General features: G+C 47.3%; 1 long non-coding RNA gene across 2 annotated transcripts; it reads right to left on the bottom strand.

Annotated features, from left to right (window-relative positions):
• Nucleotides 1–56,879: 56,879 nt before the first annotated feature.
• Nucleotides 56,880–57,721, bottom strand: LOC115251266 (uncharacterized). Of its 2 annotated transcripts, XR_003889838.1 has the most exons (3): nt 57,557–57,721; nt 57,217–57,481; nt 56,880–57,028 (listed from the first exon to the last, which is right to left on the bottom strand). It is a non-coding gene; the product is annotated as an uncharacterized lncRNA (long non-coding RNA). The 2 variants fall into 2 exon arrangements; XR_003889837.1 differs by having other exon boundaries at nt 56,880–57,481.
• Between the last annotated feature and the right edge of the window lie 14,368 nt (nt 57,722–72,089).

Genomic DNA, 72,089 nt, shown 5'->3' with positions numbered 1-72,089 from the left:
CACTTGTTCATTCCCTAAATAGGGAGAAGGGTACTCACTTCAGTCAAAGGATCATGGGATATGTCGCTTGGTTAAGGAGTACAGGTTGTGTGCTACTTTTTGCAGCGGATCATGGGACACAATTTAGAATTCAGATATGCCTCCAAAATGGCGTACACCCTATAAAGTGCATCTACAGTAGTGGGAGTGACTTGAGACACAGCTTATGTAACACACACTGTCAGAATGCACCAGGAAGCTGACAATATCTACACCTTCATTTTTAAGGTGTTCTAATCTCATCAAGCTTTATTATTTTATAAGCTGGAAGTGAAAAAGCCAGAAAATTGCATTTACATGCAAATGCTACAAGTGAAGACCGTAAAATCTTCACAAAGGATCCTTCAAAGCCACTCGCAGGTTGTCAAGAAAAATACACCATTAGGTGACACTTATTAAAATTGTTGCAGATTTCCCTCTGCCAAGAAAAGCATTGAAGTGAAAAAAGGATAAAGCAAAAATGGATTCCGATGCTCACAGAAATATATATTTCTTGGATAAATATTAAAAGTCACTCGCAACCTTGATCTGGGTGCTTCTGAGACTTTTTCAACATCAAGGAACCAACCCACTTTTCATTCCACCTGTCAACCGCCACAATCTGTTTGGGCTGGAAATCTGTTTCTCAGACTGAGTTACCTGCTGCTCAGCTATTGTCAAGGATGTCTGGGAAATGAAAACCACTGTGAAGTAACTTATGGTTGTGATTCTTCTTCTTTACTTGAAGAGTTGCTCTTTCTGCTAGATGCAAAAAAAAATAAAAATAAGAAGAAAAACACGCCAAAACACAGTTATGCAAGCAAAAAAAAAAGGACTTTGTGCTGACATGATGCAAACCTTGAATCTCCAGCATGACAGTATGTGTTAATTAATATGTAATTACAACCTTGTTACCATGTCCTGTCCTTAATCAATGGCATCTCCAAAGACTTTTAATCAGCCTACCAAGGACTAAATTCTGCTCTGATTGAAAGGTGGAATAGAATCTCGCTAACTCCACGTTACATTTGCGGTTGTGTGTGTGTGTGTGTGTGTGTGTGTGTGTGTGTGTGTGTGTGTGTGTGCGTGTGTGTGTGTGTGTGAGAGAGCGAGAGAGAGAGAGAGAGAGATTTCTCTTTGTACACAAATGTTTGATGGTCAAGGCCAAGTAATGATGGAGGTCGGTGGTGGGTTGAGCTTTTACATTCGGGAGCTGAAGATTCATCCACCAATAAAAAAAAAAGAAAAAAGAGAGGAATGCAAGCGGGGGTGAGGACAGGAGGTGTTGTGGATGCAGCGGTGATGTACCAGCAGCAAAAGTAGCACTACTCATGCCGTTGACATGAAAGGGTGTTATATATATGAGTGTGTGTGTGTGTGTGTGTGTGTGTGTGTGTGTGTGTATATATACTGCCTCAAACTTGATCACAGTGATACACTCAGCTTCTGTTCATCAGGAAGAAGTGGCAAGATTTAGTTTTCCATTGTGTTTTATATGTGTCCATTGATTTGTCTCAAGCTTTCCAGGATTGATTTTTAGATTTTGTTTGTTTGCTCCATCTGAAATTTATATTTAAGTCAGGAGCGGCGACGTGCCAGCAGTGGCAGTTGAAACTTTGTGTGACCCAAAAAAAACATGTGCACCAAAAAAGGAGCAACTGATAGAAAATGTAAGGACGTCACATCAATTTAATGCATATTCATTGTAGCCTGTTTTTTTCTCTCAGGATTTTTTTTTTCTCTTATATATTTTCTGCAGTAAAAAGACTCTCATACTCAAATTTTCCCTAAATAGAACAAAAAGCCCAACAATGAAAAGTAACAGCAGAAAAGTGCCATGCACGGGTGGCAAAATTATGATCCCTTGTGATTTTTGTGACCTGGGAGAAAAGACATTGTGTCTAAAAGCAGTTTAAGGCAGGAAGCTTGACTTCAATAGCTGTAAACCAGCAGCAATGAAAAATACTTCAACATTTGCAAAAAGAGTGGCCTAAAAGCTCACTTAATGGAAATACCAATTTTGACACATATGAACCTGACAGAAACGGTCTCCTTTGACTGATTGGCAGGTTGATGGGTGAAATTACTCAAAATTACTCTCTTTTGGTCCCCAGCTAGGACTTGAGCCGGAAACCCTGAGACTCCCAGAACAAGGAAAATAAGCCCCTTCTTGATCCTTCATAACCATGTATGACTCTTGAACGCAGCAGGTGGATTAGCATCAATCCAAACCAGCAACTTTCTGTTTTTCAGTCATCACTCTTAAGCCATCAGAACCTCGTTTGTAGCATGTGTTGCTGCTGTGAGCTGCAGCATCTCCAGGATGTGGAGAGTTTTCATCTCCTTAATGTTCCAAAGACTCTGGTACACAGGCAGGCAGAGAAAGAAGTGTTGCTTTGGGCCTCTCAAATGACCTAGATACTTCAGCATGAATTTAATTTACCTCCACTGAAGCTTGTAAAGTACACTCACTTTCTATACGTATCCATATGGCACAGCTGCAACCCACAGGTAGGCTGTATCTGGATCAGAGCTCACAAACTTGTGCCTTGTTCCTCGTCCAAGACAGCGGCTGTCCGGTCGGTAAAAGATTTCCCTTTAAGTTGGGTGTTTGCTATTCCGCTGGAGGAGTGAAAATTTCCCTCTATGTAATGCCGGGGTTACAGGTGTTAACAGCAGCCAATGGAACTATTGATTAATCGGAAAGGCGGTTTGGCAAGCCTCCTCGCAGCGCAAAGTGGCTGATCAGAATTCTGAAGCGGCGAGTTACAGCGGTTCCTCGCTGGGCATGGACAGAGAGGTGAAGAAGTGGCAGAGTGGGAGGTGGCAGCGGGGGGGGGGGGGGGGGGGGGGGTAGATGGGGGGCTGATGAAGTGAAAAGCGGGGGAGAACAAGTGAAGAATTGAGGATAAAAGATTGAGGATAAAAAAATAGGGAATTGGACGGGTGATGTCAGAACTGCTAGATGTGAATCTCAGTCCATCCCTAACCTCTGTGGTGTGATTAAAAGTACCTCTGCTGCCCCTGATTGAGATGGGGGGGGTCCTGCTGAAGGTGTCACTTTTGCATTTGTGAAAAACCAAAGAAAAGCCGGGCCCGCCCCGCCTAAAGGTCAACCATCGCAACCAAAGCGGCACACACAAACTTCCGTAACTGCTCTCTGGATCAGAAACTCTCGCTCTTTGTGAATAATTCCCTCCAAGTTCCCACAGGGGTAACATGGCGTCCATAATTTAACATTCCTTAGGCTGAACTGCAACTTCCGTGCGGTATTACACCTCCACATTAACAAGCGTCGCCTCCGGAAAAATTTGCCTTCTCTGCGCGATATTCGACTTAGCATCGCCGCTCCTTTAACTTTTCTTTAGAACTCAGACCGTTTTGTTTTCGTAAGTGTGATTTAACAACTAGTTACAGTTTTTATTGAACAATTTTGCCTGCTGTATCTTTCATTATCGAGCCCAATCAGGGCTTAACTAAAGCAAATTAGCCTGATGCCGACTTCATTTGGGGTAAAATGTATCTGACAGTCCTTTTGAGTCTGTGCCATCAATATTAATAGCTGATCTGTGTTGATTATCCCTTCCTGTCCATTTTCTGATTCTTTTGCTTTAAAAAAAAAATACAAATGAAGACGTCACGGTGCGGCCGACTATATATATGATGTGGATTTAGCACATCGGCCTCTACATGCGCCACATTCAGCCCTTTCAGTCGTGCAAGCTAACGTTGTGAAAAAACAAAGCAGAAATCTTTTTAGATGAAATCTTGATTTGTGTCCTTCTAACATTGTTCAGGTTTAAACTAAAAAAGTTAATCTCGGTTGCGGTATTCTTTTCGGAATAGAGCAAACAACCATTCTTGTATTCACTCAAGAGTTGTTTTTTTTTTTTACATTCATCACAAAGGTTGTTACTTAAGCTAGTATCAGACCACACACACATTTAGCCAGAATTGCTTCTGGTTTCATGTTTGATTGCTTGAAACACTGAAGTGACGTCACAGCAGCCTTTGTCTTCTGAGAGGCCAGATCATCCAACAATGAGTTTGCAAAGAGGGCTTGGTGCTATGCAAGCATTATTAGATGATAAATCTGGATAATTTTAAAAGGTCTAAAATGCCTTAAAGCCCAGAGAGTTAATTTGACAACCATTTAAATGGTTTGCAAAGGTACGTATTGGTATGCTTATCTCGGTTGCCTAATTAGCAAGGCTAAGCCATCATGATAAATGATAATGCTTAACCACAATTAGCCTAAATCAGGTCCCAACAATCTCTTTTGCTGTTCTTGATTGCATTGTTATCAACCAAAAACACAAGTTTCTGTAAAATGCACTAGCGGCAGCCTTGTTTGCAGACAAAGCCCGGAGCCAGCAGAGGTTTAGGCCAAGATCGGTTAACGCTCTCCTTCTCTGTCTGTCACACGCTCACGTATTTGTTGTTCTATTTCTCCCAGTGCATGAAGCTAACATGCCAGTACAAATTGCACCACCACATCTGAAACATGTCACTTTACTGGAAGTGAGGAGGAGAATCAGCCAACCAGCAGCAGCAGGGGAGTTTCATCTCGCTTAAATTTACACACACATTTGCAGTCTTTTTCTTTCCCCCCTTCCAGACCAAACTTTATGTGAATCTTTCCACCGATGGGGGTTGTTCTGTGAGTGCGACTTGCACCATGCATACTGAAGTGAACAAAAGGATGACATTTGCAATTTGCCAACGCCCCAGGTAAAACTCTGTCCTTCTCCACACTGATTTCCAATAAGCTTTTCTACCATGTGCTGTAACACTTTGCTGTCAATGGAGGCAGTTCTGAACTCGGCCTGTCATCTTGTGTCTAGAGACAGCTGCATAATGCTTTGTTAAATGGCTCTATTACAGTGACAGGGAGACAAATCATTTTGCCTCCATGATAACTTTTCATTTGAGATAAGGATATGAGTGACGTTTGTCCGGCCTGCCACGGGAAATTCTTTGAAACGGCCAACTTCTCCCTTTTTCCTATACAATAAAAAAGCGAATCATAAAAACAGGCCACAGGCTTGGCGGTATCTCTGAGAGGTGCCATTCTTTTGCATTTCAAGGACTCGTGAGCGTGTTTCCTTAGCATCGAAGCACAAATAATCAGCGCTGCTGGAATCTTTGGAGAATCCTCGCTGACTGGTTAGTGCACCGACACAACACCAAGGGAAGTTTAGGAGATGACAAAAGGTCTCTGGAGGATCCCAGCAGTTAGCTGACCTAGTGGCTAACATGCTCAGACTCACAGTTCCATTTCACGCTTTATGTCGCCGAACAATCCAAAAGACAGTGGATAATATTGCCTTTTGCTCTGGAGCACGCCGGGGTCCGATCAAAGATCTGCAACTTTGATGTTTCAACCTCAGGGGTGGGGAGGGGAAAGGAGGAGAGAACCCCACCGGCCCTCTTGTGAACCAGATGGTGCCTGTTGCATGCTGGGAGCAGCCAGGCAGCATTACGGATCCCACCTGTGGTTTTAATTACAGCGCGTGGAAAGGCGACTCGGCGGAGTGGAAAGAGAGAGGAGGGCAGGGGTGACCCCTGCTGTTCAGTCGGGAGGAGGCGATAACAAATAATGGGGATGGAGAGGTTTGTCCCTGAACCTGTTGCACCACTTCCTGTTTCCTCTTTGGTGCTCTGAATTAATAGGCGTGTCAACTAATGCAGGACAGTTCTCACCACTTCAACTTTCAGGTTTTCTGTGATCACTTTTTCTACTTTCAAATCACAAATCATCGACCACCCCCCACTCCCAATCTCTCTGTCTCTTCAGCGTCGAATTTGTGCAGATCAGTGTTGCCTCCCTGCAGGAATCTCCTGCTCCTCTGCATGGATGCACTCCCATCAGATTAAATTGGCACTCGCTGCCTCTGACCTCCTTGCCCCACCCCAGCGTCTCGGGGGGGCCCTCTCCCTTCACCACCATCTCTCCTTCTATTCTTCTTTTGACATTTGAGCTCCTTCTGTCATCTCAGAGGTCCAGCTGAGTGCCGAGGTGCTTCTGTGGCACGAGTGGGGGGGTAAGCCCGAAACTCCCCAAAGGCCGTCATGTGTTCCATCACAAAGGTTCTGAATACTTTCTGACAGCGTTAAGGCACATCACCATGTTTTACTCTCTTTTAAAATTTCATTATCAAACATCAATATTGCAATCTAGAGAGTTTCAATGTCACCTTTGTCAATATAACCAAGACAGGAGAAAAGGTGTTTTTACAGGACCAGCTGAAATTACAACCAAGTAGGGTCGTGTATGCGTGTGCTGTGTAAAAGCTATGATTATTATTAAAATAATGAAAAACACATTGCTGCACCCTGATAGCTAAAGTTACGCCCAACAAGCTCAGCCATGGAGAAAAACTTGGTAAAGTTTCTCTAATATATTTATTCAGGATTTTGGGGAAACTTGTTTTCCCTCTCGTTTCCATTCTCCTTCTCTCCACCATCGTGCCGTGCTGTGTGTCAGATGTGTGGAATGCCTTCGGGCTGCTCCCGAGTGTTACAGCGTGCTCATCCAACACAAACAGGGTCACAAAACAAAGACTCAGTCACTCGCCTGGAGTTCAAGGCAAATTAGCTGAAGTCCTCTGTCCGTAATTTATGTTGCAAATCTCGTATAAAAATGTAGAATTTTTTAAAATTATTTTCAAAAATGATTTCCTTTCAGAAGAGAAATCTGGTGTGTTCTGGTTCTAATACTCTAAATCTTTAATTTTCAGGTAATAATCTAATGCTGTGGTTGGACAGCCACCACCATTGCTAACGAACAAATGTGTCGTGGCTCACTGGACTTTCTGAGCGCCCCGAAAAGCTGCAATAAGCAGAATTAATAGCGCATTTAATATTCTGTCCTTATTTTCCGGGAGGAAGCAGAGGGCACGGCAGCTGCTCCCATATGCAGACCTTGCTGTTATGACCGTGGGGGCGATGTCAGACAATGCTACCACACCTTGTCCTCCCCTCCTGCTCACTGTGCCAGGACCACCAACCCCCCCACCACCTCATTTGCAATTTGACCTATTGTTTTATTGCCTCTCGTTGCCTCACTTCTTCTGTGTTTCCCTCTTACATTTGTGGAAGACAAAGACAAAGACCCATCCTTGGCTCCTCTTTCCTGCTGGCTTAAGTGCCCTTGAGCAAACAAACGGGAAGCCCAGGCATTAGCAAACATCACCAACACATTTCTGACCAGTTTAGTGGAATCCAAACATGGATGTTATTAGGCTGTTTTACCGAGTCTGTGTTGGATCTGGTTTGATACAGCCCAGAACAGAATACCTCTGGGCTTTAGGGCAAAGGATAAATTACCCATATGTTAGTCATATGCATCCTTCCAAAGTGACCTAGAGTTAGGCACAACCATATCTTAATTTAAAGAAGGTTCTCACAAGTGGAGAATGACCTGTGCAAAAACATTTCTTCAGTGAGATAATCCAAAACAACAAAGTTATCACGTTTCATTTAGATTTGCTGTCGAGTTATCAATAAAAAGCCTGTTTAATGTCACTTTCAGCCCACACACAATAGAGTTAAACAGGAAATAATGCCTACCGGTATATACAGCAAGTGATTGCTCTTTTATTTATACATTAAAAAAGACAAGACGTCCAATGGGCCCATTCTAGTCGAGACAGTCACTGATGCACAGTAGTAAAACTCAATATATTGTAAGTTTTATAATGTTAAGCAGTGCAGATCTGGACCAACCTTCAAAATTATAGTTGTTAACAAAGAACTCACAGCCATTAGGCTGATACACCCACACCAATGAAAACCCTCCAATGACAGCCCAGAATAGGCATGCTGCGGCGCATGAACATGTCACTTTCCTGTGCTCGGTTTTGTAAAGTGGGAAAAGCTAGCTTCCTAACTAGGCGTTTTTCACCATCTCCTTCTTTCTTCACATAAAAAAAAGGTTGCATAAATATAAAATTGGCTTTTGCACCCTTGGTTTAATCCACAATAATTAAAAAAATAGGCTAGCATGACAAATTGCAGCTGTAGTGAGGAGGTTTTCTGGCACACAATCACACCTGGGTGGATGGCAGCGGCGTGGCAAGGAGGAGAAGATACCCCACAGTCCACCGTTATTGGTATGCTGGAGCACTGCAGTGTTACAAGTGAGAGGAGAGAACAAGGAGGCTGCGGTGCGCATAGAAACAGGGCATGTTCCACTCCCGCGCCGCCAGATGAAGCGAAGATGGGGGGAAACAGAGAGGAGCTTCAGCCTGACAAGACACGTGTCACAACCTGGGGGAACGGTGACAAGCATCCTCTCGATCTCCAGCATGACTGAGGTTTGAGGAGGCTGCATTCAGGACGCGGCTGACAATATTCAGCTGCATCCGCGGTTTGTTTAAAAATTCACAAATGTGCGTGCTGTGTGCAATCTGCAGCACAAAGAAGCTGCTACTGTGCCAAACACCTCAAAAAGAAACCTGTAACAGCATGACAGTTGTTAAAAAGTTTAGTGTTATTTCTTTGCTTTGTCTGAAACTTTTCGGCTCTACAGTGTGAGCGCGGGAAAGTTGGGAGTTCTTTTTCATGCTAATATGAAGGGCAGAGCAGGTCCAGCAGCGTGGTGGAGTGTGCTTTACATCAAGATAAGGAAGCCAAAAGTTGTTGGGAATTAATGTGATATCATTTGGTGCTGGTACCGTCTGAAGCTCAGCAAAGGCCTCAAAGCAATAATTCTGAATTCTTTCTCATAAAGGTGACATTAAGATGGATTTCAGTCTATAACATCTAAAAGTGTGTACAAATTCAATCAAGTTTGCTGCCAGGACAGTTTTAGCTGTAATTGATACATTTATTCATCTCTTTCTTGGATTGTGTGAATGCGTGTGAGTGCAGAACTTAGAAATAGTTCGCAATGACTACAGGAGGGTCAAACCTCCTAGGGTAGAAACTATTTGCATGTTTTTTGGAAGAATGCCACACAAAACAACTTTAAATGGCTCCGTCATTTTAGTCGTAAAACATGTGCAATATGAACGAAGATGGCAAAAATAGGCTGGTCCTTCTTGTGTACCAAGGTTCCAATGACAAGGATTTCACCATTATGAAATGGGTCCTAAAAAACATACAAATGTATGGACAAATCCTAAAATCAATATCTCTAAATGTGGCTGGGTACTACACAGCCTTGAATACCATCTTTATTTCCCATTATCCATTAGAAATTTAAATCAGCTTGCCAAATTATATTGTCATGGCTTGCACTCACACCCCCTCACCCCTTTGGTTTGAGCCCATTACAGACCTTCTCTCATCTGAGCTGTTTTTACCAGCGAGCTGCCTCAAACAGACTGTCAGGAGCTCCCACTGAGAGACTCCAGGCCCGAATCTGGAGCAAGAAGTGAGGGCTGAGCGACGGCGGAGAGCGAGCTCTCTGACAGCGGATCAAACGCAAGGGGGAGGTCAAAGTGTACGACTGGGCAGGAGGGGGAGCTGCAAAACGCATGCCAGTCACAAGGAGACCAACAGAAACTCAGTCGCTTACAATCCATGCTGTACTGTTGAGAAAGCAGCAAAGCAAAGTATATAATTTTAATTTCACTGTCAGTCTGGGGAGGAAGGGGTGGGGAGGCAGAGCCCTTTCATCACCACTGTGTGCTCAGTCTAACTCCCAGAGCAAGCCAAAAATTAGACCTCCAAGATGAGATGAGGGATCTTTCATATTATTGCTAATAGTGACAAATGAGACCAGGCGATGGGCACCCAGCATCTGAAAACGTGTGGCACTGACTTATCAGCAAATGCCATTTGAACGCTCCAATCTGCCCTGCCAATAAGAATTATGCGCTCTTTCCTTTCTCCTCACTCCTAGAGATGGGCTGTATAACGTCAGGATTTTAGGACGGGGTGATTTATTTATTTTCCTTGCGGTCACTAATTGCACTCAGGCCTGTCTGTCTCCCTCCTCTTGTCGGGGCACTGGAGAGATATTTGGAGTGAAATGTTGATGCAGTCAACACGGGAGGGAGCTAAATATAACATGGCTGATGTTATGCTAATGGGTGCCACTGAATAATTCATGCAAGGATGATAATAATAAAAAAATAAAGGGGGAAAAGAGGGGACCTGTCGAGCCACACCACCGCATGTGTCATGCCAGGGCACTAATTTGCTGTCAAGTCTCATGCTACTTCCACACCCCCCCAACCGTTCTTCCTTGCCACCGCAGTCGGGCTGTGAAGATTTGTAAATATTTTGTCTGTCTCTCCACTGATTCTAAACCGTGTGTCAGTGTGGGGGCTCGTCGGGGGCCTCTTTGGCGGGCTCTGCGTGGCAGGCAGGGGAATTTGGCTGGCTCTCTGGAAGACTACTTGCTTTACTCCAGACTCTCTGTCATGTCTTCCAGGGGGAGACTGAGGGTGGGGGGTGGGTTGGTGGACAATGCCCACCTCCTTCTGACACCTTGTGGGGCTGAAGGCCATGTCAACCAGCAAGAAACTAAGAAAGGGAAAGGGGAAGGGGAAAAAAATAAACAGGAAATTGGCTTCACACTGTAGTGCAGATTTATATCCGGAGTGGACGTTCAACCGTGATGTGTTTAGCATGTTAATAATCAGACTTGCCTGCCTCAATGCTAGCTGTAATTAATATCATTTGCTAGGTAAGAGGTGCAGCAGAGCACTTGTGTCGCCAGCTGTCGCGCTGCCTAAAGATGTGGAACAGAGCCGAATGCAGCCATATTCTCTCCATTTATTCCCAATGTCACTGTTCCGTGTGAGTGTGTCCCTGCATGAACGTGCAAGTTATGGCTCCAGTGTATCTCTCATTAACCAAATCCAGCTCCTCCCTGGGTTTTTTGGTATTTCCTGGGAATGGTCGAACGCCGCTCAGCGCCGTCCCCAGGTATCGCCGCCATATTTCCTTCTGTTCGCTCCGGATGCTCCCATAAATAAAGCCCTCCCTTCCTGGCGTAATACATCTTAATTCCCAGCTTTCCACAAGGCATGCTGCAGCCCACACCGCCATCTCTGCACTTAGCTGTGTTAAGCTTCCTGCGCCGGATGCAGAAATGCTAACGCTTCTGCCTTCGCCTCGCCTTCGCTTTAACATTAATGATGTTGTTCCACACAGCAGCACAGAGACGAGAGATGGCAGTGTTTTAATGAGAGCTCAGAAATTATCCTTTTTTGGGGGTGTTAATTTACGATCTTAGAGGGAAAAGGCAATAACAGCACCTTCACTTCCTTGTCATTGATCATCACACTTTTACGATATGTGATAAACGCAGTAATGGTTATGAATGCTAACCCCCCTCGTCCGGGTGTTAGTGAAGACAAGTGGCACCATTTAAAATTGCAAATGCGACAGTCATTTGCATACAAGGGTGCAAACCTGCGAGGGGGTGCGGAATAACATCCGGTTGCTTTTTATTGGCTCCCGGGAAACAAACAATCGCAGAAAAGTCCACTCAGCTTCGATCGGACATAATGGTAAATCATCCTTTCATCCCAACCAGGTTAAGCTTGTTGTGAGTGCAAAATGATCACGACAGCTTAGAAACCACCTGAAAACTGGGTGGAAAGTTCCCCCTAACTTAAAAGTGAAATAAACTAAACACTTTTTTCAATAACGATGAGGCTGAGTTGTTCCATGCACACTCCTCTGGCACAGTTCTGTCATTGTTTTACATTATGCCATGCCCCGGGGCCCCTTTCTGGAGATGAAAAAGAAATATGCAGAGCGAGTTGAATATTAGTTCATTATTTAGCAACATTGATTGCAGAATTAAAATGCATATTACTGTTCATTCTGCTGGGATAATGATTCATATATGAAAAAACAAAAACACACAGTCATTTGCATACGATTGTATTTCAGGCACCTTTAAGTAATTACGAGTCACAGTTGGCTAATTGATCCTGGTTTTATCTATTTCCTTTTGTTTGATCGAAACGTGCGAGATTGGATCTGGCAATGCAAGGATTAGAAAGTCTGATAGCAGAAAAGAGGAGTCACTGAGCAGGTTGCATGTGCGCGTGGGAGTGGAAATGATATTAGGTGTAAAATCGCATGCATTGCATCAGGAATAGAGCCCCAGACGTCCAACGCTGTCAGACACGGCAGTAAGGTCGCCCTTGAAAACTTGTTTTGTCTGACACAGCGACAAAGTCCGCGTCGGGAGTCATCCTGGATCTGCGGCTCTGCAAATGTGTTTGGTAACCTCAGTCCTTCCGCTTCTGAAGTTCAGCTCCGATTCTCCAGCAAAATGTCGCCGCTTTGCATATTTATTTATTTATCTTTTAAGGGTTTTTGTTCCTACCAAAAAAAAGGGAGGGGGGGGGATATTTTTCTGGTGCTACCCTAATGAGACCCTCTCCCCGTTTCCATGGAGACAGTCATAAAACTGTCAAGTTCCCAGTCTTTCAAAAAAAAACCTTGTCGGGTGGTGGTGGCGGTGGGGGGTGTTCTTCAACTGTCAGAGGCAGCTTTTCAAAGAGCGTGTCATTCCTCTTGGAAGGTGAAACTTTCTTGCTCTTTTTTCCCTGAATTCAGCCAGTTTGCAAGTTTTTAAAAAAAAAAAAAAACAACAGCCACTTTGGCTGTGTCGAAGAATCCCAACACAACGACTGAGTACGTGAAATCACACGAGCATTTCAGTCACGTCATACTCGTTTCTTATTTCTGAAGCTCCCTGAAATGTCAAAAAATTAGGAACTTGTACCGATATCTGCTGACTTCTGTTCTTGGGGGAAGGTGTGGACCCCCCCATCCCTTCGGCCACAAGGGCTTCAAAATGGGATTGTTACCAGAGAAATTGCTGTTCCACCCATCCTCTAACATCATAGAACAAGGTGCTTTTATTTCTGCTCTGGTTTCGCACTTAAATCCGACCCAAAATGACCCAAATAATTGAACAGCATCAAAGTCGGTCAGAGAAGAAAACCTCTGCAGAGGAAAAGAGCAAAAAGTGGACTTTGTGTGTATCTGTTCTTCAGTGTGACCTGTGGCGATAAATGAACTCTGTGAGGGCCCATTTTGGTTGCAAATGAGCCCGTGAAGCAAGGGAAAGGTCACAGCTGTGACCACTCAGAGCAAATTGCCTAGACCAGTGGTCCCCAATGATGATCTCAGTGCGTTCACATTTACTGATGTGGTGGCCCTTCTTCTGCCCATCGTGTTCCTGTTTTTTTTTTCTTTCAAAATACTCCAGGGGCTTGTCTTCTAAACTAGGGTGCTGGGTCTCCAAGTGGCGAAGTAGTTTTGAAGGCTTCATTGCCTCATTAGCGAGCCGGTCACCACAAATTACACAGAGTGGGCTTGGTATGCGGGAATCACCTACAGGGATTAATCCATATTTTCAGTAGAACTCATGATATTGTCTGTTAAAAGCTTTCTTTTTCTTGGAAGTGGGCTCTTCTCCCATCTCTTGATTGGGCCTTTTCTTTTTCGCAAAGAAAATTTTCAAAGATGTCTGTTTATTACTAATTTTGCTTGCTTGTGTGTTCAATTTTGGCGCTTAAGACATAACCGAGAGATTCCGGTCATTTCTCAAAAGGTCTTTCAAAATAAAAGATCGTTCAGACTCTAATGCATAAAACGAAAAGATTTAATTATTTCTTTTCTCCCGGTACCAATTGATCCACGGCCCGGTACCGGTCCGCAGCCCGGTGGTTGGGGACCACTGGCCTAGATCAGCTCTCCGTTCACATGCTATCATGAGTTGACTCACAGCTGAGCTATGAGGGGGTGTTAGTCCGTTTACGTTCAGACTTCCCTGAGCCGATTCCAGTGGAGCTAAGGCGTCCACGGGCACATGTAATCGAACTAATGCAGGAAATCTGTTTGCTGTTTGGGGCACGGTGGAGAATGATCTGGCCGCCTTGACTTACCACACAGTCCCACATACAGACACACACGAGCAAACATTCCCACTGTTCAATAAACACCACCGCCAGGGAAAAGAAATCGTCAAAAACATATCATCCTATCTTTACTTTGTTTTTCCCTCCTCTTCCCTGTCTATTTTTTCTCTCGTTCTGATTAAATGCCCTCGTTTCTGTTCACACGTATTTTGGCATGGCGAACCGTGCGAGAGACAGCACCTCCTCGCCCCTCCTCCGGCAGATCCGGGCGTCAATCAAACGGCACATGGCGCGCTTCTCTCTGAGTGACAGGTGATGCAGATGCACATTTAGAAAGAGAAGAGCCGGAGCGGCCGCAGCACTGCTGGTGAAACAAGGTGGACAGGATGGGAGCGGGGCCACGCGCTGCATTTATTAAACACGACAGGGACAAGGATCACGACGGGACAAGGTTCAACCGAACATGGCGCGGCGGCATCCACAACACTGAGATAAGACATGCAGCATGCGGTGTTATTTATACTTTGTCAGTCACAGGGGAGCAGCAGCTCACGGCGGATCCTGACTTCCTGCTTCAGGGAGTTACAGTAAATATTAGCTTATTTTAAGTTAGCGTTAGCGAAGCTGATGTTGTCACCTGTGCAAGAACATAAAGCACAGTGGGGAGAACGTTCAGTTTAGACAGTGATCAGGATCTGGATACAGAAGCAGCAGGTGATGGAGAAGGTAGCGATCAGTCCAAGGATCATGTCCGGAGGAACTTATTATGGAGCTTACTTAAGAGGCACTGCCTTTAAGCTGCCAGGTTAAAGGCAGTGCCGAGGATGCTCCGAGGATTGTGTTGGGAAAAGTCACCACCATCTCATTGGTTCTGGTGACATTTAGCTTCAGGCAGGAGGTGTCGCACAAGTCCACCCAACCCATGAATTGCAAACAAGCATAAATGTTTATTTATTTCTACATTGGTATTTGAATTATATTTGCATTTATTAAATGCGATCAACATTCTCATAAAGTACAATAAATAAGGTCTGCCAGGCTCTCTGAGGTGAATGATGTGGTCATAATCTTTGTTATTGGAATTGACTGAGAAAAAAGTGAAGGTAAAAAAGAAAGAATGGAGGTTGAAAAAGAGGACGCAGGAGGAGCTTGCCTGCAGGCGGGAGGCCACCGGGCAGGTGAGAGGTGATGGCCAGTGGAGCGAGAAGACGTGAGGGGATAATGACTGACTCAGAAAGCCACTGGCACACACACACACAAACGTGCCTTACCGACCACTCTCACCCCTTCAGTCACACAACACAACACATACTTTAATGTACTGTTGCACACACGAGGACATCCTGCACGAAGGACCGCTTTCCATCATTCGTTCAACTGCATCAGCGTAATGTGCTTCAGATGCCGCTCCAATGAATACAGTAAATTTGGCACCATTCAGAGACTGTTTTGGTTTTCCCTCCCTCCTCATGTCAGTTGTCAGACGATGGAATGATCTACATTCCAGCAAAATGAAATGTCATGGTCATTTTTACTTTGTCTTTGAAGAATTAGCGATCTGGCCGTCATCTGGAGTCGCTGAGTATGAGACTGCATTCCTTTTAGTTTTACAGAATATATCTCACATCATCTATCCAAAGCCGTCCAGACCTTTCTGCAGTTAAGATGCTCCAGCTAAATCTACAAGGTCAGGTGCACATGGCTACATTGTATAAAAGCTTTTGCTTCTGTTCCTCAAACAGATGTTAACATTTGACTGTCTGTAGTTCTGTCCTACACAGATAAACGCACGCTGTACGAGTTTATTTAATTTTTCCAAAGAAAATTGTAATTTCAGTCACAGTTGCGCCATATTCCATTAAAATAATGCCTCGTTGGACGCTCTGGACGAGAGAGTAGGAGAAAGGTTCCATAAACATGCTAGGTCATGAACCCACAGCCGCCATCAGGGACATTAAAAGCATATTCCCCTGAACCGAAGCCCTCTAAGTGCCCCGATCATTTCCGGTGTCAGTTGCAAACCACCAAGGCCACCATGTGTTTAATTAAAAAAGACAAGGTTTACCCGAGATTATATCCCCCCAGTGTTTCACATACATTTCAATGAGATGCATCTTATTTCTCTGGCCAAAGGAGAGTGATGGAATTTCAAATGGCAGCATAATTATGGTGTGCTTTTCTTTCTGACAGAAAATCAGTAGCCGGTCCTCCAGGTGGAGCAGGCCTGCCTGAGCGGAGCTGATTAGGGATAATCAGAGGAGAGAGTGCACTTTTAACAACATTGATGCTGGAGCAGAGAGAAGCGTAATTAGCATACGTCCCAGCTATAGGCCACGGTGCTCTCTCCTTGTTTCTGAGTCAAGAAAGTTTAGCGGTCAATTAGCTCCTGTGTGTGGCTGCGGTTTGGAATGTTTTTAATCCAGTTTGATATTCCAAATTATTTTTATACCATTGAGGTCCCCATAAACTTAATTATAAAATAGAATAATTGACAACCCTTTATTTGTGGAGTATCTCAACACTAATGAATGATGCGAAAAGCCAGGGGTTTTTACACAAACACATACACACACGTTGAACATAGTGCCATTCTTTTGAACTTTAATAGCTGTAATAATACATTTTTGCTCCCATCAATTAACACATATTTGGCAGTTTTGCCTACCTTGGCAACTACCTGAAGTAGAAAAAAAAGCACTCGTAGATTGCAGACATCCACCACGCAGGTCATTTCCCCAAATATTGTGACTTACACCCGTAGCACAGTGTATATACTGTATGTGGGCTGTAGTAATATATGGTTACACAACACAGCAGGGGGCATTGTGTTTGATTTATTTTTGAAGGGTGAAAGGTCAAAGTTCCTTCAAAATCTGGAACATCACCAAAATTGAATCAGCCCTTACTTGGCCCATTATTATTTCCTGAAAATATACTTAAAATCCAAATCACACCAGAGTTGGTATGGATTGGTATGTAATGGTGCTGTCATTTGCTAGCACCTCTTTGCAACTCATCAGTATCATGAGGACCTGTTCTTAAAAATCCAAGCAGACATTTCTTCCTCTGATTGTAGGCATATTCACTAAAAACATCCCTTCATCCTGAGCTGTCAGCTACTAAGACTTTCTGGCTGGTTTTTATGCAGCATTAGCAATGCAGCTATGGGTAACATGCCAAAGATAAACCATATGCAAGGGTGAGTGTGACAACCAATATTAATAAAGTTGCTCTAATTAGTTGGTGATCTGACAGAGTCAGTTCCAAAGTTTCTATTTGTATAGCTCAAAAGTCACCTTTGAGTTACCATTACAATCATATTTAAAGCCCCTTTCAGTCAAAAATGCTCAGGGTTTTTTTTTCGGGGGAACAGATTTCAACACACCACGGGGCGCTCGCCATTGAGCCGGCACTCATCTCGTTAGCTCTTGTTTCATCTCAGTTTCTGTCACTCTCCTTCCTCACCGTCTTTCGCCTCCTCTATCAGCGGGGTAGCGATTCCACCGTCATTCCATTTGTTCCGCCATTACCTGGGGATAGTGATTAGAGAGCACAATGACTCTTTCTATTTTGGTTCTGCGGCAGCTAACACTCTACCGTGGCGCATCAAATCAAACCCCCTGTTTTTGCTGGAGTCGATTTTAGCCAGGAGGGATCGCATTAAGTGCCACATTTGACCAGAAAGCTGTAGAAAATAACCTTCACCGATGATGGAACTGGATCATGGCTTCATAAAGACCAGAAATCAAAACCATACTATTTTTTTTCTTTTAGAGTTTCTCCCATTAATGCACACAAACACAAATTGTTATTGTTAAATTCTTATCTCCATCAGTGATAAAATTCAGGCAATCACTCCAGGCCACTCCACTCTGATGGGCTGCCTGTGATGAGACAACGCCCTCCCATCCCCCACATCAACCACAAGTGCAATGATTACTGGCTAGTCAGTCTCCCTGAAGGCTCTGGAGCTGTGATTTGACCAAAAAAAGCACAACTTCGAGGACAGAAGGGACTGCCGCTGAGGTTATAATCAGCAGATGACATGAGACAATGGTCAGGAGAGAACATGTGATTTACACGTATGCTAAATATTCCCCCATCCCCCCAAAATGAATGTCTAGCTTAATAAAGGGCTCGTCTTTCTTCACGTCTTGGGAATGTCTAAAGTTTATTGTTGGATTTTTAAGGAAACTGACTGGCCAAAATGAAGGCAATGGTCATGAGCCTAACCCGGACAAGTCCACTTTTATCGTTGTTTAAAAGAGACCAATGTCCATGATCTCACACTGACTCTGACTGGGCCTGTTTTCATGACCTGTGAACACGATCATGATCCGATTTGGTGCATACCCTTTAATCTGGTTTATTTAATTCTTTAATGTCTGTAACGTGTCCAAACAAAAGTGAAGATACACATCATATTGAGAAAGAAATACGATAAATGGCCTGAAACGTTTGCAGGTCGTTTTCACTAAAGGTATTTCTGAAGTATGTGTAAATGCATTGTGTACAATTAGAATTAGCCGGAAACCCCCCCAAAAAATAGCCAGTAAAAATATTTAAGCTAACTGCTTCACCAGCCTCTGTACTGTAACTTTTTGCTCACAAGAGATCACCCCCCCCCCCCCCCCCCCCCCCACCCCCACTCCAAAAAAAAAAAAATTCAACACATTTTGATTTAACAAAGAAGAACAGAAGACGCTTCCATTCACTTCCTGGAGGTGAGTCATTAGAAAACTGCAAACACAACCCTGGTAGCAAACGGTGATGGGCTGCTAGGCAGAAAAGGTGCCTATTTTATGAAGAGCTTTTGTTTTCTTAGTCAAAATGGTCATCGACTACTTGTAGCAGCGTTGCTAGGAGGCGTCAGCTGCAAATGTCAGCTGACTCAGCAAGCGATGAGATTTGGCATATGGCATCAGAGCATCATTAGACCTGCGGCTGCTGCAGATGGAGCCAACTCTGTCACGAGCGGACTCAGCAACAGGGAGGCTTATTAGGAGATGAAGATGGCCGACATCTCTTTTGTTTAAATCCCTGTTAGTGCACGACCTGATAGCAGATCATCACATTGATTTATTTTGTCTTACTGAGTCCTGGCTTCAGGAGGAGGAGTATGTTAGCTTAAACGAATCTACTCCTCCTACCCATCTTAATTATCATATTCCTCGTGTTACTGGTTGAGGAGGGGGAATTGGCAGCAATCTATCACTCCAAGTTATTAATTAATCCTAGACCAATACATGGCTCCAATTCATTTGAAAGCCTGACTCTTGGCATCACGCATCTGAACTGAAGTCAGAAAAGCCACTTTTGTTTGTAGTTGTATATCGGCCCCCTGCTGGGCCACATTCAGTTTCTTTCTGAATTCTCTGATTTCTTATCTGACTTGGTCCTTAGAACGGACAAAGCCATTATCATTGGAGACTTTAATATCCATCTAGATGTTGTAAATGACAGCTTTAGAAATGGCTTCATTTCATTACTTGAGTCAGTTGGTTTCCTCCAGCAGATAAACCAACCAACTCATAGCTTCAACCACACCTTAGATCTAGTTCTGACTTATGGTGTTGAGGTAGAACATGTGTCAGTGTTCCCTCAGAACCCACTCCTGTCAGATCATTCATTGATCACTTTTACATTTATGATTAAGGATTCTTCTGTCCTCAGAACACAGTCTCACTATAGCAGATGTCTTTCAGATAATGCTGTAGCTAAGTTTAAGGAAGCGATCCCCCAGTGTTTTAGATCCATGTATCCCTTTTTCCCTTAGTGGTGAAGACTTCATGAGCTTCTTCACTGATAAAGTTCTAGCTATCAGAGAAAAAGCTAACCAGGCCATCCCAACAACTGGACCATCACCAGATGTGCTGACTGTGGGAACATACAGGTTTCGCAACAAGCCCTTAAGCTCCTTCAGCCCTATATATTTTTCTGAGGCGTCATCGCTAATTCAGAAATCCAAGACCACCACGTGTCTTTTAGATCCCATCCCAACACACCTGTTGAAGGATGTTTTACCATTGATAGGCAGTTCTATCCTGGACCAGATCAATGGTTCTTTAGTGTCAGGTTATGTACCCCGGTCCTACAAGGTGGCAGTGATTAAGCCGTTGCTTAAAAAACCATCACTGGATCCTGACGTATTAGCAAATTATAGGCCAATATCCAACCTTCCTTTTATCTCTAAAGTTCTTGAGAAGGTGGTGGTGACTCAGTTACTGGAGCACCTGCAGAGAAACAGCCTGTTTGAGATGTTTCAGTCAGGCTTTAGAGCTCATCACAGCACAGAAACAGCACTTCTTAAAGTTACTAATGATCTTCTCATAGCTTCAGATCATGGACTGGTTTCTATGCTGGTTCTGCTGGATCTCAGTGCTGCTTTTGATACAGTTGATCACAGCATCCTGTTACATAGACTGGAACATGTGATTGGGATTAAAGGGACAGCACTAGACTGGTTTAGATCATATTTATCTGATAGATACCAGTTTGCTCATGTCCATGGTGTTCCCTCCTCATACAGTAGGGTTAGCCATGGAGTTCCACAAGGTTCTGTACTTGGACCAATCCTTTTCACCTTGTACATGCTTCCCTTAGGGAACATTATTCGGCAGCAAGTGATAAATTTTCATTGTTATGCTGATGACACTCAGCTTTATTTATCCATGAAACCAGAGGAGACAGAGCGGTTAGTGAAGCTTCAGACCTGTCTTAAAGACATAAAGTCCTGGATGTGTTGTGGTTCTTGAACGCAACTCATTTCTTCCCTCCTCCCTTCACCTGCAGGAGCGACTGCCAGGGGCGGGCCGATCCCTGGAGAGCGCTGAGCCGCTGACGCACCTGCAGCTCGTTGCGTTAATTCGGCAGCTACTTAAACTCCCCTCTCGTTGCCTCCTGTGCCGGATTGTTGTTTCGCCACTGCATCTAGCTCCCATCCGTTGTGATTTCTAGTTTTCACCTCCTGTTTTCCGTGGTTTCTTCTAGCCTGTGAGTTTGTTCCAGTGCCTCGTCACTGCGTTTTCATTTGTACTTTTTCTTTATGGAGACGTTAGTTCGTAGATTTTCTGTTGTTACTTTGCTAGAATTGACTTTCATTGCTACTTTGATTGACTCCTTGTTTTGCACCTTTTGTTATTAATAAAGAGCCATATCCTCTACTCTGCATCTGGGTCCAGGCCTCCTTGACTTCCCATAACAGGATGTCTTCAAATTTCCTCCTCCTGAACTCAGGAAAAACTGAGGTCATGGTGTTTGGTCCTGAACTTCTTAGGGATGATCACTCTAGATGGTATCTCATTAACATCTAGTCTCTCTGTGAGGAATCATGGAGTAACATTTGATCAAAATCTGTCCTTCAATTCACAAATTAAAACAGTCTCTAGAAGTGCCTTTCTTCACCTGAGGAACATCACAAGGATTCAGAAACTACTGACATGATGCTGAAAAGTTAGTCCATGCATTTGTTTCTTCCAGGCTGGACTATTGTAATTCTTTATTATCAGGGTATCCAAACAACTCTTTAAGAAGCCTCCAGGTGATCCAAAATGCTGCAGCCAGAGTTCTGACAGGTATTGACAAAAGAGATCACATAACTCCTGTACTAGCGTCTCTTCATTGGCTGCCCATTAAATTTAGAATAATTTCTAAAACCCTTCTTTTGACCTACAAGGTCCTCAGAGGCCTAGCTCCATCCTAACTGGAGGAGCTAGTGACACTTTACCATCCCAATAGACCGCTCCGCTCTCAGAATGCTGGTCTACTTGTGGTTCCCAGAGTCTCTAGGAGTAGAATGGGGGACCGAGCATTTAGCTACCAGGCCCCCCTGCTATGGAACCAGCTTCCAGGTACGGCTTCCAGCTTCCAGGTACGGGAGGCTGACTCCATCTCTACTTTTAAGATCAGACTTTAAACCTACCTCTTTGAAAAAGCTTATTGTTACTAATTCTGCAGTTCCAGTTATTATCATAGACAGACAAACTATCATACTTAGGGGGTCGTCTAATCATTAGGTTAACATCTTAGCTATGCTGTTATAGGCCAAGGCTGACGGGGTCCAGAAACATGATCAGCTGACAGGCTTCTGTCACCCCTCTGGGAAATGGTCTCCTCTCCTCTCCTCTCCTCCCCTCCTCCTCAAGTAGACTAGTTTTGCTGATTCTTGTGTAGTTTTTCTGCCCCCCCCCCCCCCATCTGTATTTATTTACAGGTATCGCCGCTTTCGGAGCTGCCTGATGACCTCCGGCCCTGCTGACCCACTTGGCCGGCGGCTTGCATAAATAGTGTATTTTTGTTTGTGTTTCTGTGCTCTGTGCCTCTCCTCTCCTCTCCATTATATCATCTACCTGTCCTCCACCCTCACCTCTCTCTCTACCCAGCCGGCCATCAGCAGGAGGGTCCCCCTACATGAGCCTGGTCCTGCTCAAGGTTTCTTCCTTTTAATGGGGAGTTTTTCCTTGCCACTGTTGCTTGTCTGGGGTTAGGCCCTGGGATTCTGGAAAGCGCCTTGAAACAATTTTAATTGTAAAAGACGCTATATAAATAAAGATTGAGATTAAAGATTGAGATTGACATGCACATTCACGTGCAAGCACCCATGCCCACATCCATTCTTCTTCAGTTGATTTAAAAGGTGCCTTTAGTGCTCCCATTTGTGCTTGTTGATCTTTATAGATATGCACAGTTCGCCTACTCACAACATAAAAGCTTGTTTCTTATTTCTGGTTCAGACATTTCATACAATCTCGTGCAAATGTGTGCTGATATGACACCTGCCCTGCCCTTGAAAACCTGAATTTTTTTGCCACAGTGGAGCCTGTGTTGCTGAACGCTGTACAGTTAAACAATTGCAGAGTCAACCACGTATGCCAAACAGCGTGACTGATGACAAATGCAATTTTGATATAGTGCAGCCTCTAAAGATAGAGAGAAAAGATATCTGTTTAAAGCCAGCCTGATAAATGTGCGTCTTCTCCCAAATGTGAGACAGTCGATCATCAAGTCAGGAAAATATAGAGCGTTTAGGAAGGATTTGTGGAATTTGCCTGGAAATTCTTTATTTATTTTGTTTTTCCGTAATTTTAAGGTATCGGAATTAAAAACCAAGTGGCTACGACTGTATTGGCCTACTTTCAGACATACCTTTCTGACAATAGCAGTGTTCAAAGCGAGTCTACATCTGCTTGTGCATGGACAGAGCAATTAAGCCTAAACATGATGATTTTATTGCTGCGCTAAATTATGCGATAATACTACATCCCAGATAAACACGGCAGTCATTCAAACTGCACAGAAAGCACAGGACGGGTTTGTGTGCATGCAACCAGACACACAATAGCTGTTGGACAGCAAAGCATGGCCGTTACCCTGGCATGATGAATGACCAGCTTCCTCTCTCTTAGCATTGCAATATGTTTTAATAGAGTGTTACGGTGCCCCTTGTTCCCCGACTCTGCTGCCTCACGAGGACTCTCTTCTTCTTTATTAAAAACCATTCATTTCAGCCAACACGTGTAATGGCTGTGAATGATTTGTGAGGAAAACATCACAATCGTGGCCTCATTTGTAATTATTGAAAAGAGGAGTGAGGAGACGGCTAATCTATTAGGGTAAGAGCTAATTATTTTTAGAAAGAGCTTCAGAGGCTTGTAAACAGATGTCTGAACTCCTCGATGGAAAGGTGGAGGGTTTGCAAAGGCCTTTGGAACGCTTTGCTGTGCATTCGGGCTGTGATTCGCCCAGACAGATTGTCAAATGCTGATCCTTTCATCACGCAAGGGTAAATATGTTTAAGTATAAGTAAATATACGATGGCATATAAAATTAAATGATGGCTGGGATACACTCAGCTACACATATTCTAAAGGGATTAATCACATGTTTGTTTGATAGTTGTTCAATCAACACTGATGGTCTTCATCTGGAAATTTGGGCGAGAGCTCCGAGCCACAAAGTTTCTATCGAGGCCCTCGTGGGAAGATGAATTGTTAAGCATCTTTTATGCTGCAATGCGATGTGTGTTTAAAGGCGCGCAGAGGCAAATTCCATCAACAGCTAATGCACAATTGTCCCATGAGGTGTTTCACGGCTAAGAAGAGCCTTTTTTCTGTGCGGGTTTCTTCATTTTTTCAACTGGCCAATTGCAAGAGGCTTTAATTACCCAGCTGCATAACATGTGAAGGGTGAGTCAAAAAAAGAGGGGAAAAATGACAAAAAGAGGTGGGCAGGCTGCTTTGTTAGTCAGGGCTTGAGCAAGAAGTGCAGCCAGTGCTGCCTGTACAGTATGTTTAGATGTTGATCAGCACATGCTAACGTGTCCGCTTTGGTTGGCATCATCTGAGGTGGTTGTAAAAAAACGTCTTTCTCAAAAACACATAAGAACAAAAAGAGCGATGAAATCGTAAAATTCAAAGCCAGCGGTGTTCCGACATTCCTTGATTCGCTTAGTGAGGGTCTGTTGGGAACGCTTGGTGGAGGAACCCGTCAGGCTGGTCTTCAACTCCCACCTCCGACAGAGCTTTGATCGCGTTCTGAGGGCGGTAGGGGACATTGAGTCTGAATGGGCCATGTTCAGCTCGCCATTGTCGAGGCGGCTGTCGCGAGCTGTGGCTGCAAGGCCGCTGGTGCTGGTCGTGGCGGCAATCCCCGTACCTGATGGTGGACACCAGAGGTGAGGGGAGCCGTCAGGCTGAAGAAAGAGGCCTAAGGGTCATGGCTGGTCTGTGGGTCTCCGGAAGCAGCTGACCAGTACAGGTTGGCTAAGCGGGTTGTGGCCACGACAGTCGCAGAGGCAAAAACTTGGGCATGGGAGGAGTTTGGTGAGGCTATGGAGGAAGACTTTCGGTCAGCTCCAAGAAGATTCTGGCAAACTATCCGGCGCCTTAGGGGCGACAGGCGGCAACTCGCCCACACCGTGTTAGGTGTGCATGGGGAACTGCTGACATCTCCTGGGGCAATTATCCGGCGGTGGAAGGAATATTTCCAGGAGCTCCTCAATCCTACCATCACATATCCTCAAGGAGGAACAGAGTCGGAGGATCAGGAGGTGGACCATCCAATTTCCGGAGCGGAAGCTGCCGAGGTAGTGAAACCGCTGCCTGGCGGTGGAGCTCCGGGAGCGGATGAGATCCACCCAGGGTATCTTAAGGCTCTGGATGTTGTAGGGCTGTCTTGGTTGACACGCCTTTGCAACATTGCGTGGACATCGGGGGCAGTGCCCTTGGACTGGCAGACCGGGTGGTGGTCCCTATTTTCAAGAGTGGGGACCAGAGGGTGTGTTCCAACTATAGGGGGATCACACTCCTCAGCCTCCCTGGGAAAGTCTATGCCAGGGTGCTGGAAAAGAGGATTAGACTGATAGCCGAACCTCTGATCGAGGAGGAACAATGCGGGTTTCGTCCCGGTCGTGGAACCACAGATCAGCTCTTTACCCTTGCTGGGATGCTTGAGGGGAGTTGGGAGTTTGCCCAACCAGTCCACATGTGCTTTGTGGACTTGGAAAAGGCTTATGACCGGGTCCCCAGGAGCATCCTGTTGGGGGTGCTCCGGGAGTATGGGGTGGACGGTCCCTGTAACAAAGGAGCAGGAGCTTGGTATGGATAGCCGGTTGTAAGTCGGACTTGTTCCCAGTGAGGGTCGGACTCCACCAGGGCTGCCATTTGTCACCGTTTTTTTTTTACTTTTATGGACAGAATTTCTAGGCGCAGCCGGGGAGTGGAGGGTGTTGAGTTCAGTGGGCGGAAGATCTCGTCGCTGCTTTTTGCGGATGACGTAATACTTCAGCGCCATCAAACAGGGACCTCCAACAAACTGAAATGAGTTTCCTCTGCAGGGTGGCCGGGCTCAGCCTTAGAGATAGGGTGAGAAGCTCGGACATCCAGGAGGAGCTCGGAGTAGAACCGCTGCTTCTCCACATCGAGAGGAGTCAGTTGGGGTGTCTTGGGCATCTGGCTAGGATGCCTTCCGGACACCTCCCTTTAGAGGTGTTCCGGACATGTCCCACCGGGAGGAGGCTTCGTGGCCAGCCCAGGACTAGGTGGAGAGATTACATCTCTTGCCTGGAGCGGCTGGGTGTCCCCCTGGAGGAGCTGATGGAAGTTGCCGAGGAGAGGGCTGTCTGGGCATCCCTCCTGAAGCTGCTGCCCCCGTGACCCGGATCCGGATAAGCGGGAGAAAACAAAATGAAAACGAAACAAAATGTATCCAAATCGTGGCTTTTTGAAACAGTTCTAAATCAGAACCTTTGGAGTGCTGAAAATGTCCCAGAAACTGTCAATCTTTCCATTTCAATCTTGTGCATTCATGAATGTGCCCGTGAACTTGTGTGCCTTTAATATTTACTTCCGCATCTACAGTGGAACACTGGTATTGCATGTATGCATTGGTAGACCCAAGTCCTGGGGAGTATTCCATTGACTTAAAGAGGAAGAAGCCGCTGATTAAAGTTCGTCATCTGGGGCCAGATGACGAACAAAACTGCTGATTCAGCACATATCAGAGGGTTTAATCTGCTCTTCTGTCAGCAGGTTAGTGAAATTTAGAGGAAATCGACCTGGCAAAGTTTGCTGAATTAGAATTAGAATTGTTCACCATTGACACACACACATGCTCACGTGGAAACACACACCCCTCCTTATCGATGCACTCCAGAGGATTTCATGATTTTCAGATCCAACCCCTCCTATTATGGTCATCCTCAGAGTGCTTTCAGTGGGATGATTGAGGGGAATGAATCTACTCCCAGCATCATTCAGAAAATTCATAGAGATCCTCAACAGGGAAATGAATGGATCCCCCCCACCGATACTACCGCCACCACTATTTTTTATGTGTCCATTGGACACTTCGCTCACTCACTTTTATTTCCTCCCTGTATGTGGGGGCTTCGTTTCCTTTCAGTTTGTGAAATTGGCATCTGTAGATAAAAAAAAACAAAAGAAGAGGAATGCTGACATGATTCTACTTGTGTGTTTATCTGAGTTCTGTCCTATTCCAGGCATATTTCTTGAAGGCTTTCTTTTCCTTCAGACCAAATTTGTCTCGCCTATTTTACTTGCAACAGAAAATATACGATCATTTTGCATCTTTGCACACTTCAGAGAGTGAGTGTGAACTCTGGCTGAGCAGGACCAAGCTGTGAATCACTCCTTATGTGGCGAGGGGAGGAGAAGGTTGGCACCATCTGGCCCAGACGAAACAAAGAAATCTCCCACTTCATTTATCGTGATGGACCACGGAATCAGTTAAGTTACAATTTAAAGCTTTGATCAAACAATAAAAAAAGGAAAAACATTGGCAGCTTTCTACCAAAATTACACAGGTAAGAGCATTTCATAAACCCCCAAATTTCCTCTTAAATTTCCTATATCAGAAGGTAGGATTTTTTTAGATTACCTGGAACCTGTAAGAGGTGAAGCTGCATGTTGGAGAACACTGATTGGTGCAACACACTTTAGTAGTTTTTACCCTTCTCCCAAACCACATCAGATGGATTTGGGTACATTTTCCAGAAATTGGGGTGCGGTGGAAACAGAAACCACACAAATGACCGGGATATATATATTTTTTTTTTTTACCCAGGTAAATAAATTCCTGAAAACATGGTCACACACATACACACAGAGCAGAAACACATGGTCACACATTCAATATACACTATGGCTCTGAGGGAGATTGAGAAGGAAAAAATGAAAAAAAAAAAGGAAGGGGAGGGGAAAAGGTCCTTGGGGCATAATAAATCACCTGCGAGCTGACACAGAGAGCCACAAGATTAGGTCTGAATCATATTTTTTTTCCCATCATCATTTTCCCCCCTGCCATGATTAGCATGATGTCGGAGCAGCGAGAGCGACAGTCCTGGATTTACCCGCGTCCCCGCCAACGACCTGCAGGCTGAGCAATAGAAAGGGAAGAGAGGTGTGAAGGCTCGGAGGAGAGCGGAAGGGAGGGATGAATGCCACAACTTTCTCACCGCCCACTTTAGTGAAAGGAGCGAGAAGTGATTGCATCTTTGCAGAATTGTGCCATTCTTTTGAAAAAAGGAACTTTGTTCTGCCACTTTGGAAGCCAAAGTCGTGCTCTAACAATGGCATTAAACGATCTCTTAATAATATATTTTCCGGGGCTGAAAGAGACTTTTGGACTTTGCTGGTGCTTTTCACAACTTTTGCCTGACTTATTTAATTAGATAATGGATATTATCAGTTCGTAAACGCTTTTGTTGTGTTGTATTAGGTGTTTAGCATCTGTGTCAAAGGAGATTAAAAGTTTCTTTTAGGTTTGGGAATTTTTCAAGGTAATTCAAAGAAGAAAAAGGCCAAAATTTAATAAAAACTAAAGCCTACCTGATAAAACTGCCATTCCCACCTCACAATACCGGTACTCAGCTAAATCTGTTAATCCCAAAATCCATGAGGCTCAACTGATTCTTTGTACAATCAATTGGCATTTATTACATAGGGGGCGCTATTTAAGCTGCTTTGGTCTTCAGTCTCATTCAGCTTCTTTTGAACGTCTTTACTCAAACAGTGTCCGCCAAAGCTCCGTTTTCAGGACGTGTCTGCTGCGACTGAACAGTTTATATGCAGACAAATAGCAGGTCAGACTCTCCAGGGGGATGGCACTTACTGACGCATCCCACCCCTTCTGAGCCCTAACTCCTGCTTTCCTGCTTGTTGCATCTGCTTTCGAGTGCATCAGATTGACCCAAATGTCCCCGACCCGAGAGCAGCATGTCAGACCACATGACATCTCATTCTGACAGACGGCTTTCTTCTAATTTAGATCAAAAACAGACTGAAGCTACTTGACACGGGAAGACTTTGTCACCCAGGGAACCAGCTTGCAAAAGTTGAAAGAGGCTGAGAATATCTGAGAATAAGATACAAGAATAAGCCACAATTAAGCTACTTATTAACAGCAACTTTTGCATCTAAGATTGTCTGTAGGTGAAACCAAGTCTGATCCCTGAGCATCACTCCTTTTTAACAGGAGGAAACCTTGAGCAGGGCCAGGCTAATATTGGGAGACCCAGAATTAACAGAACTAATGTAAAGATCTTTTCCTTTTCACCGGAAAACACATCTGGAAAGGCACTGATGTCTAACAAACATCAGGATTTTGGAATCCAGATATAAAGTTTCTATTAGAAAATTGGACACTAAAGGCAACATTAAAAAGTTCCACTGCCTCCTTTTAGACTCCCTTCTTCCCTTAGTGGTGAAGATGTCATGAGCTTCTTCACAGATAAAGTTGTAGCTATCAGAGAAAAAGCTAACCAGGCCATCCCAACAACTGGACCAACACCAGATGTGCTGACTGTGGGAACATACAGGTTATCTAACAAGCCTTTAAACTCCTTCAGCCCTATATATTTTTCTGAGGCGTCTTCGCTAATTCAGAAATCCAAGTCCAACACGTGTCTTTTAGATCCCATCCCAACACACCTGTTGCAGGATGTTTTACCACTGATAGGCAGTTCTATCCTGGACCAGATCAATTGTTCTTTAGTGACAGGTTATGTACCCCGGTCCTACAAGGTGGCAGTGATTAAGCCGTTGCTTAAAAAACCATCACTGGATCCTGATGTGTTAGCAAACTATAGGCCGATATCCAACCTTCCATTTTCTCTAAAATTCTTGAGAAGGTTGTGGTGACTCAGTTACTGGAGCACCTGCAGAGAAACAGCCTGTTTGAGATGTTTCAGTCAGGCTTTAGAGCTCATCACAGCACAGAAACAGCACTTCTTAAAGTTACTAATGATCTTTTTATAGCTTCAGATCATGGACTGGTTTCTATGCTGGTTCTGCTGGATCTCAGTGCTGCTTATGATACAGTTGATCACAGCATCCTTACATAGACTGGAGCATGTGATTGGGATTAAAGGGATAGCACTAGACTGGTTTAGATCGTATTTATCTGATAGATACCAGTTTGCTTATGTCCATGGTGTTCCCTCTTCATACAGTAGGGTTAGCATGGAGTTCCACAAGGTTCTGTACTTGGACCAATCCTTTTCACCTTGTACATGCTCCCCTTAGGGAACATTATTCTGCAGCATGGAATAAATTTTCATTGTTATGCCGATGACACTCAGCTTTATTTATCCATGAAACCAGAGGAGACAGAGAAGTTAGTGAAGCTTCAGACCTGTCTTAAAGACATAAAGTCCTGGATGTCTTCAGATTTCCTCCTCCTTAACTCAGAAAAAACTGAGGTCATGGTGTTTGGTCCTGAACCTCTCAGGGATAGATTAGATCACATGATCACTCTAGATGGTATCTCATTAACATCTAGTCTCTCTGTGAGGAATCTTGGAGTAACATTTGATCAAAATCTGTCCTTCAATTCACACATTAAAACAGTCTCTAGAAGTGCCTTTTTTCACCTGAGGAACATCACAAGGATTAGGAAACTACTGACGCGGCATGATGCTGAAATGTTAGTCCATGCATTTGTTTCTTCCAGGCTGGGCTATTGTAATTCTTTATTATCAGGGTGTCCAAACAACTCTTTAAGAAGCCTCCAGGTGATCCAAAATGCTGCAGCCAGAGTTCTGACAGGTATTGACAAAAGAGATCACATAACTCCTGTACTGGCGTCTCTTCATTGGCTGCCCATTAAATTTAGAATAATTTTTAAAACCCTTCTTTTGACCTACAAGGTCTTCAGAGGCCTAGCTCCATCCTACCTGGAGGAGCTAGTGACACTTTACCAGCCCAATAGACCGCTCCGCTCTCAGAATGCTGGTCTACTTGTGGTTCCCAGAGTCTCTAGGAGTAGAATGGGGGGCTGAGCATTTAGCTATCAGGCCCCCCTGCTATTGAACCAGCTCCCTGTCCAGGTACGGGAGGCTGACTCCATCTCTACGATACCTGTATTCATTTACAGGTATCGCCGCCTTCAGAGCTGCATAATGACCTCCATGCCCGCTGACCCACTCAACCGGCAGCTTATTCAGTATTCAATATAATGTATTTTTGTATGTATTTCTATGCTCTATGCCTCTCCTCCCCTCTCCTCTCCTCTCCTCTCCTCTTCTCTTCTCTTCTCTTCTCTTCTCTTCTCTTCTCTTCTCTCCTCTGAGTGAGACGTGTGAGAGCGGAGGAGCGAGCGAGTGGAAAACCGTGCGAAAGCGCTATTTTTCCTATTCTTTCTTGTGTGCGAGTGAATGCTAGATAATATAGTTTAATTTATTGTGGTGTTTGCAAGTTTATATTAGTTTATCGAGTGTTTGTGTGAGTGTGTGAGGCGGCCGACCGCATGCGGCCGTCATGGCGGCCAACGCCGGTTTAACCGGCTTGAGTCGGAAGCACGGAGTCAAGGTGGGTGCGGGCTCCGTGCTTAGTGTGGAGCAGGTGGCGCTGGCTGTGGGCCAAAAAATTGGCCACAGCTCAATCAAATCCACCGCCCGCATGAATAGGGCGGTGGTGTTGTTCCTGGCCAAGGTGGAGCAGGTAAATATGTTGGTGGAGACGGGGATCACCGTGGGTGGACAGTTCGTCCAGGTAACTCCGCTAACACAGCCGGCGGCACGGATTACACTGTCCAATGTGCCGCCGTTCATCAGCGATGAGTTCCTGGTACGGGAGCTGTCTCGGCATGGGAAAGTGGTCTCTCCCATCCGCAAAATGTTGTCTGGCTGTAAGTCACGTAGTGTCTCACCGCAGGCAGGTGCATATGATCCTCAACAATAGGGCGGAGGAATTTAATTATCGTTTCATCGTTCGGGTAGACGATTTTGATTATACCCTTTTTGCAACTTCCTCCACCCTCAAGTGCTTTAACTGTAATGAGGAGGGTCATCTCGCCAGGGCTTGTCCGAGCCACGTGGCCTCGGACACGCAGGCGGCGGAGCCCGCCGCTACCGCGCCCGTGGCGCCTCTGGCCCCGCGGCCCGTTCCGGCGGCGAGGCGTCGGTGGCTCAGCGCGGAGGGAAGCTCCGCTGCCCTGGACGGAGCGACAGCAGAGTCGCAGATGGAGGAGAAGCGGGACGAGTGTGTGCGTGAGAGTGAGGTGAGTGGAGAGAGCGAGATTGTGGAGATGGTGGTAGAAATGAATGGTGAGAGTGGTGAATCAGGGGGGAAGGTGGATTTAACTGGGGAGGTGTGTGATCTGAGTGGTGTGATGAGTGAGGTGGTGTGTGATTCAAATGAACTGGGGGGAAAAGGTGAGGTGATGGGTGAAACAGTTGAACTGGGTGAGACAGGAGAGACTGGAGACAGGATCCAGACGGGTGAGCAGGGTACAGTGGGTCAGGTGATGGGTGGACTCGATGGGCCAGGGATAGTGGCTGGTGAACGGGGTGAAGGAGAAGTTAGCACAGGTGAACGGGGTGAAGGAGAAGTTAGCACAGGTGAGCGGGGTGAGGGAGCAGTGAGCACAGGGGAGCAAGGTGAGGGAGCAGTGAGTGCAGGTGAGGGCACGAGTGGCGCATCCGAGTGGTGGCTTGTTCCCGCAAGGAGGCGGAACAAGCGGAAAAGCGCCATGAAGGACAAGGGGGGCAAGACAGGAAGGCTGGAGGAGACAGCAGCAGACACAGACACCAGCGACTGCGAGTCGATGTCGGACGGCAGGATGGGGGGCAGGATTTTGACCTGTACCCCCCAGGCTTGTTTAAAAAGTTCCTCACCCAGACCAAGGGCATGAAAGGCCTTGATCTGGGAACATATTTTCCTGACCGGCTTTGCTTTATCCGGTCAGCAAGCTTTTTAATTAGGAATAAGGCAACGTCAGGCCTCACCGACCCCGAAATATATAGGCTCAGGAAGCACATGGGCAAAGCACGAAAACAGCTAAATTGAAAAATATTTTGCCATGGTTTCTTGTACTTATTTTTCACTGTCTGTGATTTTTATCTTTCCCCTTGGCATGAACATATTCAAAATGGGAACGTTGAATGTCAACGGAGCCAGGGACGCAAAAAAACGGGCACTAGTGTTCGACACAGCAAAAAGAAAAGGCATTGATGTCCTGTTCCTCCAGGAGACCCACAGCAACTGCGGCATAGAAGCGGACTGGGAGAAGGAGTGGGAAGGACAGGTGCTGCTGAGCCACAACACCACCCTCAGTGGTGGAGTGGGCCTCCTTTTTTCAAGGGGCTTTAATCCATCGTCCCTGGAGGTGGAGCATGTGGTGAGGGGACGGTGTTTGATGGTGAAAGCGCGCCTCCAAAACCACTCCTTGGTTTTTATTAATATTTATGCTCCCACCAACGGTACAGAGAGGAAGAGCTTTTTAGAAAAAGTTGGCACTGTTTTAAATGGTTGTGGGGATGATTTTTTATTCCTGGGTGGAGATTTTAATTGCACCGAGTCTTTTTTAGACCGCAACCATGCAGAACCTCATCCAGCCTCGCAACATTGTCTGAGACAGCTGGCCTATTCTCATGGCCTGGTGGATGTGTGGAGGAGGATGCACGCAGACAACAGGCAATACACTTGGTCCCGCATGAGTGCGGGTAGGATCTCCTCGGCCAGACTTGACCGATTTTATTGTTTTAAACATCATTTTAGTGTTTTTAGGAGCTGTAGAATCATGCCTGTCGGCTTTTCAGATCACTCGTTGGTTTTAGGCGAAGTCGCCGTGAAGAACATTTTACCCAAGAGTGCATATTGGCATTTTAATTCCAGCTTAGCGCAAGACAACAGTTTTAGGGATGTTTTACGGCACTTCTGGTTGGGGTTTCGAGAGAGAAAGTCCGATTTTACGTGCCTAAGACAGTGGTGGGACCGTGGAAAAGTAGAGATGCAGCTCCTGTGCCAGCAGTATACTCTCAATGCCACGCAGGACACACGCAGGTCGATCAAAGACCTGGAGATGGAGATAGTGGAGCTAGAGGCGATTGGCAGCTCCACAGGAGATCGAGGGTGTATTGAAACCCTCCAATCCAAAAAAATGGCCTTGGCCAGCCTGCTGGACAGTCAGGTACAGGGTGCACTGGTCAGGTCCCGGATTCAAGACCTCACTGAGATGGATGCTCCCTCTAGTTTCTTCTTTGGGCTGGAGAAAAGGCGTGGGCAGAACCTAATAATCCATTCACTGCTTTCGAGCACAGGGCAGGAACTCGTGGAGCCGGGCCAGATAAGGCAGCGGGCGGTGGAGTTCTTTTCCTCCCTGTATAAGAGTGAGTATCGCAGGGATGACGGCCTGTTCCATGAGTTCTGCGGGGACCTTCCTCGGGTCTCTGAGGAGGCAAACTCGCAGCTGGACAGGCCGTTGCAACTCGATGAGCTCCACGCCGCCCTGCTTAGCATGAAGGGAAGGAAGTCTCCAGGTGTCGATGGGCTCACAGTAGAGTTCTTTAAAGCCTACTGGGACATTGTGACCCACGACATGCTGGAGGTCTTTAATGAAAGCCTGGCCTCGGGTTCCCTGCCATTGTCCTGCAGGAGAGCGGTGGTCACCCTCCTGCCAAAAAAGGGCAAACTGCAGGAGATCAAGAACTGGCGCCCCGTGTCTCTACTGTGTGTGGATTATAGGATTCTGTCCAAGACCTTGGCCTCCAGGCTGAGGGAAGCTATGGAGCAGGTCATCCACCGGGACCAGACTTACTGTGTGCCCGGTAGGTCCATAGTAGATAATGTCCACCTAATTCGAGATGTTTTGGAAGTCTCCAGATCATTGGACGTTGATACTGGTCTCATTTCGCTAGACCAGGAAAAGGCTTTTGACCGGGTTGAACACCAGTTCCTCTGGAAGGTGATGGAGAGGTTCGGGTTCAGCCCTGGCTTTATAGCGATGATCCGCGTCCTGTACTGTGACATTGAGAGTATGCTGAAGTTTAATGGCAGTCTGTGTGCTCCCTTCAGAGTGCGTAGAGGCGTCCGGCAGGGCTGTGCCCTCTCTGGAATGCTCTACGCCCTCTCCCTCGAACCCCTTCTCTCTAGGGTCCGTGCAAATGTGGATGGCCTGTTTTTACCGTCCTTTTACAGAAAAATTGTTTTATCTGCCTACGCAGATGATCTAATAGTAATGGTGCGCAGCCAGAGGGACGTAGATGTTTTATCTAATTTAACAGTTTTATTCAACCGCCTGTCCGCGGCCAGGGTCAACTGGCAGAAGAGTGAGGCCCTGGCCGTTGGTAGGTGGACAAATGGTCTGCCGGTCCTTCCCCAGGACCTTGCCTGGCGGAGGGACGGCCTAAAGTACCTCGGTGTTTTTATTGGAGATGAAGAAACTGAAAAGAAAAATTGGCTCGACACGTTGGAAAAGGTAGACGGAAAAATTCAAAAATGGAAATGGCTCCTCCCCCGCATGTCGTACAGAGGCAGAACTCTTGTCCTCAATAACCTGGTGGCCTCTGTGCTCTGGCACCGGCTCAGTTGCATGGAGCCACCCTCAGGGCTACTAGCACAACTGCAGACAAGAGTTCTGGCCTTCTTTTGGGACGGCATGCATTGGGTCCAGCAGGGGGTGTTGTACTTGCCCAGAGAGGAGGGAGGACAGGGCCTCATCCACCTGGCCAGCAGGACCGCCGCTTTTAGAATACAGTTTGTACAGAGGTTTTTAACAGGGCCGGCGGACCTAATGTGGAGAGATGTGGCCAGATGTGTCTTCAGACGGGTGAGTAACTTGGGGCTGGATGATGCTCTGTTTTTAACTGACTTTAAATTTGCAAAGTTAAATGGGCTACCTCCATTTTATCAGAGTGTTGTTAAGGCATGGGCCCTTTTTAAAGTTGAGAAAAGAACCAGCTCTGAATCTCTGTATTGGCTGCTAAGGGAACCCACGGTGCACGGAGCCAGGCTGGATGTCTCGGCCGAAGCCCCGCCGAGGCTGACGGCTGCACTGTGGCGGACCCGGACCCTACTCCTCCAGCACGTAGTGGCCGTGGCAGGGCCAGACCTAACGGGTGCGGAGGCAGTGGGTTCCCTGCTAGGCATCCGCTCTACCCAGGCAGCTGAGGGGGTGCTTCGGTTATGGAGGAACAGACTCAGCACGAGAGAGAGGCGTATTCTTGAGGACTACGGCCAGGGGACCGAACCCGACAGCGAGGACCCCTTCCCGGAGATCAGGCTGGTTGCCCACCTCGGGAATCTAGACGGTCCTCTCCTCAGACCAGCAAAGACCTTCTCCCTGGTAGCAGTCGATAAGAAGACCCTGTACAATGACTGTGTGAGGGTACTAAACAGGAGAGGACTGTCGAACAAGAGCACCAGCGTGTGGGCCGATCGACTGGGAGGGGATGGCGCCCGCCCCTGCTGGAGGGTCCTTTACAAGCCGCCCCTGAAGAAAAGGACCGGGGACCTCCAGTGGAGGATCCTACATGGGGCTGTCGCCTTGAACGCTCACCTCTCCAGAATGAACGCTGCTGTGTCGGACCAGTGCCCGTTTTGTTCCGGGCGAGAGACTGTGTTCCACGCGTACAGTGAGTGTGAGAGGCTCACTGTACTTTTTAATGTCATGAAGGGTGTTTTTAATGGTTTTAAGGAAACCTTTTATTTTTGGCGCAGGTTACAACTCAAAAGCCGCTCGCAACAAGTGGCAACTCCTGAATTTTATCTGTGGTGAGGCAAAAATGGCAATTTACGTCTCCAGGAAGAACAAAATTTCAAAAACTGGGGACAGTGAGGCCGCCTCTGTATGGCGCTGTAATGTCCGGTGCAGGCTGACGTTGGAGTTTGGGTTTTATAAAATGATGAACGACCTCGGCAAATTCCAGGACATATGGTGTCACAAAAATGTTTTATGCACTGTGACAGAGGATCGTTTGCACTTTGCACACCCCCTGGTGGGTTAAATTGTATTGTATTGTTGATTTCTTAATATTTATTTATTTATTTATCTATTTTTATTGTGGTTGGTGGTATCATTACTATTATAACTATTGTTATTGTTATTATGATTACCATTATTATTGTTATGATTATTATTACTATTATTGTTGTTCTGTGGGTTTTCTAAACAGGGCGGTTTGTGGCCCTGTGTAAATTTGTGAATTAAAGTATTTTGTAAAAATCAAAAAATCTCTTCTCTTCTCTTCTCTCCTCTCCTCTCCTCTCCTCTCATCTTCCTCATCTCCTCTCCTCCCCTCCCCTCCCCTCCCCTCTCCCCTCCTCTACTCTCCCCTCCTCTCCTCTCTTCTCCTCTCCCCCCTATTCTATCCTCTACCTGTCCGCCCCCCTTCTCCTCTCTCCCTACCCAGCCGGCCATCAGCAGGAGGGTCCCCCTACATGAGCTTGGTCCTGCACAAGGTTTCTTCCTGTTAAAGGGGAGTTTTTCCTTGCCACTGCTGCTTGTCTGGGGTTAGGCAGTGGGATTCTGGAAAGAGCCTTGAAACAATTTTGATTGTAAAAGATGCTATATAAATAAAGATTGATTTGATTTGATTTGATTTGATTTGATTTGAGATTGACTAACAGTGCATCGACTGCTCACAAATGAACAGTCTTTGAACCACACTTAACTTTCTTTCAACAATTTTTTTAATCCTACTTTTTCAGTGATAGTATTTAATTAAACCCTGAAAAGCATCACCTTGCTCTCTTTCACTGGGTATGACTCGGCAACAGGTTGCCTAATTTCGCTGCTGCTTACAGAGTAGACGCAGCAAGACAGCCGCGAAGCTCTGGCGAGCTTTAATACTCTGAGGAAGTGCGGTGTAATGGTTGTTCTTTGTCTACTGCCATCATGGGGAATGTTGCATATCGTCTCTGACTGAAGCACTTTAATTAATGCTGTGGGAACTTTCAGGAAGGCAGATTTTAAAAGGCTTAATAATTCAAAAGTGCACAAGCTGTAGCATGTTCTGCTTTCCTGAGCCAGCGTGTCCATCCTTAAGTATTCACTCAGATATCACGCACACACAGGAGGCCTTTTTTTCGTGTTAAGTTGTTTTGGTTGATCTCTGCGTGTGTCGTTCCTGGTCGACCCCCCCTCCCCCTCCGCTCTCAGCTTCTATAGAGACTAAAAGAAAAGTCTAACGTAATGAGATCGTTATCTCATGTTATCCAGTCTGAGTCACTCTCTGGTTCCCTGCCAAGAGAAATTATAAAGGGTAAAAAGCCATGGTGAATATCTAGCACATTTAATCTAATTGGTGTCACTTTTCTACCTCCATTATAGCGCTTTAATAGCCTGATCTGTCTTCTTGCGGCTTGGTGGCATTAGGGGTCAGTGGTCGGGCCTTAATCATTAAACCTGAGAGCACAAAACAGAGTCTCAATATTGAGACAAACTGAGGGCCTTTTAAATAAACACAGGCATTATCTCACTTAAAACATCACATGAGGTAATGTCCTAGCCATGACTTTACTTTCAGTTTTAGCTCAAGGCTGTTGGGAGACACTTGACATTCTCCTACTGTAGGAGAAGAAAAGGGGGAAATCTGAGAGAGCTTAAAAAAATTAAATAAATAAGGTAGTGATCGTGAAGAGGTGATAATAGCGGAGAAGAGCCCTTTGAACATTTCAGCAGGTTTTGCCGCTGAACTGAGGCCGGGCCTGACACCTGTCTGGGATTTCCTAAAGAGGCTATTAGTGCTTCCCCACCCGCAAAAAGAAACTCACCATTATTTCTCCTGAAACCTTCAGGGCAGAAAGCCTGGACACTGTTTGAATTGGGGCTGCATCAGTGCTCCGAAATCTGTTATGCACTCTAATCCCTCCAACCTCTAGCCTTAACACATGTCTTTGAGTCATGAGTAGACTAGGGAGCCATCCCAAGCCAGCATTTACACTCCATCTCTCTCTCCCCCCCATCTTTCTCTCTCTCTCTATGGAGGATTTACACCAAGCTCCTATTCTCTGTGTCGGTTCAATGTGTAATACAGGATCGTCATTCAGCTGTGAGGCAGACAGAAGGCTTCACTGTAAACGGATTACGAGGTGCCAAAGGAAGCGCTCCCTGCAGGCTAAGTGGGAGGAGACGGGGCTGTGCCGATGGAATGACTGGCACACAGTCACACAGGGTGTCGTCACAGAGCCACGTGCCGCCTGAAGTCGACAGCGACCAGCATCACACACACGTTTTAAGTTACCTCGTGAATCACTCTGAGGTGAAGATGAAACATTGGTGAGTCCGATCAGATAAACAAAGGCACAGATATGCATTTTTAATGGGATGCATAATTGATTGTTTTGGCTCCCAGGGAGTCCTCTGCAGTATTTGCTGAGCACCAAAGATGTAAAAATAAAACATGAATTGAGAAAGTCATTAAAGCATTTTTTTTAAATACAGGGAGCAGAGTAGTACCACGTGCCCTCTGGGTATTGTATAGTGTTGGTGCAGGTGCCTGTGGAAAATTTGTCAGCGATTAATCACATCCATGGTGAACTGTACAATCAATTATGGGAGTCAAGGCCACTCTCATCCAGAAGTGCTGGTTCCCTTTCCAGGTCCATCAGGTCTGCGACGCCGAAAACATGATGGGGAGTGTCAGACTGGTCGGTGACTGAAAATAGAAAAGGGGGAGTGAAGACTTACACAGATAGATTTGGATTTGTGTCCAGGTATAACATTGAATGAGATATTCCAATTTGATGCATACAGTATGGAATCAAAGAATTTTTTAACAGCTTAATGATTCTTACGAGCTGTTTGGAAGTCCCCAATGCAGGAATTTGTAATTTCCTTTAAAGTAAGCTCTAACTCAAGTGTTGTACATCAATAAAAAAACCCTTTTTAAAAGGATTTGAAAACCATTTAAAGTGTATCAGAAATATGAAATGGGGGAGGACAGTGGGCAGAATGGTGGAGCAAGATCTTTGAGGTGAAACTGATTTGGAGGCGTACGCCACACATGTCCGGTGACAAATCCAGGCTCTTTGCCCTTTGACCATTAGGAAGGAGTCACGAACTGCTGTAAACTTCATATGGAGCATGACATGGAGAAAATGGAATGGAAAACTGTTACAGACGGGCTTACACTAGGCTCTCTGCTTGAGATGCTATGATATGATATTAATCTTCACTACAGCTCCCACTGCTACCTATAACTAACCTTGATATGGTAATTGGGGTGTTTCTGTAAGTACTTGAACAACAAAAGAGGATAATGTTTCCAAAAGTTAGTCTCATTTTAATTCTATCAAAAATAAATCACATGAGATTTAGACATCGCTTTACCCTTTGGGAGAATGTGGCTGTTTGGCTTAAAGCTTCCACCCTTGCTGCTACGGACTGAGCGGATGCATCGCAGCTGCTGTAGTTGCTGCTGCTATTGCTGTTGCTGTTGTTGCTGCTGCTGCGGCTGCTACTGCTGCTGCTTTTGTTGCTGCTACTGCTGCTGCTATTGCTGCTGCTGTTACAGCTGCTTTAGTTGCTGCTGCTGCTGCTGTTATTGCTGATGTAGTTGCTGCTGCTGCTGCTGCTGTAATTGCTGTTGTTGCTGCTGCTGCTGCTACTGTTGCTGCTGCTGCTGATACCGCTGCTATTGCTGCTGCTGTAGTTGCTGCTGCTGCTGTTGTAGTTGCTGCTGTTGCTACTGCTGTAGGTTTTGCTGCTGCTGTAGTTGCTGCTGCTACTACTACTGCTGCAGTTGCTGCTACTGCTCCTGTTGCTATAGTTGCTGCTGCTGTTGCTATTGCGGCTGCTGCTACTGCTACTGCTGCTGTAGTTGCTGCTACTACTGCTGCTAATTGTGCTGCTGTAGTTGCTGATGCTACAGTGCTGTAGTTGCTGCTGCAGCTACTGCTGCCATAGTTGTTGCTGATGCTGTATTGCTGCTGCTGTAGTTGATACTGCTGCTGTAGTTGCTGCTGCTGCCGCTACCACTGCAGCTGCAGTTGCTTCTGTGGCCGGTTAAAGCGAGGTGGAGGTGATCCATCAGAGGCTCTGTGGGGCCATCCGTGGAACAGACTGACAAATGTCTCCCTCCTTTGTCATAAGGGCGCACATCTCACAAAGCTGCCGATTAATGTGCCTTTTACTACGCATTTATTTGTCACTCAGGTATTTATCCCTACAGTATCTCACACTGTATTACAACACTTGACAAGACCATGAGCCATTGCCAGAACATCCTCCAAGGAGGGCAGCAGATGAGGGACCATTCCTGGGTGCTTCCTGCTGAATGTTGATGAGGCTGTCCTCGATGCTACTGCCAGTCTCCATCAAATGCAAACACACACACACACACACACACACACACACACACACACACACATATGCTCTAACTCAACAGTCTGAGTGCAAGAGTAATTGGAGATCAAACTAAAAGGGATGAATGTGCATAACAAAAGATAGACCGAGGCAAACTATAGTTTAAACATTCCCTGTCTGAGGTGATACCCTGCCAAAGCTGTGGGGGTGGGGTATGTTGTGATGTTTCTGAGCAGGTTGCCATTAAGATAAGCTTGGAAGGAGCACACACCCTAGACGATCTGATTGCTGTGTTTCAATCTATCATCTCTCCGCAACAGCGATTGTTCCAAACACCATTTGGTAAGTGTGACGGAGGTGCCATTAGACAAGGTCAGGGATGCCGGGCTTGTTATCTGATCGCATGAGTAGAGTGTTTTCAGTGACAGGACCGCCTTTCCCTGGCCTCTTCACCTGCTGGAAGGAATCATAACAATTTGTTTTCAAGAAGAACCGCCACCAAGAGCCGCTGTGTCTTCATCACCATGGCTTCAAAGAAAGAAAATGGCAGAGAGAACACGATTTATTCAAGCACTTTTTTTGGCTGCTTATTTATTGTGAAAGAGTGCAAATACTTTGTCTCCGTAAATATCACCATAGCACTTTTGATAAAGAATCATTATCGTTTTTCCCCCATCTGCAAAAACAGGCCATGCTGCTGCTTCTGTTTCTGTGTGAGTTGCAAAAACAAAGACAGGTGCCTGTGCATGCACGTGTGTGCGCGCGTGTTGAGGCATGTGTGCGCAACAAAGGAAAACAAGACAAATGCGGGGGATAGAGAGAAAGAGGCTAAAAATCCACACACTCCAAAGGACATTAAGATTTCTTCACTCTTTACTATTGCATGGAGAGGCAGGCTGACAGACAGACAGACAGACAGACAGACAGACAGACAGACAGACAGACAGACAGACAGACAGACAGACAGACAGGCAGGCAGGCAGGCAGGCAGGCAGGCAGGCAGGCAGGCAGGCAGGCAGGCAGGCAGGCAGGCAGACTGATGGGCAGGCAGACCGACAGACAGGCAGAATGACTTGTTAGTAATCAGCAACTTAAAACAGAATCGATTATAAATTTTCCATCAGGTGACTTTATGGCCACATGAAGGGAGCCAGTAGATAGTAATGAGGGATGGAACATGGACAAGTGTAGCCCCGGAGCCCTCAGAGCCTCAGGCAGAATGCAGCTCTGCGGTTTAAATACATTTGCATTCATTCAATTCACAGGGAGGTCATATTTTATTTTTTTTAAAAACAACACTTCTTTCTTGCGCTGCCAACGATCACGCAGACATGGTTCTCGGTCTGGCAGACATGGTGCCTCTCATAACCAAAGTCTTGCACATTACGTACAAAAGAGCAAATAATGGCGTTTAAAGGTGAGGCGAGAGACGAAGTTCTGACTGTACTGAAATGGGCCAGTCAAGCTCTCCTCCTCCAGCTACAACCAAGTTTGCAGCAGCTTGATGATTGATTCTCGTTCGAGGCCATGCCTTTGGCCTTTATTAAATCAAAATGTAAACAGGTTCTCATAACAAATTGCGGAGAAAATGCCAGTAGCCAGCTTCACCTTATAGCTGGACCTGGATTACTTTGACAAGTTAAGAAGAGGATGAGGTTTCCAGATCTCCTCTCAGTGGTTTGGGTGGCATTTTGAGGAAATTGAGGATTTCTCTGCGTACGCTTCATTTTTTTGTATCTGTATTTGTGCAAATCGCATATGAATACACACTGTTTCACACACTGTGTCACAGCTGCAGGGGAACTCTTGGGTTCTTGTCTGCTGCCTGACAGTACAATCTGGCCAGCAATGAACCCAGTGCACAACCCGTTCCCCCTTGACCGTTTGGAGCAAATTGAGGGGATCCTGCAGCAGCATGAGGAAGCGGTGGCGGCTGCTGCCGCGGAGACGAGACGCGCCGCGGAGGTGAACAAGCAGACCTTCGCAGCACTCTTCGAACAGCTCAACCGACTGTCTGCGCGCCTGGAACCGGCGGCGCCTCCCGCTTCTTCCGTACCTACAACAACTCCTGTGTTTCCGCATCAGGGTCTCGAACCTCGGGTTGGCGAACCCGAAGGATTCGAAGGTGATCCGGAGACCTGCAACGCTTTCGTGGTGAACTGTTCCCTGCTGTTTTCCCTGCAACCTCGCATGTTCGCGACGGAGGCCGCCAAGGTGGCGTACACCATCTCGCACATCACCGGACAGTCCAACCTGTGCCTCTACTGTGGAGGACAGGGTCACTTCTTGGTGACCTGTCCCATAAAAAGCCCTGCCTCACCTGTAACTGGGGGATACTGGTGAGTCCCATTGCTTCTTACCCTCAACAACCCCGCCTCTCACTCCAGGTTTGCTTCCTGCTTCCCGGGGGCCCACTTGACCTAGCTGCCTTCGTTGCCTCTGGTGTGGACGCCTGTCTAATCAGCAGAGAGGTGATCCGGCAGCTAGGCCTCGGACGCAAGCCACTGGTGTCTTTCGTCCCAGCCCAGGCAATGGACGGGCATCACCTGGGGAACATCCGATAACAATGTTGCTGCCTGGGAACCACCAGGAGGAGAGCCACTTCCACATCTTGGAGGGGAGGCAGTCTGGTTCTGGGCTACCCATGGCTCCACCGCCACAACCCGCACCTCAACTGGGAGACAGGGGGGATCCTGGAGTGGAGAGCGGGCTGTCACCGGTCCTGCCTGGGACCAGCGCAGGATACCGCGGGGGACCGTGGCCCCGGCCGTCATGCCACCGGATCTGGCAAGGGTTCCAGATCAGTACCACAACCTCGCCGAGGTATTCAGCAAGGCTCCAACCACCCTCCCACCGCACCGCCCAGGGTTGCTCAACGGCAAGGCAGACGCCCTCTCTCGGCAGTTCGCGGGGGAGGAGGACAGGGGTCCTAGGAGGACCCCGGAGAACGTTCTCTCTTCTTCATGTGTCGTGGCGGCGGTCACCTGGGGAATCGAGGAGAGGGTCCGGAGGGCGGCCACCAGTCAGCCCGGACCAAGCACCTGCACCAGCAACCGGCTCTTTGTGCCTGACCCAGTCAAGACGGAGGTCCTGGAGTGGGCCCATGTGTCTCGGCTGGCCTGCCACCTCGGAATGTGCTGGACGGCGGGTCGTCTGAGGCAGAGGTTTTGGTGGCCGGCAATGGAGGAGGATGTCTGGGAATTCGTCAACGCCTGCCCCATTTGCATCCAGCAGAAACAGCCTTCCCGGTCCAGGACCAGGAGAGCAGATCGCGCCAGACCTCGGAGGCCCAAACCGGACTTGGGATCGGAGAATAAGGACCGTGGTTTGGAGTCATCCGGGTCACAGGAGTTCAGACCCCCCTCCCACCCTCCCCATGGGGGCGACCCTGGAAGTCTCATGGGGACGTTGGGGGCCGTCCCTTGAGGGGGGGGGTTCTGTCACAGCTGCAGGCAAACCCGCCCCTGCGTCCTCGCTCACTCAGCGCACCTGTGGCAAATCAGTAAGTACGAGGACTTTTAGTTCCCTGCCAGATTGTCCTCTGTGTTCAACATGACTCTCCAGCGTTTTCCTGCCTGCCTGTTTTCCTGGTTCCGACCCTGCCTGTTCCTGACAACTCTGTTTTGCCTGTTCCCCGGTATATCCTGTCAGCCTTCGGTTCCTGTTAATAAAGTTGTGTTCAGCCGAACTCTGGTGTCGCTCTTGGGTTCTCGTCTGCTGCCTGACACACTGTTAAGTGTCATGTAGCCAGAGATAAGTGCAACAATTTCCTTCCAAATATCAAATACTGAGACACACACACCAGCATCATTTGTTTATTCTTTTCAGTGCCAAAACTGAATTAGGTTAACAGTTAATCTTCAATCAGACTGTACAAGTTCACCATTTCCGCACAATTTTCTGGTAGCTGAAATTTCTAGCATTGGGTCCAATTATGAACGTCAGTAGCATGTAACTGAAGAGCAGCCATTTTGGATCTATGTTGCCCTTAATGAAAGTCTGGCATGATGGAATTTTTTAACATTCATCAGCCTGGATTGACATCCCTGACACAGTGAACCTTGACGCTGACAAATAGGATTGACTCAGATACAAACAGCCCATACTTTTCTCTGTGTGAGCCTTGCAACTAATGTCTTAATGCTAACTTCAGGCAGTTCGGCCACAGCAGTTCAGTAGCCATGACTTACAATTTATTGCCACATTTCCCCAATAATCTCAAAACTGGCACAGCGTTGTAATCAGTGTCAATCATGTAGCATCGCCAGTCTCCCGACCAGCACGTGGCGTGTTTGATCTGAAAGGGTGACCGTCAACAAAGAGAAAGAAAATGTGGAGTTGATCCTGGGATTAAATCAAGTCTTCACCTTGAAACTAAATGATAAATATGAGAGAACTGAATTTTTGGTGCCAAAAAACTGATCGGACCCCACACAGCAAGGGAAATCTTCAGGTGGAACCACGCAAACACGTGCGCGCACTCACGCACACTGCCTGTCACCATCTCTTACTGAACATAGCAGGGTTCTGAAAGGGCAACTTGACTGGCCATCTGGTTCGAGGTTATTGTGTTGACATCATCATTACCGAACACATTTGTGTTTAGCAAAGGTTATCTGAATTCTGCACAATTATCTGTGGCAACATGTGTGGAAAAACAAGGCCATGGGGTCGAGACATCTCCGGAGAAAAATTCAGTTACACTATTTGGCTATTTCATTTTAAAATGTGCTGATACGCGTAATAGACAGGACTGTCGTATATCAGGTAAGTGGGTGGTATATTATCACACCCGTTCAAATATAAACATCATATTTTATGCCATTGAGGGTGTCTGTCTCACTGGTTTGACTCCAATATGTCACATCAACACATTTGAGGATCTTTTCCATTTTCGTTTTCCAAAAACAAATCACAGAGACTAATGATTCCTGTGGATGAAGGTTGCAGTCATCTAGTAAAACATAATAGGTACCGTATTTTCACGACTATAAGGCGCACCTAAAAGCCTAGAATTTTCTAAAAAATCTACGGTGCGCCTTTTAACCCGGAGCGCCTTTTGTATGGATTACGGTAATATTGGTTAATCGCGGCTACCGTAGTCAGTAGGCGTGGCCGAGGTAACAGCAGTAAATTCAGTCCCAAACCATTTCTGTCTGTAAAGACCCCAAAATGGCTCCTCGCAAGAGACGCGCTTTTGACGCAGAGTTCAAACTGAAGGCTATCAGTCACGCAGTTGAACACGGAAATAGAGCAGCGGCAAGAGGATTTAACGTGAACGAATCAATGGTGCGGAAGTGGAGGAAGCAACAAGACGACCTGCGCCAGGTAAAGAAGACTCAACGGAGCTTCCGAGGAAACAAAGCAAGAAGTGGATTAACAAAGGAACTCCAGCCGCTAGATATTAGTGTCAACGGGGCATTCGAAGCTAGACTGCGAACTGCGTGGGAGCGGTGGATGACGAACGGCGAACACACGTTCACCAAGACGGGGAGACGGCGCCGAGCGTCATACGTCACTATCTGCCAGTGGATCGTAAATGCCTGGGCATCGACCGTGGTCCGAGCTTTCGGGAAGGCAGGGATTGTCACTGAAATGCCAGACAACACCAGCGACACCGACCTTGATGACGACTTTGACGAGACGGAGCCGGCCATGTTGGACGCCGTATTCGCACAACTGTTCAATTCAGACACCGAAGAAGAAGAATTCGAGGGATTCCTGGATGAGGAATGAACTGATAAAGTGATCTTTACGTGTTTCTTTTGTGTGTTTACAACTTAACAAGGCTGGTCATACTGTGAATATGGACATTACCGTTTGAACAACGTTGTTATATTGCTATTGCTATCGCTTTGCACTACTTCGAGAGTTCGAGTTACCGTATATTGTGTTTGCACTAACGTTTGATTTACCGCAACGGTACTACGTGATAAAAATGTTGCACTAAATCGAAGATTTATTAAACTCCACTTGTGATAAAAAATGTTGCACTGCCTGTTATAACTCGCTGTTATTAAACGAACTGTGTTACGCGAAAACACTACGTCACTCGGGAAAAAAAAATAAAACAGCTGTTTATTCGTTTTGGGAGTGAATAGAGTTGTGAGAACGACGGTTTGTATTCTATTAATAAAGTTTGACTGACTTATCTGGCTGTTTTATTGACATTCCTTTTAGCGCAGCTCGATCTAGTGAACGCGTCATGAAACCACAGGCACTACGCAGTTTCTATGCTATGCGCCTTATAACACGGAGAGCCCTGTGTATGAAAATATTTCTAAAATAGGCTGTTAATTGAAGGTGCGCCCTATAATACGGCGCGCCTTATGGTTGTGAAAATACGGTATATATGATGTTGAAATATGCTTTGACCCCTCTCAAGTGATCTGATCTTTTACATCGTTCTGGAAAATTAACTGGAGGGAAATTTCTTGGAAATAAGAAATAAATGCAAAGGAAATCTATAATCTATATGCATGAAGAGAAAAGAGTGGTCCATTCTTGCCAAGTGTTCCCCAGGCTGTGCCGTGTTTGTTTAGATTCATGCTTAATGAAGATTAATGGAAAGAGATAAAGGGCATCACAGTTGCTGAAAGGGAAAACACTTTTTAACACTGATCTAATTTCATTTCCCCAACACAAGCGGATGGAATAATTGTTTGGTTGCTGCTCTCATTTTCAAAACTGTCGACATAGCCACGCACAGCTGGTTGGAACCTTGGCGCGGCAAGCCCAGATGTGTGAGGAGCTGTTAAAAGGCCCAGACGCCACACACTGACACTGAGCTTTTCAATGAGAAGGAAGGGATGCAAGAATAGGCCTGCGAATGTTTACCAGCTAAACACTTGCGCACCCCCCCCCCCCAACACACACACACACACACACACGCACACACATACACACACACACATATGGCTGACACTTCTACAATTTCACCATCTGCAGCTGTGGAACTTTGGTTTGTAGTGAGAAGAATTCCACCAATTCTATGCTTTAATGAGAGCAATGTTGTTAGCACCTGCGATGTTTAAATGTAAACTGTAAATTGGTAATTAGACAGGTATATGCTGCGCTAAATCAGCCTTCTTGTTAAGTATATACAACGAGCAGACAAGCTCACGTCTCATTGCTTTGCTCTTCTTGCTCTTCTTCAACAAGACGGCAAGGATTATAATTAGATGAAACCTGAAGCAGACATGACCTCTGACCTTCTCCATTTGTTTTTGTTTATCTAATTACTGACTGATTCTGTTGCCACTGTGCATCGAGTGGTAGTTAAACGCTGAAAAGTGGCTGCATGACTTGATCTCCACAGCTCCTCGTCAACGTGCATAAATCAGTAGGACAGCAGCAGACAGCGAGCTGCTCTGGTCTTGGTCAAAACCTGGATCAATCGTTGCCATGTTGGTTGTGGCTGTGTCATTTCCATTTTCTATAATTTCTTTTTTGGACACAGATGGAAAATAAATCAAATAAGTTGGACTAACGAGTGCACAGATAAAAGGCATCACAATTTTATGGCAAAATCTAAGTAAATTAATCTGACTGCTGATAATCAGATCGTTAAAATCCTCCTGACTACCAGTAATTCAAACTTGCCCTCCATGGAGGACATGTGTAAACCTGACTGACTATCTCCCACCAACAGCAGACTGCTGCATTACCTCCTTTTGCTCTGTACAGTGGACATCTAGGGCTTTTCAATTTTGCTTAATGTAAACTCATTCTTATGTTGAATTTTTGGTATTTTCTCTGGGCCTAACTAGTTGCCATCAACGTTCCATTTCACATAAAAGGCACTCCGATGTCCACTGGAGTGGACACATGATATTTTACAAATAATAATGATATTTTAATAATAATAATAATAAATGCAGTTGTAGGAAATACTAAATACTCACAGAGCCAAATCCAATGCATCATATGTGGCACATCGTTTATCGCTCTCCCCGTGTGGTTTGCAGAGTTGAATGGTGTGGGGGAGGAACGATTTCCTCAGTCTGTTCGTGAAACAAGAGAGTGACAACAGCCTGTCACTGAAGCTGCTCCTTTGCCTGTAGATGGCGCTGTGCAGTGAATGGTTTGGATTGTCTATGATGGACAGGAGCCAGTTCATAGTCACAGAAGTCTGGTTGTCCAGCACTGCGCCAACAACAGAGCCTGCCTTCCTCACCAGTTTGTCCAGGCATGCTATGTCCCTTTTCTTGAGAGGGGGGGGGGGGTAGCCCCAGCACACAACTGTGTACATGAGGGCGCTTGCTACCACAGACTGGTAGAAGCATCCTGCAGATGCTGAAGGACGCCAGTCTTCTGAGGAAGTGCAGACAGCTCTGTCCTTTCCTGCACGGAGCCTCTGTGTTGGCAGTCCAGTCCATCTTATCATCCAACTGAACACCCAGGTATTTGTTTGTGTGGTCTTGGTGGTGTTGAAAAGCAGGTGGCTGGAGTCACACCATGTGACAAAGTCCTTGATCAGTTCCCTGTACTCCTCCTGTCCACTTCTGGTGCAGCCCACAATCGCTGTGTCCCTGAGGAGCAGTGGCTGAATGGCGTTAAAGGCTATAATCATTGTACAAGAGGTCAGAACCGGACACCCAGGTCACCAGTATTTAAAAACAAAGCCCAACAGTATGAACTGCTAATCAGCTGTGACATGAGATACATGCACCCTTTGCACTTGGATTTTTACATATTAGTCCCGATCAAAAATAGTGAAAGGGTTTATTCTCACTCCTGTGATTCTGCAGATGTGCGTGGAGCTCAGCCATCTGTTCCATGTCTTCTGTAAAAAGGCTCCCGGGATCACAGAACCAGCACAGGTGGAGCCGCTGTCTCGGAGTGGTGGCAGAAATGATATCCTGGAGTCTACGTGCAACAACCGGCACCCACTCAAGTGACATCAAGCAGCGAATCCTGGTTTGGCAGCTGCCTCTGGATTGTTGCTCAGCATCTGGTTCTTCTGTGGATACCAACCAGATCAGATGCAGCAACAGTAGCCCTATTTTCAGTTTAATGGCAGAGTGGCCTCTGGTACCGATCCTGTTTCTGTTAAATGGCTAAGTTTTAATACGTTAACATCACAACTTGAAGGTGAGTCAGACACAAGCGCAGGAACGGATTCTACTTCACAGACTGTCAGAATTGATGGTTGCAGATGTCTGACTGCTGTGAAACATTTAGTTCATGGCATTCATGTCAATAATGTTAATAAACTCTCATTCTCTTTTTTGGGGAGGGGAGTAGATTGAATTTTAAACCTCACTTGGTTTGTCAGGACTTTCTTGCTTCTGAAGCAATTTGGGGCTGACGGATGTTATCAGACAGTTTGCTGACCTGTTAAAAGCACCAGAGGATAAAACCTACAAAATCTGTTTAAATTAAAACTCAAAATCTGGCCAGCTCCTTTAAACAAATTAAGATTCTTATTTTTTATTGTATATATCTATATTTCACATAAAATTATAACTGTAACAACTAATTCAGAAATTATGACTGACTTTCTGTATTAATTTAACTTGATTTACATCAATTCATTTACATTACATTAATTTAACTTCATTTACCTCATTTGCATTAACCAGTGACTTCGAGATTGAGAAGCACTGCTTCATCTTACAGTTTTTAACATTTAATTAAACACCGATGTTACAGCTTAAAATTGATCGAAACTCAACTTTCCCGACTTTTATTAGAAACAAAAGAAACTTGCAACTCGGAGCAGATGGAAGTGGCTTATGTCTCCTTGGTAGCACACTGAGATGAAACCAGGGCAGCAGCCAAAAGCAAACACATACTGACACTCACACACATACACACACGTGCACACTCACATATCCAGTCGATATTTCACCCCTTGCATCTGCCAATTATGAACTAGATTTGTAATGTACACAAGTCTAAACTTAGCAGTCTACCATGCACACACTGTGAGTCAGTGGTTTCAAAACACAACAGCAGAGGACCCACTCTCATACTCCCCCGTCCCCACCATCTCCCCCACCCCCTGTATAATCCCAGAATATCGACTGGATGATTCAACTGTTTTGAAGTGGTTGGTTTTATTTCTCTCCTTCTGTGTCTTTTATAGGCAGCCTGTAAACCTTTGCATAGAAATGTTCCCATTCCTCTGTTGGAATAATCCCCTCTGTGATAGCTCATTTTCATTGTGCGCAGAAGATGCAGGTGCAGCGTACAGAGAGATGGGCCCAGAATCTGCTTCCAGTACTGTAAATACCTGGAGGGTGGCGCGGCCTCAAGGTGCGCCCCCCTTCCGCCACTTTGTCCAGGTTTGAAGCCGGTCTTTTGATTAGCAGAGCGAAGTTACCTGCTAGGAACGATCCATCTATGTCAGGTATGCCTGGCTTTCAAGCTGGACCACCGGGAAATCTGGCAGCCACTGAAGCCTCTGTGTGGTTCCGACTTGCTCACCGCCATTGAAGGCCATGCAAGGATTCTGTGCATCAGATGAAAACTTAAGAAGCGGTGCACCACATCATGCCCTCTTTGCTGTTGTACACCTTTGTTCCTATCAATCTGAGCTTCTCCAACACACCAAAACTCCAATCTTTCTTTTTCTTGCTTATATTAGAGGCTGCAATATCAATAACCCACACTGAGTGTGTATCTGTAGGAAATAATCCAATCATGTTCGTTTTCTTTGCTGCATTTTTTTGCTATATTTTGCTTGCTTGACTACAAAAGCTCCTCTTAATTTTATTGTTTTCTTTTTGAGATGCCGCCCGGCTGCATTAAACCGATTTTATGAAACTAAGCTGGGAGAAAGGGACAGGGACATTTCTGAGACAGCCAATAAATATGACAATAGGCTTGCCGGGATCATGGAGTTGCTCACTTACGGGTCCCTTGAAGAGAGACTGTGACAGTGAATGCATCGCGTCAGAGAGACGAGAGAGAATAATGAGTTGCTAAAAGAGTGTGACACAGAAGAGGGGAGGGGGAGTCTGATGGGTTGGAGGAGGGTCCCAGACAAACTGCATTCATTAATTCCATTTGTTTGTGTAAATGGGTGTGATTGTGTGACCTTTGCAGGTTCCAACCCAGCTCCATCATTTTTACTCATTATGTAGGGGCCGATTAAGATCCAGGGTGACACCTGTCACCAGCAGCGATTTAACAACAAATGGGGCCCCTGCAACTTTGTAAACTTATCCTCAGTGCAGAGTTGGTGTCTTGGCAGAGCAAAAATAAACAGGGTGATGAGAGAGGGAAAACTAAAAAGCTAACAGAGACTATGGGGGCATATCTATAGAGGTGGTAAAAAGTGTGATTAGCTTCAGAAACCTGGACTTCAGTTATGGCGACATATATTCTGAGATGGATTTTCTGAAACGGGTCAAGATTTAACAAACTCCCTGGTATCTGTTTATTTCTGATTGACAGGTTTTTAGGACAAATGAGTCCTCTGTCCTCAGCGGGGTGTAATAAAACAGCTGTATTTATTACACAAGGCTTAGAAATCTGAATGATGCCGGGTGATTTTAAAGGTGTTTTTCGTCTCTTTTCAATATTTTAATTAGATGGCAACACAGCTACAACACTCACAAATACAGCATTCTTCAGTTAATCCTTGTAGGAGCTCCAGATTTGGATTTTCAAAATAATCATCAAAGATGTCTTGAAATAGAAAGAGTATTGAAATAGAGAATGTGAGTAGATGTTTTTTCATCTATCAGCTATCATATCCCCAGAGATTTTAAATTACTGGCCTGATGGTGTTCTATGAGAGCATTTATTTGTAAATGCTGGCACCACTTAGACTTGTTAAGGCTTTCTGTCGCTCTTGCATCTCTCTTTTTTTATAACCATCACGCTGCTTTTGCATTGAATAACAAAAAAAAAAAGAAAAACATCGATAATGAGACCAGAAAAATCTATTTTGTATACAAATAAACCCTGTAAGCCAATTTCAGAGCATGATTCTTACCCCTGGTTTATATGTGAACTAATACTGCTTTTCTACTCATGGAACGACATGACATCCTTTATCCATCAAGATAAGCTGTCACCATACATATTATGATCTCATCTCATTTCCAAATATAGATACAGATCATTTTTAGCAGCGACGGTACTTACCCACAGAATCAACATTTTATCATTGACACAATCCTTTTTAAAGCAGCTTTTTGGATGTTGTATTGTTGAATGAAACTTTAAAAAGTAAGTTATTATTTGACTTTCTGGAAATAAGATAATTTTCCTCTTTTCTTTTTCGAAGAAATGCAGCAAATGCTTTGAACACGAGAACGTATGAGGCATCACTGTAGTTTCCATACCAGGCCACTAGATGCATTGTTTTATGTGATGCACCAACAGCCACACACAGCAAAAGTACTGGATGCATCTGCAGTGTCCATGTGCAGGCACCTCCACTTTATTCCTTTTTAAAAAGTGCCATTTTCAGGGGGCAAAAACATAATTTCTGCGAATGTACAGTTGAAAAGTGACACAAGTTTACTTTTTTACCTGAAAACATGCTCCTGTGGACGGGGCCTTGGCCAATAAGCACGAGAGCAGGTTCAGTGCCTTCATGTAACTCTTGACCAGCAGTGGACAAATGTCTTTTACTAGCTCTTTGTTGTAAACTACTCCACTTGATTTCTTCTGATCTGTCTTTGTCTCACTAAGCTGTTGCTCTGAATTAAAAGTAAGTAGACGTGATGTTTGGACCACTTCCACAGGTCCAGTGGGGGAAGTTCTGCCCTGTGAGGAGCATCAGGCCTTCTGCCCTCCTGCAGGCGTCTGGGATCCAGCCTGAAATACATTAACTTCCAAATTAGTGGCTAATAAAGGAGGGCAGCGTCGGCTTCTACTCCCTGCAAGTATCTTTCATGTGCCCAGTTACTGACAGATCCCCAAAATCATATTCCCCTTTTACCATCTCTAATTAGTACTTTATCACTACTGCTTTCCCTGGATGTCAGTTCCAGGTACAATATAATCCTGTCAGTGTGCTGTGAGATGGCTGCATTAATCAGCTACTGACCCCCCCACCCCACCCCCCTTCAAGATATGTTTACAATCCATCTGGATTTTGTGTCACTGTGGGCTGTCTGCACTGGAAAAAAAATCCTTTTGTGAACAAATTCAGGGGGCAGAGCAACGAGAATAATCAGACGAGCTGATTTCTTTGAACTTCATACTCCGGTGGTAAAATAAGTCTGTTTATTGTGCTGCTTCTGTTGATTTGACAAAATGATTAACAAAGATTAACAAAATGCACACAAGAAATTTACAGAACTCCCGCTGCTAAGCGTGTTTATTAGGGTGAATCCTGACAGCCGATATGGATTTCAAGAAGGAAGGAAGCGGAGTATGCGGTGCGGCTGACGTGTTTAATTCTGCACTAACGTCCTCCTAGAGGAGTTACACAGGGCCGCCATTACACATTCATTATATCGATCATGCAATGGTCGGGTCTCATAGGACAATCCCTCCTTTTTGTCTGTCAGCTAATTATCGAAAACTAAATTTGCTTTTGATTAAAGGAGCAGATCATTGACTCTGCAGACAATCTGATGTGCAGTGAGCACCTCAGGAGAGCGGAGCGAGGTGGGTGGGTGTGGATGTAACAAGATCTTTCTTCTTTAAGCACACTGATGTAACAGATGTTGAGTGTTTTAGGGGTTCAATTTGAGCATTTGATTATGTAATGTCACAGCCATGCTGTCATTTCTGTTTCAATGCATAAACTGAGAAAATATCCTGCAATCCTAATGAATTGAATTGAATTGAATTGAATCAGATTTATTGCCATTGTTCATGTAATACACAGTATTACACAAGCTAGGAATTTGTCTTGGTGTGACGCTGCAACATTCAACATAAAGAAGACAACACTAGAATAAGATAAATAAAATAAAATAAGATAAGACATATGTACAGTATATACATAAATAGTAAGAAATAGTGCAGGTCAATGCAGGAGTAATGTGATGTATTGTTCGTGAGTCCGACTGGCTGCTGTACGTGGTGCTTAAGTGATAAGTCACTTGGTGTTCAGCAGCCTGATGGCAGAGGGGAAGAAGCTGTTCATGTAGCGGGAGGTTTTGGTCCGAATGGACCGTAGTCTCCTGCCTGAGGGGAGGGGGGAAAACAGTCCGTGACCAGGGTGGGAAGGGTCGGCCGTGATCCGACCTGCACGCCTCCGGGTCCTGGAGATATACAGGTCCTGGATGGATGGAAGCCTGCAGCCGATCACCTTCTCGGCAGCGCGCACGACGCGCTGCAGCCTTAGTCTGTCCCTGGCGGTGGCACCAGCATACCACACGGTGATGGAGGAGGTGAGGACGGACTCGATGATGGCCGTATAAAACTGCGCCAACATCCTGGGAGGCAGTTTGAGCTTCCTCAGCTGCCGTAGGAAGAACATCCTTTGCTGGGCCTTCTTGATGAGGGAGCTGATGGTTGGCTCCCACTTAAGGTCCCGGGTGATGGTGGTGCCCAGGAAGCGGAAGGAGTCTGCAATGGTGATGGGGGAGTCCATGAGGGCAAGGGGGGGCAAAGGGGCTGTGACTTTCCTGAAGTCCACAATCATCTCCACTGTCTTCTGAGCGTTCAGCTGCAGGTTGTTGTGTCCGCACCAGGACACCAGTCGAGCCACCTCCCTCCTGTAGGCAGTCTCGTCTCCATTGGAGATGAGCCCGATGAGGGTGGTGTCATCCGCAAACTTGATCAGCTTGACAGACTGGTGGCTTGAGGTGCAGCAGTTTGTATACAGGGAGAAGAGGAGGGGGGAAAGTACACAGCCCTGGGGTGATCCAGTGCTGATGGAGACAGAGTCTGAGACAGTCTTCCCCAGCCGCACATACTGCCTCCGATCCGTCAGGAAGTGAGTGATCCACCTGCAGAGGGAGTCAGGCACACTAAGCTGGGACAGCTTGTCCTGTAGCAGAGCGGGGCAGATGGTGTTGAATGCAGAGCTGAAGTCCACGAACAGGATCCTCGCGTAGGTTCCCGGGGAGTCCAGATACTGCAGGATGGAGTGAAGGGCCAGGCTGACCGCGTCGTCCACAGATCTGTTAGCACTGTAGGCAAACTGCAGTGGATCCAGGAGGGGGGTGGTGATGGACTTGAGGTGTGGCAGGATCAGGCGCTCTAAGGACTTCATGACTACAGAGGTGAGCGCCACAGGTCTGTAGTCGTTAAGCCCAGTGATCCGTGGCTTCTTGGGGACAGGGACAGGGTTTATCATCTGTATTGTTTACCTGTTTACCTCCCTTTATTAGCAGAGCCACCTGCCGCCCTTTTCCTAACTGACTCTGCCCCATTTAAACCCACCTCCCCCTCTTACTTTTTAGCATTCTCATGTTCTTTAGATCCCTCATAAAACAAACCAGTTAGTTCAGACTCCTCAAGTTTCATTTTGATTTGGTGGCATTGGCCTGGACTAAATTGCTGAACATGTGAGTTTAAAAGCATGTTTCAAATAGATCTATGATGACCTAAAATCTGAACTGGAAGACAGAAAAGCCACTTTTGTTCGTAGTTGTATATCGGCCCCCTGCTGGACCACAGTCAGAGTTCCTATCTGAGTTCTCTGATTTCTTATCTGACTTGGTCCTTAGAACGGACAAAGTCATTATCATTGGAGACTTTAATATCCATATGGACGTTATAAATGACAGCTTTAGAAATGGCTTCATTTCATTACTTAAATCCGTTGGTTTCCTCCAGCAGATAAACCAACCAACTCATAGCTTCAACCACACCCTAGATCTAGTTCTGACTTATGGTGTTGAGGTAGAACATGTGTCAGTGTTCCCTCAGAACCCACTCCTGTCAGATCATTCAATGATCACTTTTACATTTATGATTAAGGATTCTTCTATGTGTGGCGGGGTGGAGGGGGGTGGAACGGTGGATGACAACGCCACCTGGGGAATTTCACCCCAGGAATTAACCGGAAACAGGCACGCGCAGATACGGTTCGGTTCCAGAGGCAGAGACAGGATTGAGGGTTAGGCAGTACAATTTTATTAAATACAACTCAACACCGAAATAGCTCGGCAAACACCCGTGCTACTACAAACAAAACTACACACGAAAGGTGTGATAAAAACGCCCTCCACCAGGGGTTGGGTCCCCGCCGTGGCCCGCAGCACCTGTCCACAAAGAAAAGAGGACAATTAAATTTACAATGATAATCAGACGCGTCGAGTGCACACGCACACACACACCTCACACAGACAAGCGAATAAATGGCGACCAGGTCGTCCAAAAGAAAGTCAACCAAGACACAAAAAGCAACAAAACCAACAAAAGTAAATGTAAATTGATGCAATTTACATACTGTTAAGAGTCTAAAATTGAAAGTAATAGCTCCGTGGTCGCCTCGGCAGCACCACTACGTCTCAGCGCCGTCCCCCGAGCGAAGGGGGGGGGGCGAGAGAGAGAGCGCGAGAGCGAACAAGAGAGAGTCCCGAAAGCGGGACTGAGCCAAAGCAGCAGTGGGTCCAGTACGCGAGGTAGTCCGTGCCGACTGTTTGGTGGCGCCACCACTCCGTGAAGGGTTCCCGCTGGGGCAACGCGACCCACCGACGCCAGCCGGCAGTCAACTGCAACAAGGACAGCCCCATTAACCTTTATCGACTGAGTGGAGGAAGTCAGTGACGCGCATTGCTGCGCCTTACCTGCCCAGGGTAAACTAGCGCGCGTGCCCTCACGGCAAAGCGTTCTAGGTGGAAGGATGGCGGGAGGAAGCACCAACCTTCTTGGCGCTGCCAAACAGCATGCTCGCGCTGTGAAACAGTTTGTTGGTCGAACCGCCCAGATAAGCCACAACCCCGCCGTACCGTCTAAGGGGGAAAACAACTAAGGTCAGCTGGAGGCAGTGCCTTATATAAACCTTTTCTCCCCACCCACCAATTAAGGCACTACCTCCATAGGACACCTGTTCGGAGGGCAGGCCACGCTCTGCCACATCTGCTCAGAGCACAGTCTTACTATAGCAGATGTCTTTCAGATAATGCTGTAGCTAAGTTTAAGGAAGCGATCCCTGCGTTGATCCCAGGACCACTGTGTGTTTCCCCAGGGATCAATCATTATAATCTTAGCCCTGCTGAGGTTGACTCTTTTGCTGAAGGTGCTGCAACCTCACTGAGAATCACGCTTGATTCTGTTGCCCCCCTGAAAAAGAAAATAGTAAATCAGAGGAGGTGTGCCCCCTGGTATAATTCACATATCAGGACCCTCGTGCAGAAAGTGCGCAGACTAGAAAGGAAGTGGCATTCTTGTAAAATAGACAGCTATCATGTAGGCCCTCTGTAAGGCTAGAACAGCTTATTTTTCTTCTTTAATTGAAGAAAACAAGAATAACCCCAGGTTTCTTTTCGGCACTGTGGCCAAATTAACTAAGAGTCACAGTGTTGTAGATCAACGTATCCCTTCTTCCCTTAGTGGTGAAGACTTCAGGAGCTATTTCACTGATAAAGTTGTAGCTATCACAGAAAACGCTAACCAGGCCATCCCAACAACTGGACCATCACCAGATGTGCTGACTGTGGGAACATACAGGTTCTCCAATGAGCCCTTAAACTCCTTCAGCCCTATATATTTTTCGGAGGTGTCTTCGCTAATTCAGAAATCCAAGTCCACCACGTGTCTTTCAGATCCCATCTCAACACACCTGTTGAAGGATGTTTTACCATTGATAGGCAGTTCTATCCTGGACCAGATCAATTGTTCTTTAGTGACAGGTTATGTACCCCGGTCCTACAAGGTGGCAGTGATTAGGCCGTTGCTTAAAAAACCATCACTGGATCCTGATGTGTTAGCAAACTATAGGCCGATATCCAACCTTCCTTTTATCTCTAAAATTGTGAAAATGTGCCATCTTCAAAGTACTTATTCTACTTTTTGAATTTTTTGATGCAGACGTGGTCAGTCATAGTCTTTGTAACTGTTACACGCTAAAACAAAACACAAAAACACCACCTGGTGGCCACTCCTAATGAAGGGGTACGTTGAATATCTATCAGGATATCCACATTTATATGAAAGACATTTTTGAGGCATCATTATCAAGCAATCTAAGGAATTGGCAGAAATATTCATATGGATTCAATAGGATCCTTGATTTTCATAGATAAAAAGTAATTATGCAGTGGGGGAGGGGAGGGGGGGTTCAGTGATCTAACATAAGTCTCACCTTTTTTCCATTGACCTGTCCAAATGAAAATGTCATTCCTCTCCATCACCTCGGCTTGCCAAAGACAAACAAGTGACCTTTTCCTCCGCCTACCTGTGATCAAGAGTGTTGCACATTAAAATAAAGGAGGGTGGGAGGAACAGGCCCAGCTGGGCTCAAAGATTGAAAGATTGAATTAAACATTACGCAACACCAAGGGCCGGCCAGTTTTTGTCCTTTTGACCAGAGAACAATTCTTGCTCACAAAGGACTCCGATGACAGATGCCCACGGCCATGTGCAATAACATTCCACTGTCTGTAAAAAAAAAGGTTCCCCCATCTCATATCAGCCTCAGCTCTACATGATATATCAGTAATGGAAGAATTTGATGCCGGTTCACCTGGTGAAACTCGTCCTCCCTTTTGACCCAACACCATAAACGGCCCTCCGTCCCAGGAGGAAGAGAGTAATTGCTCATTTTGTAGATACAGCACCTTGTGACCAACTTCCTGCTTAATTATTTATGTGCGCTCCCGGTGAGCCTTTTCTATGAGTGGACCAGCAATACTGAAATGTGACAGGGGCAGCAAATATCTGCAGTCCGCTGTTTGGGATGTGAACCAGAATTTATCGTATTTAAAGACAATAGGGAATTAAATCAAACTGGAAATGTCCATGGCTGCAGGTAGTATGGCAAAATGTGGTGCAATTGGTCTGCATCTCTGTCGGTTCTCGGCTTTAATGCCATGCTTCTGGATCATGCGCCATTCGGCAAACATGTAATAACATGGACCAATTAGTGATGAAATTAGTGATGAAATTGTATTCATGTAAGTATTTATGTAAATACTATTGTAAATTGGATTTATACAAATGATTTTAATATGGGCCCCAGGAAGAGTAGTGCAGAAGTAACAGCTACTGGGGATCCAGATAAAGAAAAAACAAATCAACATCATTGCATGTAATTCTCATGTTGAGTTGTAAATAATTTTGGGAGAAAACAGAGGTGTCTCGATGCTGCCATTTTCAACAACAAAAGGTGGTGCCCATGTTGAGCTACACATAACTTGGTTTGGAAGGTGACAAAAAAATTGATTCTAAACACAATGTAGTTGCAGACATCTGTGCCCCCCCCCCCCTCCCCCCCAGACAAAAAACAGAAAATCAATAAAACTGATAATAAATGGTGTAGGCGTGCTTTGTCTTCCCTTCCCTCTCCGCGAAAAGACGAGGCATCCTGGCTGGCTCCACTCTTGCGGAGTATGAATAATGTATTTTTCATTAACATTCACCCTCATCCTACAGTATGTTAGGGGCATTAGGAGGTGGTGGGATGCTCAGCAAAGAGAGGTTAGATATTAGATTGTTCCACAAGGGCTATGTGAAAACGCCTTGCATCTGTTCCACTGTTTTCTTCTTCTCGCTCTAAATCGAGCTGCGGGAAGGTGGTGGTGCTTTTAAATGTAGGTAGGTGTTGCAAGCTGGGCTAGGTGAGAGGAGAGACCACCTGGTCCCTGTTTACCAAAAGGGTTTAATCAGGTCACCTACTCACCCCTGACGTCACTGAGTTTTACGCTTCTCTGTCCTGGTCATACTCTGTTCACCCCGTTGGACCGTTAAATGCATTTTATCATATCAAATCACACATGGCTTCATGTTGATCTGAGTTTCCAGCCACATATGGGGGGAGCTCAGATTCACAAATGGGTTTAAACAGCAGCGTGAATGTCTGTGCGGCTGAATACGATGGCGCAGATAAAGAAAGCGAGACTAAGCCAGATGTGGTATTCCTGTGAGCGTTGGTCGCTACTGGCTGCTGAGCTAAGCCGTTCGAGCAAAGCATCATGGGAACCGCCAACCCGGTTGAGCAGCGAGTGGTCATCACGCAGACCTGAACCCAAAGCAGCCCGGTTAACAAGTGCAGCTTGCACAATGTTGTGATCACCACTCGCTAAATTGAGACACGCGCCTGCGTACACACCCCTCGGTTTTGTGCAGCCGCAGCAGAATCTTTCCAAACTGAATTATGAGGCAATTTGCCACATCTTTGATGTGATAAAAATTGAAGCCCCTGCTGGAAAGTACATAGACCAGAGGGTGCGCAAGCAACCGCCGATGTTCGGGCACTATGTGAGCAAAGTCCTTGCTCCTTAAAAGTGCTTCATTCAGAGTCCGGGGGCTTCCCAATCTGGGCCGATTATACCTCTGTGGCTACAAAAGTGATGACTATTGAGGAGCGGAGAAGGATGCTGACTGGTGATAACCTCAGGAAAAGGACAGCCGCGAAGGCTGGTGCATGTGTGTTGTGGCTGGGCAAATGCTCATTATATAAAGAGGGGCGGTAATTAACAACATTTATCTTGGATTATATTTGCTTCATGAATTCTGTTTCCAGGAGTTGCCATTTTTTGACTCCAGTGTATTGTTATACTCCCCATTTTTTTGTTCATCTTTGAAAAAAGATGGCACGTTTCTTTTCCCCTCTGACTGGAGCTGTGCGGTGTGTGTGGATCAATAGCACTGCTCCGTCGGTGAGTTCCTTGGTATGGGCGCTACAGCTTCGCAGTTATTTGGAATTGAATTAGGGGGGCTGGGGAGGGAGACAGAGATGATGAAGAGTATCAATCATTCTGTCTCTTGTGTGAAGTTATTTGCGGGTCGACGGAATCGGCAATAATGAAAGTTCACTTGTTCACCACCGAGGGTTTGTGGGTAAATTTACTTTCCCCGCGACGCTGGACCTGGAAGAACAGGAGCAAATCCTCGACAGAGGAAGTATTGTCAATACAATTTTGGTGACTCCTTACAAGTGCGCACAGCGTTATGGCGCCAGCCTTGGTGGGGTTAGCGGCTGTGCGGCACTCAGGTCAAACCCCGATTGCTCTGTCTGTTCTATTTTATCACCCCCCATTAGTGCAATCATAGCTGCTGTTATGAGTTTTGACTCTGACCTAAACAATGCACTTCTACACTCCGCGGCCTATGCCGTTTTCTTTTTTCTTTTCCGGAACTCGCCACTATCCAGCCACGAAATTAAAAAGCACAATTTCCTTTGTCTTCTCTCTCCCCTTCCACGGCTCCTTTCTTCTGTAGGAGAGTGATCACCCTTATATCTCAGAAAAGGATTTGATAACATTACCGCCGAGCTGCCTTCCCTCCTGTATCAGTATTAGAATGCGCAGCTGCAATGGAGAATCGTTTAAGTGAGATTGATTGAGCCCAGCTGGTCCAGATTCCGAGTGTGTCAGAGTCATTTATGCAGGGATTGGCTCATAACCTGCCAATCAGATGGATGGATGTAAAAGATGGTTTAATAGAAGGTGGGACTGAAGAGGCAGGAGGAGATGACTAAATATGTCTGGCAGAGGCGTGGATCTTTTAACCGTTTTTGACAAACCTCAAGTCCGTTTGAGCACATTGGCATCCGACATCAGATTCCTGTGGAGACCCTGATGAAAACCTCCAGCAGTTTTAAAGTAGGTGGAGAAACATTTGATCTTTTTCCACTGCAGGAACTACCTGGGATTTTTTTTTTATCCTCAGTGCGTTTTCATTGAAAATGCCTGGAAAATCTTTCTCTTGTCCCCAATCTTTTCCTGAAAAAGTCCCTAGTAGGGAATAGGATTTTTCTTAAGAGGTGGTGCCGTGTGCTGAGGACCACTGATGGTGGAACACACTTGCAGCATTCACCTGCCATGTTTGCCTTTGCTTGTCTTATTTAAACAATCTTGATTTTCTTTATGATTTAAAGAGGACCTGTTGAAATGCATTTGGTAATAAATGTCCAAAATGCCCCTCCTGGGCTACCACCTTATCGTGGTGGAGGGGTTTGCGTGTCCCAATGATCCTAAGAGCTCTGTTGTCTGGGGCTTTATGCCCCTGGTAGGGCCACCCATGGCAAACAGGTCCTAGGTGAGGGATCAGACAAAGCGTAGCCCAAGACCCCCTAATTATGGAAAACAACATTGGTCCTACATTTCTCTTGCCCGAATGCGGGTCACCTGGAGCCAGGCCTGGGGGTGAGGCACATTGGCAAGTGCCTGGTGGCTGGACCTCTGCCCATGGAGTCCGGCCGGGCACAGCCCTAAAAGGCAACATGGGACCCCCTTCCCGTGGGCTCACCACCTGCAGGAGGGGCCAAGGGGGTAAGGTGCATTGTGTGTTGGGTAGCGGCCGAAGGCAGGGACCTCGGCGGTCTGATCCCCGGCTGCATAAACTGGCTCTAGGGACATGGAATGTCACCTCTCTGGTGGGAAAGGAGCCTGAGCTGGTGCGCGAGGTTGAGAAGTTCCGACTAGATATAGTCGGCCTCACCTCGATGCACGACAAGGGCTCTGGAACCAGTCTTCTCGAGAGGGCTTGGACTCTCTACCACTCTGGAGTTGCCGATGGTGAGAGGCGACGGGCAGATGTGGCAATTCTGGTTGCTCCCCAGCTCAGTGCCTGTATATTGGAGTTTACCCCGGTGGATGAGAAGGTAGCCTCCCTTCGCCTTTGGGTGGGGGGACGGATCCTGACTGTTGTTTGTGCTTATGGCCCAAACAGCAGTTCAGCGTATCCAGCCTTTTTGGAGTCCTTAGAGGGAGTGCTGGAGAGTGCTCCTTCTTGGGGCTCCCTCGTCCTCCTGGGTGACTTCAATGCTCACGTTGGCAATGACAGTGTGACCTGGAGAGGTGTGATTGGGAACAACGGCCCCCCTGATCTGAACCCGAATGGTGTTTTGTTATTGGACTTCTGTGCTCATCTTAGATTGTCCATAACAAACACCTTGTTCGGGCATAAAGGCGTCCACATGTGCACTTGGCACCAGGACGCCTTAGGCAGCAGATCGATGATCGACTTTGTGGTCGTGTCATCGGATTTGCGGCCGTATGTTCTGGACATTCGGGTGAAGAGAGGGGCGGAGCTGTCAACTGATCACCACCTGGTGGTGAGTTGGCTCCGATGGTGGGGGGGTATGCTGGACAGACCCGGCAGACCCAAACGTATTGTGAGGGTCTGCTGGGAACGCCTGGCAGAGTCTCCTGTCAGAAGGAGCTTCAACTCACACCTCCGGAAGAGCTTTGACCATGTCCCGGGGGAGGCGGGGGACATTGAGTCTGAGTGGACCATGTTTCGTGCCTCCATTGTTGAGGCGGCTAACCGGTGCTGTGGCCGCAAGGTGGTTGTTGCCTGTCGTGGCGGCAATGCCCGAACCCGCTGGTGGACACCAGTGGTGAGGGATGCCGTCAGGCTGAAGAAGGAGTCCTATCGGGCCTTACTGGCCTGTGGGACTCCTGAGGCAGCAGATAGGTACCGGCAGGCCAAGCGGAGTGCAGCTACAGCGGTTGCCGAGGCAAAGACCCGGGCATGGTGAGGCCACGGAGAATGACTTTCGGACGGCCTCGAAAAGGTTCTGGACCACCATCCGGCGTCTGAGGAAGGGGAAGCAGTGCACTGTCAACACTGTGTATAGTGGTGATGGTGGGCTGCTGACCTCAACTCGGGATGTTGTGGATCGGTGGAAGGAATACTTCGAGTACCTCTTCAATCCCACAAGCACATCTTCCAATGCGGAAGCAGGCCCTGGGGACCTGGGGATAGGCTCTCATATCTCCGGGGCTGAAGTTGCCGAGGTAGTCAAAAAACTCCTTGGTGGCAAGGCCCCGGGGGTGGATGAGATCCGCCCAGAGTTCCTTAAGGCTCTGGATGTTGTAGGGCTGTCGTGGCTGACTCGACTCTGCAACATTGCGTGGACATCGGGGGCGGTGCTCCTGGATTGGCAGACCGGGGTGGTAGTCCCTCTTTTTAAGAAAGGGGACCGGAGGGTGTGTTCCAACTATAGGGGATCACACTCCTCAGCCTCCCTGGTAAGGTCTATTCAGGGGTACTGGAGAGGAGGGTCCGTCGGATAGTCGAACCTCGGATTCAGGAGGAGCAATGTGGTTTTCGTCCTGGGCGTGGAACAGTGGACCAGCTCTACACCCTCAGCAGGGTCTTCGAGGGTGCATAGGAGTTTGCCCAACCAGTCCACATGTGTTTTGTGGACTTGGAGAAGGCATTCGACCGTGTCCGTCGGGGGGTCCTGTCGGGGGTTCTCCAAGAGTATGGGGTGTCGGGCCCGTTGATACGGGCCGTCCGCTCCCTGTACGATCGGTGTCAGAGTTTGGTCCGCATTGCTGGCAGTAAGTCGAACTCGTTTCCAGTGAGGGTTGGTCTCTGCCAGGGCTGCCCTTTGTCACCGATTCTGTTCATAATTTTTATGGACAGAATTTCTAGGTGCAGTCATGGTGTTGAGGGGGTCCAGTTTGGTGACCTCAGGATCGGGTCTCTGCTTTTTGCAAATGATGTGGTCCTGTTGGCGTCATCAGCCTGTGACCTCCAACGATCACTGGATCGGTTCGCCACCGCATGTGAAGTGGCTGGGATGAAAATCAGCACCTCCAAATCCGAGGCCATGGTTTTCAACCGGAAAAAGGTGGAGTGCCTTCTCCGGGTCAAGGAGGAGATCCTGCCCCAAGTGGAGGAGTTCAAGTACCTTGGGGTCTTGTTCACGAGTGAGGGATGAATGGAGCAGGAGATCGACAGGCGGATCGGTGCGGCATCCGCAGTAATGCAGACTTTGCATTGGTCCGTAGTGGTGAAGATCTTCGTTCCTACCCTCACCTATGGTCATGAGCTTTGGGTCATGACCGAAAGAACAAGATCACGGGTACAAACAGCTGAAATGAGCTTCCTCCGTAGGGTGGCTGGGCTCTCCCTTAGAGATAGGGTGAGAAGCTCTGCCATCCGGGAGGAGCTTGGAGTTGAGCCGCTGCTCCTCCGCGTTGAGAAGAGCCAGATGAGGTGGCTTGGGCACCTAGTCAGGATGCCCCCTGGGCGCCTCCCTGGTGAGGTGTTCAGGGCATGTTCCTCCAGTAGGAGACCCCCGGGAAGACCCAGGACACGTTGGAGAGACTATGTCTCTTGACTGGCCTGGGAAGACCTGGGGATCCCCCCGGATGAGCTGGAAGAAGTAGCTGGCGAGAGGGAAGTCTGGGCTTCTCTTCTTAGGCTGCTGCCCCCGTGACCCGACCCCAGATAAGCAGTAGAGGATGGAGAGGACGTCCAAAATGTAATAACTTTTTCATTTCATTTTGTAATAAAGCCGCATTTTGTAATAAACTGCCCCAACGCATTTTGTAATAAATTTTGCCGCATTATGTAATAAGTTATTACATTTTGAGAAGATTATTACAAAATGCACTTGCAACTTTTTTATTCTCTATAAAATGTAATAACATTATGCATTACATAATAACAATTCTAAAGCATAGTTTATTTGTTTGTTAATTGTATTTCATTTTACTTTAAAGAATTTGTAAAAGCTTGGCCTATTATTAGTATCACTGTATTAGCCTAGTAGCAGTACTTAGCAATTACTATCAGTACACTATTCAAAGGTTGCATTAACAGAGAATATGTTGTGACTCCTACTCTGGCCCCACCTCCTCCTGGGCAATCAGCTCAACCACCACCACCTGGGCCCTCTCCTGCAGCTGCACCCAATCCGCCCAAACGACTCTGCACCCATAAAAGGCCCCTATGCACTCAGGCCAGTGCTTGATCTTACTGATGTTTTTGGCAACACGTCCCGTGGACCCAGCATCTCTCCAGGCTCCCCAGCGACTCCCTGCGTCTCCCTGCGTCTTCCAGAGACTCCTCTGCAACCTTCCTAGCCCCTCTTCCTCTTCCCCTTCCTCGGACGGATTTCTCCTATCCTCTGGACACTTGGACTCTCCCACAGACTCTCGCCCCTGGATCTCGAACTTGAGTTTACTTTTTTAATTCCCGTGTCTGTCTGCCTTCTTTGGGGTTCCGCCACACTTGACCGCCAGTCCTCTCGAGCGTAACAGAAAGATCAAGCCAAGATGAGTCAAGGTGGAACCCCGGGGCAGCCGGGCGACCCTAGGACCCCCACGTTACCCTCCCCCCTCGAAAGAAGAGTGGAGGCCCACTCTGCCCAGCTCTCCTCCCTTCAGTCGGAGCTAACCAAGGCCTTCCCCACAATCCAGGGGGAGATTTCCGAGCTCCAGAGCTCCTCCCAGACCACCTCCAGTACCCTGTCCGCCCTCTCCAACCAGATGTCCGCCATGGCAACCGTTTTGGCTTCCATTATTCAGAAGCTAGGCAGCGACCCCGGTGGGGCTGCTCCATCAGAACCATCTCTCCCGCTTTCTCCCCGAGCCGAGCCCAACCTTGCCAGCCCCCGTGTGTTCGGCGGGGATTTCGACCTGGGCAAGGGGTTCCTCCACCAATGTGAGCTGCTCTTCCGCCATCAGCCCTCCAGATTTGTTTCCGACGAGGCCAAGGTTGGATTTATAACCTCCCTCCTGGCCGACAAGGCATTGAGCTGGGCCATAGCTGCCGTCGACCTGGACCCCCGCCTCTCCTCAGACTACAGCGCCTTTCGACGGGAGTTCAAGGCTGTGTTCGAGCACCCCACCTACGGTGAAGACGCCGCGAGTCGTCTGCTCGCTCTCCAGCAGGGGTCACGGTCAGTTGCGGAGTACACCCTTGAGTTCCGCATCCTGGCTGCAGAGAGCCGCTGGGGCGAGACCGCGCTCCGTAGCGTCTATCAACGGGGCCTGAGTGAGGCAATCAAGGACCTGATTGTGAGAGACCGCCCCTCGTCACTCAACGAGCTGATCACCCTCTCGCTCCAGATGGATGAACGACTACGGGAGCGCCGCCAGGAGCGCGCCCAACGTGCGGGCGGTTCTACCCGCCAACTCTCCCACCGCACTTCCTCTGTCCCTGACTTCTCCCTTACCAGCACTGCCGCCCCGCCTCCTCACATCCTCTTGCAATCCCCAGCTCACTCCTCCCCCAGAGTCGGAGAGGAACCCATGCAGATCGGCCGGTCCCGTCTCTCACGGCAGGAGCGGGAGCAAAGACTCCGAGACCAGTTGTGCCTGTACTGCGGAAACAACGGCCACTTCATCCAAGCCTGCCCCGTCCGACCAAAAGGGCCTGCATACCAGTAGGGGGAGTACTGGTGAGCCGAGCTGTGATTCCCCAACCCACCGAGCAACACAACCGCCTCTTCCCCGCAACCCTCTCCTGGGATAAGGAGTCTATTCCGGTGAGTGTTCTCATTGACTCTGGGGCTGATGAGTCCCTGATGGACTTTTCTCTCGCGCGTCAAGCTGGCATTCCCCTGGTTCCTCTCGATCGCTCCCTGTCCCCCCAGGCGATCGATGGCCGCTCTCTGGGTAACATCACGCATCGCACCATCCCACTCACCCTAACACTCTCGGGTAATCACATAGAGAGTACACCTTTCCTGGTTTTGCACGCCCCCACCGCTCCACTCGTGTTAGGAAGACCGTGGTTGGAAAGGCACGACCCCCACATCTCATGGACTTCGGGTCGGATCCTGGGGTGGAGCGTGGCCTGTCACGCCAACTGCCTTCGCTCCGCCCCCTCTCCATCCAGTAATCCCAGGCCCGCGCTCACTCCCCCGGATCTCACTGGTGTTCCCCCTATCTACAATGATTTAGCCCCAGTGTTCAGTAAGGACAATGCTCTGTCCCTTCCCCCTCACCAGCCCTGATTGCCCCATCGACCTCCTCCCCGGGGCTCCCTACCCCACGGGTCGACTTTACAATCTCTCCATCCCAGAGAAGGAGGTGATGCGCAACTACATCACTGAATCCCTTGCCTCTGGGATCATAAGACCATCGTCATCCCCCTTAGCTGCAGGTTTCTTCTTTGTAGCCAAGAAGGATGGCGGCCTGAGGCCCTGCATCGACTTCCGCAAACTTAACAACATCACCGTTAAGAACAAGTACCCTCTTCCCCTTATGAGTTCCACGTTCGAGCCTCTCACTCATGCCCGGGTGTTCACTAAGTTAGACCTCCGCAACGCTTACCACTTGGTGCGGATCAGGAAAGGGGACGAATGGAAGACCGCCTTCAACACACACCTCGGGCACTTCGAATACCTGGTCATGCCCTTCGGCCTCTCCAACGCCCCCGCCGTCTTCCAGGAGTTGGTCAACGATGTGCTCCGGGACATGATCAACGTCTTTGTGGTGGTCTACTTGGACGACATCTTGATCTTCTCCCGCACCATGGAGGAGCACCACCAGCATGTTCGCCTGGTCCTACAACGGCTTTTGGAGAACCGACTATTCATCAAAGCCGAGAAGTGCGTCTTCCACTCCGCCTCAGTGGGGTACCTCGGCTACATCGTGGAGGAGGGGCGGGTGCGCGCAGATCCGGCCAAGATCCAGGCTGTGGTGGAGTGGCCACGCCCCACCGACCGCACTCAGCTTCGCCGGTTCCTTGGGTTCGCCGGGTTCATCCGGCGGTTCATCAAAGGGTTCAGTCAAGTGGCTGCCCCTCTCTCCGCTCTCACCTCCACCTCGCGCCCTTTCGCCTGGACACCGGAGGCTGAGACCGCCTTCTCGGCCCTCAAGGACAGGTTCACGACGGCTCCGGTGCTCGCCCATCCAGACCCCGCTCGGCAGTTCATCGTCGAGGTCGATGCTTCGGACGCGGGCATCGGGGCAGTCCTCTCCCAGCGGTCCGAGGCAGACCAGAAGATTCACCCATGTGCCTACTTTTCCCGCCGTTTTTGATCCGGCGAACGAAATTACGATGTGGGCAACAGGGAACTTCTGGCGGTCTATGGAGCCTTGGTGGAGTGGAGACACTGGCTGGAGGGAGCAAAGCACCCGTTCCTTGTGTGGTCGGATCATAAGAACTTGACCTATGTGAGAACGGCCAAGAGACTCAATCCCAGACAGGGCCGCTGGGCTCTCTTCTTCAGTCGGTTTGATTTCACCCTCACTTTCCGTCCTGGTTCCAAGAATATCCGGGCTGATGCCCTCTCCCGCCAGTTTCCGGAGGAATTCCCCGGCGCCCCCAGGGACCCTGACACCATCGTTCCCCCGGCCCGGGTCATAGGGGTCATCTCCTGGCCGATCGAGACGGCCGTCGAGCAAGCCCAGAGAGACGAGCCAGATCCTGGGAACGGGCCTCAGGGCCGAATGTTCGTGCCTTCCTCCGTCCGGCCGCAGGTGCTAGAGTGGGGCCACTCCAGTTGTTTCGCCTGCCATCCGGGCGTGCGTCGGACGGCGGAGTTTGTGCAGCGGCGCTTCTGGTGGCCCAACCTCCAAGAGGATGTTCGGGAGTTTGTGGGCGCCTGCACGGTCTGTGCCCGCAGCAAGGCCTCCCATCGCTCGCCAGCAGGCCTTCTGCACCCCCTTCCCGTCCCCAGTCGACCCTGGTCTCACGTAGCCCTGGATTTTGTGACGGGCCTCCCCGTCTCGCAGGGGAACGACACCATCCTGACCATTGTGGACCGCTTCTCCAAGGGGGTCCACTTTGTCGCCCTCCCCAAACTCCCTTCTGCTGCAGAAACAGCTGAACTCCTGGTCTCCCACGTGGTACGTCTCCATGGGATCCCCCTTGACGTGGTCTCTGACCGTGGCCCCCAATTCACTTCTAGGGTGTGGCAGGCCTTCTGCAAGGGGATTGGGGCCACGGTCAGCCTGTCCTCTGGGTACCACCCCCAGTCCAACGGACAAGCCGAACGGGCCAACCAGGCTTTGGAGGCGGCCCTGCGCTGCGTGACCACCAGCAATCCTGCCTCCTGGTCCAAGTTCCTGCCGTGGGTGGAATACTCCCTCAACGCCATGGAGAGCTCTGCTACTGGTATGTCCCCCTTTCAATGTTTCCTGGGCTACCAACCCCCTCTGTTCCCCCAGCAGGAGCTGGAGATCGCAGTGCCGTCTACCAGGGCCCATCTCCGCCGATGTAGGCGCATCTGGAAGACTGCCCGCAAAGCCATCTTGCGGGCCACTGAGCAGTCCCGGCGTTCGGCCAACCGGCGAAGGAGGCCGGCCCCTGCTTACCGGCCTGGCCAGAAGGTCTGGCTGTTGGCCCGGGACCTGCCCCTCCAGACCTCGCAGACTTCCTCCAGAAAGCTGAACCCCCGCTACATTGGTCCATACACCATCTGCAGCATCGTCAACCCCTCTGCAGTCCGTTTGGATCTCCCTGCCGCCCTCAAGGTCCACCCGGTCTTCCACGTCTCGCTCATTAAACCCTTCTCCACCAGCCCCCTGTCCCCTCCTGCTCCGACTCCACCTCCCCCACAGGTCCTGTCGGACGGAGAGCCGGTGTGGAGCGTTAACAAGCTGCTGGCGGTCCGCCGACGGGGAAGGGGCTTCCAGTACCTGGTGGATTGGGTGGGTTACGGCCCCGAAGACCGGAGCTGGGTGCCCCCATCCTATCTCGCTGACCCCTCCCTCCTCGAAAACTTCTACCGGGAGCACCCGGATGCTCCTGGGCGGTCGTCTGGTGCCTCCCGTAAGGGGGGGGGTACTGTTGTGACTCCTACTCTGGCCCCACCTCCTCCTGGGCAATCAGCTCAACCACCACCACCTGGGCCCTCTCCTGCAGCTGCACCCAATCCGCCCAAACGACTCTGCACCCATAAAAGGCCCCTATGCACTCAGGCCAGTGCTTGATCTTACTGATGTTTTTGGCAACACGTCCCGTGGACCCAGCATCTCTCCAGGCTCCCCAGCGACTCCCTGCGTCTCCCTGCGTCTTCCAGAGACTCCTCTGCAACCTTCCTAGCCCCTCTTCCTCTTCCCCTTCCTCGGACGGATTTCTCCTATCCTCTGGACACTTGGACTCTCCCACAGACTCTCGCCCCTGGATCTCGAACTTGAGTTTACTTTTTTAATTCCCGTGTCTGTCTGCCTTCTTTGGGGTTCCGCCACACTTGACCGCCAGTCCTCTCGAGCGTAACAGAATATTCTGTAAATTCCAGATTTTTTTTATTGGATACCAAAACCACATCAAGAATAGTTTCAACATCCAACAAACCTTATTATGCTTCTTGTAATACAGAACAAAACTCTGGGTATCAAAATTTAATCCATTCGTAAACATTAACATATGCACATACAAAATAGAAACGCTGATGAATAGGTAAAGAACAGCTTTATTTATGCATTTATAGAACCTTTCAGCAACAATAAATGCAACCAACAC

Source organism: Takifugu rubripes, chromosome 10, assembly GCF_901000725.2.
Source record: "Takifugu rubripes chromosome 10, fTakRub1.2, whole genome shotgun sequence".
Lineage (NCBI taxonomy): Eukaryota > Metazoa > Chordata > Actinopteri > Tetraodontiformes > Tetraodontidae > Takifugu > Takifugu rubripes.
This window is presented reverse-complemented; position numbering and strand designations above follow the sequence as displayed.